The following is a 66,692-nucleotide window of genomic DNA, read 5'->3' as shown; positions in this document are numbered from 1 at the left end:
TGTTTTCTGGTGTGAGACAGCAATTTCAGCTTTGTGCCTTGTCTGAAGTAGAAACTTCTGACTTAGTCAGATCTTTTCTTAGCAATCACTTGTTAACAGATCTATCTGGAATTCTTAAAGATTAAATACAAGCTATTTCTGCTTGCATAAATAATTGGAAATCACATTTTCCCTCTGCTTAGGAGATCAGTGTTGTCAGACTTCTCCCTTTTGAACTTCCGTAAGACCAAACCCAGTCTTTAATTCTTGCTCATGGTATAAGAATTAGAGATTCTTATCTCTAATAAGGTAGGATTATACCACCATGGCGACTATGGTGGTGTAATTCCACACACCAGGGTAGTTTTTGACCCTCAGCCCCTTTCCTGACCTCTGCAGGTCCTACTCACGTGCAAATAACCTTTAATGAGCTTGCAGACTGTGGAGTACAGGGTGGGAAATGCCACTCCCTACTTTCTTAACCGGGATTTTCTCTGAAATTACATCCATGGAAACTTGGCTGCAAAGTCTATTAAGTCAAATTCCTAGTATCTTAGAAGCACCACTGGTTTTTAGTGACACTTAACTTGTATGAAGTCTCTTGTGAACCTAAAGAAGAAAGCAAGCTCAGATTTTGCAGCATAAGCCCATTTTTACTAACATACAGCAAATTACATGCTGCATTAAAAAAAAAAACAACCCAAAACTCTCTTCTTTTTTTTTTTTTTTCCAGGAAATAGAGACAGCAGAGGGGCTGGATGTTGCATTAGAGCCTGTTACCAGGGCTGAGGTTCAGATAAGCTCCTGTGTTAGGCAGCCTCAATTCCACACCTTCTCTTCTTTCACCTTGACCAAAACCAAACCAACTTTTAATTCAGCTTGTCATGTACTTTACAGCAAAAGTTGCTTTCTGGTAAACAAAGAACAAGTTTTGCCACATGCCTTACAGGTAAGAGACTTTCCAGTATGAAACTGGTGACCCTTCTCAAATATTTTAAGTTCCTTGTGACTCATCTTACCAATCTTTAAACTCAAGATTTAAATGATCACTTCATTCTTACATTTATTTTTGAAAGATGCTGAAGAAACTCAGGTTTCGCCTAGAGTTGGAAGGTGAAGACACACAAGGGAATAACAAGATTAAATGACATGTAGTTCACCTGCAAAAAACTTTGTCATTCCTTTGGGGCGATCAAAGACTCAGGACTTGGGGAAAAAACCTGTCTTTAGATACTAATTTCCATCTGCTTAAAAACACCTTGTTAAAAGCACGTGTTTACCAAGGGTTTAACTTCTCAAAACAAAGAAAGATGAAGCTAAAAGAAATACAGGGGGCAGCTGAATTGGTGAAGGCAGTATCTTTTATTAAATCAAAGAATACAACGTGGAGAAGACCAAAATCCTCATGGGCTTCTAAGCCCTTCAGCCAACTTGAATTAGAAGCAGCAAATGTTGGGGAGAAGTGCTAGTGAAAAATAAACAGCTAGCTGAAAAATAAAAGACTAGCTGAAAAATAAACAACCCATTCTGAGGCACTCAGCTTTCTAATTTTCCCTCCTGACAGCCATCCCCAAGCACTTCCAGACTCTCACTTGTCATTTTGAAAGTCAGAGATGGAATTTCTTGTGGAAATCACAATTTGGGGGAAGTGGATAATGCTGCTTTTACCTTTTTTTATCCTGCAGTAGTACCAAACTTAAATGTCCAAGAACTTCCAAAAACATGTCAGTACTGTCAGTGAGGATGTGCATTGGTCTGTGGGTGTTAGGAGTGAAGGAAAAATGGGCTTTTTAGGTAAGAACTGTACTTCCCATGTGTGTAAAAATGTCTGTAAGTTCACATACCTGTCACTGGTAAAAATCAAAATGTGTTTCATTATTATAAAGAAAACCAAAAATGTATTATTTGTGCTAGAATAACACAAACAGGGCTCTGTAGCCAGCCTGTTCCCATAAGGAAATGCTGGTGAATGAAACAGCATTATTATTATTATTATTATTATTATAGCTATTATTCCTTAGAAGCAGGATGTACCTGCACTGTCACAAAGTGTGGTCACAATATAGATTTCAGACATTCAAACCCCTCCTGCCTTCTACAATCACTCAATATTATTATTACTGCTATTGTTGTTGTGGCTGTAATTTTATTTCCATTATTATTATTAATATTGATGTTATAATTTTAACACTAGCTGTGGGTCAGTGACATTTCCAGCTGCCATTCTGCATTATTTACAACCACACTTGTGTAAGAAGAGCCCTACCACTGAATTTTCTCTGCAGTTCCTTAGTGTGTGATTTCAGAGGGCTCAGCCCCCCTGAGCTGCATTATTCAGAGGAAACAACTGGGTTTGTTTCTGTATCAGCCTATTACATATTAACTCAGAACCGTCGGTTTTTATTTTATGTTTACTCTCTCATCAATCATAAATCACGAGATCCTCCCATGTCTAAAACTGCTTCCAGAAAAACTACCTTTTGTAATTTCAGTGCCAGAGAGGATGTGGGGTGTTTTTATTCATCAGCTTTCTTATTTCCAATTGATTTGTGCATTTCTAATTTGGTGTGATTTGAAACAGCACAGATATGATAAATTTGGTGACATTTGTGAACAGGGTACAGGGAGTTTAAACAGCCTTGTTTGCAAGCACCCCATAAGTTTGTGAAAGATGTTTCAGCCTAAGATGATTTTGAATTTTCCTGTGATGATGCTCTGGGGCAGCTCAAAGACATCCAGCTCCTTTCTAGGTTAATCCCACTGCCAGGTGGGCTCAGCTCCCCGTGCCTGCTCCAGCTGATTTCTGAGAAACCATTTTGCAAGTCAGATATGAAAACAACAAGGGCTTAGCTGGAATGCAAATTATTCTTCTGGGGCCTGCCAGCATTAATGGGAGGAGGATGGGACCCATAATCTTGTTTTGTTTCTTTGCAGGACTAAATATAATGGAAGGCTCTGTTTCCCTGTTATTGTCTTCCTTCGAGGGCTCCAGCAGGAGATCAATGACTAAGACTTGTCCTCTGCTCTCATTTCTTTGTCTCAGTTCCTCTTTTCCTTCCTCATCTTAATCTGGTCTGGTTTGCTCTCCTGAGGGGTATTAATTCAATAATTTTTCAGGCTAGACTCTGGCATTGGAGACTTTCTCCTCCACCAGCCTGATCTGTCCCTGCTTTCAAGACAAACATATGAGAATCTGGCATATTTATCTAGCAAGAATATACCCAGAAACAATTAAGCTAACGATCCTTCTCTGAAGCACCAGTTCTTTAAATGAATCACCACAAAACAATCCTTCAAATTCCTGTATGAGCCCTGCAAAGGAAAGGTGTGTGAGAAGGTGAGAACCGGGGCAGTGGAGGGGCAGCACCAATCTCTGCTCCCTCTGAACGGTGCCAGGGCTTGAGGGAACGGCATGAACTGGTGTCAGGAGAGGTTTAGGTTGGATTTTAGGAAAATATTCTTCCTCTAGAGGGTGGTTGGGCACTGAACAGGCTGCCCAGGGAATGGGCATCGCCCCAAGGCTGCCAGAGCTCCAGGAGTTTGGACAAGATTCTCAGGCACTTGTTGGGGTGTCTGTGCAGGGCCAGGGGTTGGACTCTGATCCTTGTGGGTCCCTTTCAAATCAGGATATTCTGTGATTCTGTATTTCAAGTGTAGAGTGCACAGGATAACAAGAGGATCTATGGTCACTAGCAAATAAAGCAATATTAAAATAATTTAAAATATCCATTCACGTCCTCCAAGATTGTGTTGACATTGGCAGTCACTTGATTTCAGTGCCTAAGGATTATGAAACAGCCTTAAAGTTTGCACCTCTACATCAGTTGCCATTTGAGATTTTCAGAATATTCTGGAAATATGATTTGGCTACATTTCACAGTTCATCAGGGTTTCACTAAGATGAATTTCCCTTGTTTTATTCACAGAAAAATTCAGTGGTTAGACATCTGGCTGAAGCAGTTCCACAAAGATTTCCTGAAGACTATGGATACCATTCATTAAAGACTAAAAATCTGCCCACATCTGGCACGGAAAGCTTTCAGATGAGTTAGTGCAGCAGGTCAGTTGGTACCACAAGAGGTGAAGAACTGGTGTGTGTTACTTTGTTTTTTTGAAAGTTTTAAAATTCTTCTAAAAGTTCCCATACCTTCTAATATTTACATATTTCAACTGAGTTTTCTCATGCAGGTTCATGTAAATAATGATTGTTTTGCATTCCGCTTTGTGGGTGGAGAGAATTGATGGACTGTTGGTTTGCCCAGTGTGGTTGGAGAGGTGGCAGCTTCACCCTCCAATCCACTGTCACTTTGGCTATTGTAAATATAGTGGAGTCAGAAAATAAAGTTTGCTTTTTTGGATTCTTTTTCTTTCCTTTTACATCTAGCCTGCTTCTGTGAGTTATTTCGTGTAACAGGTGTGTGGAAACCTGAAGCTCTTGGGAAACTTTCTATTTCCCTGAAGAAAGCTTAAAACCCAAATAAATGCAAGTGATTGAACAACACGAGGATATGTATTCTATTTATTTATTTTTATGAAAGCAATGTAAGCTGTGGAGAGATGTAGAAATAGAGAAGCTTTAGGACTGTAAATGTATTTCCACAAGAAAGGAAGAAATGGCTACCTACTGCTAACTGGAGTACTTTGAGATTCACTGCCCATGTGCACATTTATTGCTCATTCTCCATCCTGTGTCTCTCTCTGATCAACAGAGAGGGTGAATGGACACCAGTGTGCAAAATAGAATGGGTGTGGAGGGTGGTACATGCCCCTCTGTGTGGAACATAAGGGGAGGTGGGTGCAGAAGTCACTGAAATGAAAAAGCCTCAGTGCTTGAGGTCCTCATGACATATGTGTCCTTACAGATAGGGAAAATATATATAATATAAATATATGCATATATTAAATATAAATATAGAAATATATAAAATATATAAAATATATAAAATATATAAATATAAATATATCTATATAAATATATAAATGTATATTCTTATATATTTCTATTTTTATATATAAATACATATTCATATATATATATGCAAACGTGAAATATAAATCACAAAGTAATCTCCTTTTCTGTGATGTGGCATATATTATGCGTGGGAGATGCATCACTGCATGGCATAAAAAAAACAAAAAAAAAAACAAAAAAAAAAAAAAAAAAAAACAAAAAAAAAAACCAAAAAAAAACCAAAACATAAATATTTCTTAGATCAGTGGCTGGGTATTTTGCAGACAGCTTATTTCTTCCACTGTCTCCTATTGCACTGTGATCTCCTTGGGAAAGGGACAATCATGTCCTACAAAGGGCCAGCACAAAGCACAGTGGCTTTGTCAATCTGCCCCTTGGCATTTCTACTGCCTTTGTCTTCCAGTTACTGCTGAAGACACAAAAGCAGCTGTGAACTCAGTCTCAAGAAGTGAAAAATGGCTAAAAACTCTGAATTAGTCTTGTAAGAAGTCGCTGGGAATTCAGCTTACAAGAAAGATAGAGAGAGACTATTTATGAGGACAGGTGGTGGCAGGGCAAGGGGGAACAGCTTCAAATTGGAAGAGGGTAGGTTTAGATGAGATATTTAAAAGAAATTCTTTATTTTGAGGGTGCTGAGGCCCTGGCACAGGTTGCCCAGGGAAGCTGGGGCTGCCCCACCCCTGGAAGTGTCCAAGGCCAGGTAGGATGAGGCTCTGAGAGCAGCCTAGGATAGTGGAAGGTGTCCCTGCCCATGGCAGGGTTAGGAGCTGGATGGTTTTTAAGGTCCCTTCCAGCTCAAACCATCCAGTGATTCTCTGATTCTGTGACAACTTTCTGTTCAGCTCTGCTACGTAACAGGGAAGGGGGAAATTACACTGCTGGATGAGGAGAAAGGGAAGGGAGGAGCCCCTCCTTTGTTGAGCAATCCTGAATCCACACGTCACTTTGCAGTGTTAATAGTCAGATGAAAACTGCCTTCTAACCTGAGTTACTCAAACAGCAGGTGAATAAAATTTATGGGGAAGGATTCATGTGCAAATGTAAAAGAAAAGTGCACACCCCGGATATTTAAAGAAAAGCAGTAATTCAAGTACTCGTGCAGTATATTTCCCTATAGATTTCTTATTGAAATGTGGGATTTATTGGCTGAGTGAAAGTATTTTCATAAATCTGACTCCAATTTACACTGCAGGTGCTGTCCAAACAAGCAACACTACCCGAAAATTGAAGTCAAGTCTCTAAAATTAACCCACAAAGGTCAGAACCTGCGTTCAGTTGAGGAGAACAAAAAACGCCCGTTGCCATTTCTGATCTTATCACTGCAGATCTGTGTTTGCTTTTGCTTCAGCACATTCTTTTCTCCCTGTTCCTGGCTGTAAGTGCCTCATGGCCCAGCCTGAGAGCAGGAATGTTGAGGGCTTTTCCCATTGTCCATTATGCTGTGGCTGACTGCACTGGGGTAAGGCAAATGTGAGGGATGAAGGAGGGGACCAGCACTGCACTACCTGAGAGGAGGTTTGGGAAAAAAAACCATGGCTTGGCTATAGCCCAGCTCCTCCAAACACAAAAAGATAGATCCCAACTAGAAACAAAACACATCCCACTGGCGTGTTCAGGTGATGCGCCAAAATCTGCCTTAGCTCCAAGTCATGTTATGAAAAAGTTAAGGAAAGTTAACAAACTTTGGTTTGTACTGGGGATGTGCAGACACTTAAAAGCATCTTTCCCCTGTCCCAGATGTGGTTTTGTAAAACTCCTGCCCTCACTGGTGCTTGTGCAGCTTTGGGTCACCTGGGGGCAGGTAACCAGAGCAGCTCCCCGGAGCGGCAGATCCTTTGGTAAGCAGGACAGAACAATCTCCAGGCTCAAGTACACAGCACAGCAGGTCTCCATGGGGTCAGAAAAGAGTCTCATTAGCTGTCTATATCACAGACAGGTTTGTGGGTTTGCTTATTTCCTGCATTACTGCACTGGAAAGCAACGCTTTCCCAAACTCATGCCACTTGGAATTAATAGTTATTGTTATTGCTGCCAGTACAGAAATAGAGGGGATGGAGGGAGGAGCACTGAGAGGTTCATTATCTGACTGGAAGAACATATTTTCTATCCTAGGCTGGTCTTCTCTCCACTAAGTGATTCATCCAAAGATATTCTTGCAGGATTATTCCAGAAAGGATCCACTCTTACCCCACGAAGTCTGAGATTTGACTCATTGTGGGTGGCTCTCCAAACTCCCTTAATACCCCAAAGCTTTCTCTCCTTTCTCCAAGTAAACAATATTTTTGCTTTTCTGTGTATAAAAGAACAAAACCAAGGAGGGTTCAGGTTTTCTCGAGATTTACCACCCAAACTCTGGTTTCTTGACACCATGAGTAGGTTAACCTTGCTGGTGTAGTGACTTTACCAGATACACTGGATAGATACACTCCAGCCTTGCAAGAATTCAGTTTTATAGTTTTTCAAACTATTTTCAGCCAAACTGTTGTTGGCTGAAGAGGGAGTCTGTCTACCCCAGGTGAAAGGGGGAAAGAGGAGAACAGAGGAGTTTGGAAGGAGCAGAAATGAAAAAGCAGTTTTCAGTAGTGATGCAATCACACAGCAAGATACCTCAAAAAGGCACACAACAAGATGCCTCCAAAAGGCACACTTATGGTGCACTTTTAATTAAGAAAGTTTCTGTTCACCTTCTAGCTGGTCAAAATTGGGGAAAAAAATGAGGAGGGGAAGGACAGAAATAATGACACACCTCACTTATGGCTGTCCTTGGCTTGTTCCCCTAGCCTGGGGAAATTCCCTGCAGCAATGTGAGTAGAGAGTCAACAGCTTCACCTGATGATTATCAACAGACACTGGGACTATAAAAAGAGTAATTGCGTCATCTCTGAGGATCAGCCGTAAATAAATTTGTCATTGCTTACAAACATGGGAATGTACAACATGTGAGCTCATCCAGCTCTGTGAATGCAGTAGCTGGAAGAGCTAAAATATTGCCCACATGCATCAGGTCTCAGATCCTCTTTAGGCCATGGGATCCTTCCTGAGAGGTCGTGGACAAATGAGCTGGAACATCTCCTGAGAATGTATTCAGGCATATTCCTGAGAGTAGATTCAAGGGCACAGCAGAGGAAAAGCTACATGAAGGAAGACTGACCCTCCTCTCCCATCTTTGGACCTTCACTTCTACCAGTGCTCATCCTGTGAGCTACAGAGCTACAGAAAGGCTGTGAGCCTTTCCTCTTTCAGTTCAACCCATCTGACCACGAATTTTTGAATTGTTCCACTGGCTGCAATAAGAGATGAGTTATTTCATAGAATACCATAGAATGGTTTGGGTTGGAAGGGGCCTTAAAGTTCCAAAACCCTGCCATGGACAGGGACATCTTCCACAATCCCAGGTTGCTCACAGCCTCCTCCAACCTCATTTTGAACACTTCCAGGGATCCAGGAGCACCCACAACTTTTCTGGGCGACCTGTTCCAGTGCCTCACCACCCTCACAGGGAAGAATTTCTTTCTAATATCCCATCTTTGAAGGACAGTAGGTTTAGAATCCCATCCCCCCTTGTCCTATCACTGCATGCTCTTGTATAAAGTCTATTATTCAGTTGAGTGATTCAAGCCACAGAACAGGATCTGTGTTTCAGAAGCCATTTCCACTTGAAGAAGCATAGAAATCACTGAGTTTCCAGTTCTGTAAAGAAAGTGATATGTCATTTGATTTCTATGGGGATGTGTTATTTGCCACAGGGCAAAGAAAAGAGAAATCCACAGGCAATGATAAAAGTACACAGTGAGTGGCAACAAACTGTGAACAACTGAATTATTATATCTGTTGCTGTTTTAAAGGGAGAGCTTGAGAAAGGTGTGGAGAAATGAGTAAAAAAAATCTGTCCTGGGGTCAGAACCACCTGCACAGGCTTAAGAGGTAGTTACAGGTCAGGCATCTAGGGAAAAATGCTCTTTATATGTTCTGTGTGATCTCTTTATCACACATAGATTTCTTCTGCATGGCTCTTCAAATCCCTTTGTCAGCTAAAACCACACACCGAGGATTTATATATATCTGTGGTATAAAAGAATATGATATATACTGTGCAGTACTAAATGTACCCTGCCAAGACATGGCAAGTCATTAAGCTTTAAAATATGGCAGAAATTATAAAATACTTTAAGAAGTTTTAACTGGACATGTAAGTATAGTCACAACAGGAAAAAAAACCATACCAAAGGCCAAAACCTTTTATTGTTTGTCTGGAAGGAATGTGAGAACTTGTGCTATTCTTGGGACATTGTTTCAAAGTACTTTGAACTGTTATTTAGGTGTCTTCTGCTTGGTAGATAAACAGAATAATCTGAGGAGTTATCATTGCAGAATGAATCACTGCTGAGAACAAAACAACACTTTAGTTTCAGATCCTGAACAGCTTCCACCTTCTGCTGGGAAGGAAAATCCACCAGTGCCAAATCATGTGACAAGGAAGTAATATGACAAAAGCACTTTGTCCACATGTAACTCGGTGCTGGCTCACCTTGGCATGTGTAGCACAGCTGCCTCCCCCTGGTTTTGTGATTATGAAATCTGTGAAAGAAAAGGAGGAAATTGACTTTGCAGTGTTACACAACAGGGCAGGAATTGAACGCAGGAGATTCGTTTTAGGGCTTAGAATCATAGATTCATTCAATGGTTTGGGTTGGAAGGGAACTTAAAGATCATCTATTTCCCTCTATCATCTATAGATCATCTATAACCCTCTGCCATGGGCAGGGACACCTTCCACTAGAAGTGGTTTCCGAGAACCCCATTCAACTTGGCCTTGGACACTTCCAGGATTGGGGAATTCACAGCTCCTCTGGGCACCCTGGGCCAGGGCCTCCCCACCCTGACAGTGACCTCTGCCTGCCTTGGGTGCCCCCCTACCAGTGGCACCAGCACATGGCTGAGCAATGGCAGGATTAGCAGAAAAAATAAACCCCAAACCCTGCTGGCAGGAGGGAGAACAGTTGGAAAGGCAGAGGAAGGGTTGCCCTCTCCCTTCAGCAGGAGAAGCCCCTGCTGCCAGCCCAGGGGCCAGGGACTGGATGGCTGATCCTCAACCAGGGCATCTCCAGGAGAAAGGTGTGCTTGGTCAGCTGTGACCTCAGAGGATGGTGTTTTATCAGCTGCCAGATTCCTGCTCTCTGCCAGTTCAAATCCCTATTGTGTACCTACTGAAAACAGCTGCTTACAGCTGTACAGGGAGAGGGGCTGCACCTGGGGACTGCAGGTCCTCTCCTAGCAAAGCAGAGCCCAAAGGCACCACTGTGAGCTCCCAGCAGAGAGCTCAGAAGACTGGGAAACAGGTACAGAACATTAACTCACCTGGCTGTGCTGAGTGAATTAGTCAAGGCTGCGTTGGCAGGGGGAAAGAAGTAAAACTTTCCATGAGATTTTACTTGGGCATGTTAATAATGTGAGGTTGGTTTGCAAGGGCACCACGAAGCACCAGCAGCTGTAATTGCAGATTTTGTGTGTAACTAGACAGAAAACCTGAGTAAACCTGTGTCAGTAAATGTGCAGAGCATGGCTAAGGGATTCTGTAGGTTAGCAGGGTCCATCTGACTCCCTCAGGAAGTGCTAAAATAGAGACAGATCTGTTTGCATCTTTATGGAGACTGGGAAAGAAAACAAACTCCAAGCAGGTGACTTTAGAGCACAGATATAGTTTGTTCAGCTGACAGTCACTAATACCTGTTCCTAAACAAAGAAAAGCTGTACAATCACAGAAACAATTTAAGGCGTTTTTTCATCCTTTATTCTATCTCCTGCTTCATCCATCATGTGCCAAATGCAGCAGGAATTCCAGCAAGAAGCTGCCATGAAGACTTACCTCAAATATCAGCAACTTGCACAAAGGGAGGTTGTGTTTTCACTCAGCAACCCACTTCCAAAAAACCCAGGCACCATCACATTAACTTCAAACTGCATCTCTTAATTTTGAATTTCCTTGAAAAAGTTGAGCAGATGCCTGCACAGGCCTGGATGAAGGCTGCTGGGAGGCACATGTGTGTCACATCTTGCTCTCAGTGACAGGTGCCAGAGGCAGTCACAGCAGCTGAATGGATTTGAGTGGCACTGGGGAATTCAAAGCAGGAGGAGCAGAGATGCAGCACACCAAGACATGGCACAAATATCAGCTGCTCATATGGATGGGAAAACACTTCCACCTGTGGTTGCAACAGAGGAAGGCAGTGAGACAGTAGCACAGGCCACCCCAGGTGCTCCTTTCTCTGGTGTGTATGGCTCTATCCCATGAAAAACCCAGAATCAGTTTAAGAAATTAAATTTTGGGGGAAGTGCTAGAAATAAAAAGCCTGGAAGATGCCAAACATGCATTTTCTCAGGGAGGCCACACAGCCTCCAATCTGTATAGGGAGTACCAGAAGAGGTACATAAGAACTGTGTTTTCTTTGGGAGTGCTGTGTCACAAGAGAGGTGCAGGATACAGGACATCCAGGATATAGGACAAAGACACAGCGTGGACATCCTGGCATGTAAAATCCTTAGATGTCGTTTCAGGGAAGAGACTAAACTTCACAAGGTCATGCTTCTCACTGATCTTTCAGAAAACAGAGGTGCCTTTCTCCTGTTCAAGAATTTGATGTCACAGCTGTAGCTAATCAAGTGAAAAGGAGGAGAACAGGTAGTCAGATAAATGCTAACAGGTAGCCAAAAAAATGCCAAGAAACTCAGGAAATTTGCAGCAGTATCTACCAGCTCCTGTGACTAAGCCAGCTGATTTTTATGTGGGCTACAAAGTGTAGTCTCAAACAATTTATCAGCTGAAAATCTTTCTGGGACAATAAAAACATGCCCAGAAGCAAACAGCATCTTGTTCAGCTGTAACTCCTGATGTATTCCTTACAGACACACACAAAGCACCTCAGAGCTGCTCTGTAAAAATTAAAGTTGGATTCAGTAAACGTGACATTCTGAATTCCAGCTCCTCTGTCACACTGTGACACGAAATAACTCACAGAAGCAGGCTAGATGTAAAAGGAAAGAAAAAGAACCTAAAAAGGTAAACTTTATTTTCTGACTCCACTATATATACAACAGCAAAAGTGACAGTGGATTGGAGGGTGAAGCTGCCACCTCTCCAACCACACTGGTCAAACCAACAGTTCATTAATTCTCTCCACTCACAAAGAAGAATGCAAAACAATCATTATTTACATGAACAGTGTGTGAGAAAACTCAGCTGAAATATGTAAATATCAGAAGGCATAGGAAGTTTTAGAAGAACTTTAAAACTCTCAAAAGAACAGGGCGACATTCCTCCATATTTTCACATTTTTGGCTGAGTAGCCCAGTGGACAATTTGCTCACTGGGCAGGTATGATACAGAGCACAATTCAATGTGCTGGAATAATCCTGAGAACACTGTTGATATGTAACACTCAGTAATTAGCCTCTCAAGGCTGGCACGAGAACAAACACACGACCCTTCTGTCTCCATGTACCAATAACAGCTGTATTTGTTCAAAAATATTGCTGTGAATCCCTTCCTTCATCTTTTCAAATTGCCAGATGCCAAGGGCAGCTAATAAATGAGAGCACTGTTCGTGGCTAACATTCCATATCAAAGCTGCAGACACTCTGAGAGGCAAAGCCAGACATTTCCTGAGTGGATTTGCAGAGTTTCAGTGTTCCTAGCATAAGCCATGAAGAATCCTCACTGTCAGTAGTGTTAGTAGCTGCCAGCACGTTCCCAAGGATGCTGTGATATTGTTTGCTGGAATAATTACACCTCAATGAAAATTCTACCCAAATGGTTCTGTCGGGAAGGCAGACTCTTCTTGGAATTCAGAGTCACCTGGAGAGAGCAAGGTTGGTTGGGATGGATTTGTGTCAGCCTGCTGAGAATGCAGCTCCTCAAATCCTACTGAACCATGTCTGATCTGCCTCCAAATGCCAGTGAAAGCAACTCCATAATGCCACCATACCTGCAGGTCCCAAGCACTCCTCAATGCTTATATCAATTCTTTCCATGGATTTTCCCAAAGGCTTGATCCAGGTGAGGAAAGAGTAAAAGTCCCATGCAGCAATTTACCAAATATTCACTGCATCAGCAATAAAGTAATAAAAGCTTATTTTCTCTTCTCATTTTCCTTAGGTTCTGGTCCTCCTCAGAGTTACCTGTAGCAAAACCAGACACCCAGCAACTCCAAGAAAAGCAGCTGCCAAATGATTGTGTTCTTTATGGGTTTAAACAGAAATATCGTGGAAGAGAAATGCCACTTTCTTTTGAAATTGATTACTTCTGTAGTAAAGCAGGAAAAGGAGAAAACCACCGTTGAAATAAAATTTTATTACTTCACCTGTTCCTACAACTGCTTGTAATTTTCCAGAAGGTATTAAATATTTTTATATGTGAGAAAATTACCTAGGAAAAAAACACTTTTACTAATATTTCCTCTGTAAGGACAGGGAGAGGAAAAGGGGGGAAAGGTGAGCTCAAATTGATCTCTCTGCACTGTAAAATTGCAGTATTCCTAAATGTGCTTAACTTTCTCTAACACACACCTAAACACACAAAAAAGATAGTTGGATAAAACTAATATTTTTTCATTCCTTACAGTTATTATTTCCCCAAATCCAGTTTCTAAGCAGAAACACTCATTTACCCTGACCATCCTAATTTTTTTAGCCTTCATCATAGAGAGGACTGAACACCAGCTGATTTAAAGAGAATATTGTGAGTGGATGTTTTGAGATCCATTGCAAGCACTACACCAGTGTTTTATTAGTGAAACTTCCTTACAGAATTTGAACTTCTTTGCTCTGAGCTTTTCCTTGCCATCTCCAAATATTCTGGCTTTTTCTCGATTCTTCTTTTACACTTGCACTATGGTTGTTTTGAGTGTGTAAATATTTGTGTTAGGTCTCTGAAACTCTTCCTTCTGTGGATTTCAGAGGAAAAATCTCTAGGGAAAGGAGGGCAGGAGAGGCAGAGAAGAGAATTTTCTGCCTGTGGATCAGGGAAGCCATTAGGAGGCTCTCTGCTCTAGGCTTTTGACTAAATCATACTCAGCATTATGGTTTTAGATCAATTGCAGCCAAACTTTTTCAGTTCCTTTGTTTCCTTCCGCAGCCTGCAAGAAAACTTTCCAAACAGGTATTAAAAACCTGATTTGTTTATATCTTAATGGATGAGGAAATTTTCCAGTATCTCAGCTTTTTCCCAACCCCACTGGGAGCAGAATTTGGCAGCATTATAATATGGGGGAAAGGAATAGTGGTGAGTGTTTTGCATCAGGTGTCAGCAGTGTTGTGCTCTCAGTGAACAATGGACATTAGACATGCACCCCACTGGCCTAAAGTGCTTCTTAGGAAACAGTCTGAGAAGTCAAAACTAAATCTTCATTTCTCCATATTTTCCATCCTTTGTTTTAAATAATTATTTAGAGACAGTGCTTCATTGAAAGAAGAGAATATGGGCAATGCCAAATTGGAAAGGGGAAAAGCAGCTCAGTGAAAGCAATCAGTGAGGCTCTGGGGCACAATGAGGTTAATTTCTTAATCCAAGTGATAATGCAAAGAGAGAGGAAGCATTTCTACACCTGTTGCTTACCAGCACAGATAAAATGAATGTTGGGGGATTTGTTTATATTTATTTATATGTTTGTTTGTTTACATTTATGTTTTTAAATGGTAGAGATGTCAACATTGGCAGCAGCCTGGGCTGCAGTGATCATGCCCTGGTGAGTTTCACAAGCTGAGATATATAGGCCAGGCAAAGAGTCAGAACACTGAATTTTAAAAGACCAAACTTTCAGTTGTTTAAGGAATCAGTGGATACAACCCCCTGGACAACTTCCTTTAGGGATAAAGGAGCTGTGCAGAGCTGGCCATTCTTTAAGAACCTATTTATTCAAGCAAAGAGCACCCAGTTCTTCTTTTGGAGCAGCTGTCAGAGCTGTGCAAGTTAAACACCTGGGGAGGCTGGTGTGACAGTAGTTTCAGATTGAATCACCACATTGCTGCAGTAAATTGGACTGGGAATGCTGAATGCTCTTTTGGTTGTCTTTGCTGAAAAGGATGAAACTAAAGTGTCCTTTGTAAAGATGAAGAAAGAGACCCTTAGGAGGTACAGGAATATTGCTGGTGGTAGCAGCAGTCCACTGGGGTTTGGATAAGGTCCTGTGTCATGTTTGCAGTGATTTCTGAACATTACACTGATACTGGAACAGTTCAGAAGCTGCCACATCCACCAAGTGCACGTCTTTAATACCTGTGACCAAATCACACAGGAAAACATAACAGTACAGAAGTCAACAATAAGTTACAAGGTTGCTTTTATTAAGATATCAAAATTCCTATAAACAGACTCAGTCACAAATAACAGTTTCTGGTGAGCATGCAAGGTGTCAAGTATTTCTGCTGAGCAATACAAGCTACTGTTTCACATCTCATCCTGAGGAGTAGTGGTCAGCTTTTGAAAATGGCATAGCTCCACCAAAATCAACAGGCAGATTTCTAATTCTGTCACCTCCAAGAAGTTCAGGATTGTAACTACTAAGAATTAGAAAAATATTTATAGTAAAATAGCTGATCTTGTCACTCAGTGCAGAAGGCAAACACATTTCACATTTGACAGCAAATTGAGCAAAAGTTAAGAGTCTCCTACATAACAAGAACTAATGGTTATGTTGTTGTCCAAAGAAGTTGTGGACTCTCCATCCCTGGAAGTGTCCAAGGCCAGGATGAGCACCCTGGGATAGTGGAAGGTGTCCCTGCCCATGGCAGGGACTTGGAGCTAGATGGTCTTTAAGGTCCTTCCGACCCAAACCATTCTATGATTCCACGTTCGTCAGACCAAGACTACAAAGTGAATTTATAGTTTCACCACTTACAACTAAATGGACTTTTTTTTTTTTTTTTTTTTTTTAGATCAGGATCTGGTAACTCTTATTTCCATAAGGAAAAGTCAAAACAAAGTGTCTTACTCCTTATAGAGTCACTTGAATCTAAAGTAGAATGCAAATGATTATTCTGAAATTGATTGATATATTTAAAAGGTATATATAAAAACTCCAAAATCAATCAGTACAACCTTTTGCCAAATGTGGAAGTCTTTTACCCAAATGGAAATTGGACTAGGAGGATAGAAAAGCCATTTTCCTATGCTACTCTGTACCCAAAAATCAGCACCTCAGTGCTATGACTACTAGAAACATTCATGACTTCAAGCTAAGGACCATTTTCCACTAAGAGTTATTTATAATGGTGCCCATTGAGCTTAAGGAGGAATTTATTTATAAGTTACTAACTTAGATGTGACCCAGGCACAGCAGATTACCACTGTGTAGGAGGAGTGACTGCAGCAAACAGAACCAAGGGCTGGTGGGACGAGTTATTGACACCTCTTCACCTCCCATCTTCCAGCACACTCACTGAGGTGGAGATTTGGGGCAGCAGAGAAGAGCAGCCCAGGAAAGAGCCCTGCAGGGGATGCTGACTGCATAAGGAGATTTTGGCTCCAGTTTATCCAGCTGAGCAGAATGTTGCTGTGCCCAATGGACCATGTAAAGTGAGCCTGTGCTGCTGCACCGACGGTCTTGCACCCAGGCAAAATTCAGGTCAAATTTATAATTCTTCATTTGCAATTGGAGAGCTCTCAGGTGGGCAGCAGTGTGTGGCTTGACTGCACAGTCATTAGGGTCTAATTAAGCAGAAGACACAGGTGCCAGTTGATTTATCTGGAAAAAACATGGGCTGCCAGCAACAAAAATAGTTTCTTTTTTTTCCTTTCTTTCTTTTCCACTGAAACCTTGTCAATTACAGAATGAATCAAATTCAAAAACTCATGCTGAAGAACACCCTGAGCAGGTTAAGCCCCAGATCCACAGTGGCTTTTCCCTACTTGGTGGCAAGTCCAAGGCTTGTTCCCCAACTTCTGTATACTTAAGGCGTTGCACAATTAGCTCTTCAACGCTGTTGCAGCTCAAAGTTTCAACCTCACCCTGAGTAAACAGCAAATTACAAACTGATAAAGAGATCCCTCTGAGGGTTTGCTGATTTACTTCCTTGAATATCAATGGAAACATGCAGCTTGTCAATATTAATGGCACAAGGGATGCTAAGATGAGCACATAGTGATACGTCACAGGGAGAAAACCAGATCTTGAAACTCGAAGAGAGAGCCAGATGTCTTTGTTTTCTTCCCTTCTATTTTATCAATGGAAAAACTGCCAAAATTCACTTCAACCTGGAACTGTTGTCACAAAGAATTCTTAGGATACCAGGGAAGAACCAGATTGCTAAGGAAAAAAGAGGTGGAGGGGAGAGAGGGGGTATAGAAGCTTTTTATATATTACATTAATTTGAAAGAGTCAGTGTTGTGTAGAGAAGGAAAAGCCAATGTTGAGTGAAGACCAACTTCAGTTCTCCATGTGATGAGATATGATCCCACTAGGAAAAAAAATATAAACCAAATTAATCAGGGTTGAGAAAGGTAATCAACTCCCTTCCAAAGACATTAAATACATAGGAAAGAAGAGCTGAGTAGTGCCAGCTCCAAAAGGGAGCCATCAACTGAGGCTCCACCATGATGTAGAAGTGTTATGAGCCTGACAATATCCTTTATGCTCCAGCATCTTTGCACAACTCCAGAATTCCCATTACTACGAGGTATTACTCAGGAGAGCAGAATGATGAATGCAAGAGAAGCCATTCTTGCTCCGTGGAGAGACTCAGAGATTTCATGTGTAGGTTTTAAGTCAATGAACCTCAATATGCCCTTTTTGCTGGGTTATGGCTCCGTGGTGGGATTTGTATCCCCCAGCCAATTGTGGGATTGTAGATGGAACTTCAGCTGCTGGAGTTGCACCAAGGAGTCCCAGGTACCTTCCCTTGGGGCTCCTGGCACATGCAGCCCTTGGGAAGCCACCAGAGCATCACCCTCACCTGCAGCCATCTCCCAGGAGCTGCCCAGAGATGGGTAAGAGGGTGGCCTTGGGATGAAGGACATGGAAACACAGCTAAATGTGACCACTCCAGACTTACAAGCAGGAAGCTGGGATAGTGTTCCCTGCCCTGTGCCTGGAGTGTGTATTAAACACCAGTGTGCTCAGTGAATTGAAATGAATTATCTGCAAAAGCCGTGGGGATGTGTCCAGTGCATTTACTGAGGCCATGGCATTGTCCTGTGGGAGGCCTGCACCAGGGAAGGGTCACTGACTAACTCAGGCAATAATGGCAAATAAACCCGTTTCCAGGAACAGAATTCCATCCACAGCAAACATCCTTGAGCTGTGAAGTGGTGTTAGGTGTTGTTTCTCAGCCTGCCAGCTTTCTCACTTCTCTCTCCTCCTCTTAAAGAGACAAGCATGCAAATGATGCTGAGCTGCTAGAACAGACTAATTTTACAGAAAAAGTGCTGAACCCTGTGGTATCCTGAAAAAGTGTTACATTCCCAAGACCATGTGGCAGTGGTTAAGTCTGCTCAGAGCTGGGTTTTCAGACTCTCTGCAGGCACATGTAAGCACTGCTTATGCATCTCAATATTTCAAGTTCTTTATGTTTAACATCCCACTACTTTCTCAAAAAAATCTCAAAAAATAATAATCAAACCCAAGCTTTTGCAGAAAGGGGTAAATTCTGAGGAAAATTTATAAAGCAAGTAGTAAAATTTCTCTCCTTCATTACACTAGTCAGTGGTTTAAACTCAAAAATTACAATGTAATTACAAAATTACATTACATGGCTTTGTTGTGGAAATGCTTATTGGTGTTTTCTAAGGTGATGTGCCATTTACTCTGAGATCAAAGCTATGAAGGAAGATGAAGGACACAATGCTGTCTTCTTCCTCTTGTAGTTTAAATAATTTGAAAACAAGGAAGAACAGTAGGAATTTCTTTCTTACCTATATGGCCTTTACCCAAAGCAAAAAGGACAGTAGGTTCAAATAGTCTCATATAAAAGATGGTCATCTACAAATATTTCACAATTTCAAGAAGAGATAAACAGCTAAAAAATGCAACTGATCATAACTGAGTACTTACATGTGGTAACCTGTGAATCACTAATCATAGAACACTTGGTAGCTGAAGTTGTCAGACTTGATCCTGAGGTTGTATCTTCCTGTCTTTCGCTGGTACTGGAAAATGAGAAGGGTCACAACTCCCAGCAGAAAACCAAACACAGCAAGGGCAATGAGGATGATGTATCCAATTCCCATTCCAGCCTCCTTCTCTCTCTTAGAATCAGATGCTAAAAAAAAAAAAAAAGAGGTGAAAGAAAAAAAAAACTTAAAATTCCTAAATCTTTTACTGGGGAGAGAAACAAGTCCTGCATATTAATTAGCCAACATGCCAGTACAGAACTGTACTACAGAAATGTATCAGCCTTCTGGGGAAGGTGATTCTCATGGAAAGGGTGTGAGGACAGACCATGTTCTCTTTTTACATACCAGTGTAGAGTCCCTGCAGACATGAGTGTGATTTTCAGCTAAAGTAAGAATTAAACAATTAGTACTGGTGACTTTTTAAAATGCTGCCTTAACTTTCAGAAGTACTTCAGAGGTGGAGCATTCCCCTATCTTAATCCTGCCTCCGTTCATCTGTGATTATAAAAATGACTTGATTTGCTTTTATCATGTATGTAACTGTTCTTCAAACCCAGAGGATGTGGGGAAGGATTCTCTGTGTCTGCTGGGTCTCTAAGCTCCTAGCTGAGCCAGCAGAGATGTGGCTGGGGTGGCCAGTGGAGTGACACTGGCTTGGTCACCACGGGCTCCATGCTGCAGCTGAGCAGTCATTTAGAGCCAGCTGAGCAGCCTGAGGTCGTCTGCAGTGTCTGCACAGGTCTGGCAGACAGGGCACAGGACCTGCAGGAGACCTGTGCTCTGCTGGAAGAGCACCCAGACTCAGAGGGGAAGGAAAGAACGACCCAAATGCCCCAGTGTGGGCAAGGGTCAAGTCCCACATTGCCAAGTGCCTCCCAAGGCACCACAGATCACTGACAGAAAGTGTTCTCCTGGCTCCCTTTGAACCACTGCCATAGATTTGTCCAAATCTGCAAGCAGAAACCCCTCTCCCTTTATTATTATGCCTCTCTTCGTGTTTGTACAAGTTTTTATGATTCCTTCCTGCAAAGGCTCGATGCACCTACAAAAACATGCATTTGTTTGCTTACATTTTCAGGACAGCACTTGTTTTGCCAGGCACTTGTGTGGTACCTGAGGTACACAGGAGATAATTACCACTGCACACACGCCTGCAATTAGAGAGAAGATTTTTGGCCAAAGGGCACTGCTGGCAGCCACAGAGGTCAGTAAGAGCAGTTCAAGCTGCAGACACCCAGGGCATCATTCCAAGACAGGCCAAAGCAGTGCTGTGTAATATATTTAGTCTCACTTTTGAATTTCAGCATGAAAATAAGGAATAAAGTAGAACATGCACAGTGGAAATGGCAGCCTGTAGCCAGATACAGAGCAGGGGACATGGAACAGTGGCCTTTGCCATAACATGTGACCAAGTGTTGGCAGAGCAGGTAAAGTTTTCATGTTTCACTGCAGCATTTACACCTGTTATCACCTGACATCATTATTCATGTTATCCCCTTCAACACAGAGATGTAGATCACTTAAAATGTGGGGTGATTATCGAAACTAGAAATAAGAGACAGCATCCAAAAGTGCCACCTTTGCCTAGAAATCAATTTAGCACAACCCAAAGAAACTCTCCTTGCACCAGAGGCCCTTTAGGGAAATTACCATTTTTCAAAATTAGAAATAAATCAGGATGTCCAGCAAAAATGGGAGTGAGAGCTACTTGTTGTAAGAGCTAAACAGAGAAAGCTGCATTATTTGCTTTATATATATTTTTAAAGAACTAATTCAGAAATGAGCACTGAGGTACTATTTGAACAGACCATGTAATGGAAAAAAATACATTCTTCTAAGTCAGAGTTAGTTCCTAGGTCCAAAAGAACATTATGAACTGTCTGTTTATGGCAGCCACGAGTTAAGACTCTGATATTGGTGAGCCAAACCACTCTCAGTGAGTGTTTTATGGTAAGAAGTTATAAATTAAAGCTGGAGGGGGCCAAATGACTGAAAACATGAGAGACCAAGGGTGCCCTTGAAAGCATCACTCAGGTTAAATGCAGAAAAAGCAGGTGCAAAACAAATCAGACCTTACTTGTCCCTTGCTGGTGTTTGCCCTCAATTAACCTGCACCAAATTAACCAAGGGTGCTGTGCATCAGCTGTGCTCTGCCACTTCCCCTCACCATGGTAATGAAGTCAGTACCAGGAAGCCAAAGGAAATGCAACAATAAAATCTCTTACATCCTCTGATTTGGGACTTCAGAGCCCAAAATAATTGCAGTCTAACAGCAGTGTAAACACTTGGAAAATGGATTGCAATCTTAAAGATCGACTGCGCTTTCACACCTTACAATTGAAATAATTGTTTAATTTTGTGCTTGTTGCACTTGCTACCCTGTGCAAGCAGCCACACAAAAGCACTTTATCTTCCTTTCTACATTCCCTTGACAACCTGACAGTCCCTGCTCCGAGGAGGGCACGTGCTCCTCCACGCTGCCACGTGGCTCCAGCAGGAATGCCTGATCCCAAGGAATCAGGGCACAAAAAGAGGGGCACAAAAAGAGGGGCACAAAAACCCTGTGTGCCACAGGCCTTCAGGTTCCTTTGCCAGCACAAAATAAACCTGGCATAATAGTCTGTTCTCAACTCACCAGCTGATTTACACAGGGGTCCCCAGGATGTTCTGTGCAGGGCGATGGTTTCTCCAGCTTTCAGGAGTCGAGCCCTTGCATGGCACCTCTGCAAAGATCAATTCAAACTCCAACAAGTCATGTGGCTTACTAATTCAAAATACAAAGCCTTCTGATGAGCTTGTGAAAGCCCAGTGCTACTCTCACCATCGAGCTTTTGTTGCTTAATGCTATGCTCTGTTAAACTGAAATTAGCACCATAAGGAAGTCCAAAAGAAATGGCATCAGGGAAAAATCAGTATAAAATCTGTAATTAGTCACAGTGGAACACACTGCTGTGTGACATTTCACACAGACAACCTTTTCATTAACTTCCTGTTTATTTTAGATAAACCTTATGGGAGAATAAATTTATCACTAATGCCAAGGTTTTGAAAGCACTTTTGTTTGGATATTTCTGCTGCCCATGGCAGGCACAGCAGATACTGCAACCAGCACCGGCAGAAGCAGCAGCAGCTTTCTGACCCTGCCGAGCCATGTGTCATTCTGAAGCTACCCACAACTTCAGTGACAAGAGAACCACTAATCTGGGAACTGCAAGCCTGAAATCCCTGTCCTGTGGGATGCTGGGGATCAGCTGCTTTAGTTCTGTGTGAGCAGCCCTTGCACAGACATTTTCTGTGCACTTCGTTTTCTTTTGTTTGCTGCCTTTTTGTTTTAAGTCGTAGACCAAAGGTCCCTGATGGGAACAAAAACCTACTGGCATTATTCAAAGGGTACTGTGGCTCTCCTGGAAGGGCACAAAAAACCCCAGAGAAATGGCAGCATCATCCCATGACCAGCAAAATCAGCAGGGTGTCTTACCAGCTTGTTTACACCAGAATGTCCCATCAGTGTTACCAGTTTGGCTGCACTGGAAAACCTCTGCAATCCACTGCCAGCAAGAGTGTCTTCAGCTGGGTCAGCCCCCAGAAAAAATACCCATGAGGTTATTTATGACTTTGGTCTGCTCTCAAGTAGCTTTCCCAGGTAGGTGGATCCATTAGAGAACACATTTATGTAGTTGCTCCCTGATGGCAATGAATTTTTGGTTCCACATGGCCATGGAGCAGCCACATTCCACCAAACATCTGCATGGTGGTGGCACATCACCCCTCTTCCCATTCAAAGAAATTTTTCTTACTCATTTCTTTCTGCTTTTCTCCTCAGCCAGTCCATTTTTTTCATCTCCAAACTTTAGAGCACCTTACTCTCTTCCACAGAGAAAACAAGGAGTAAATAGACTGAGTAAGAAGAAATAATACAAGATGTAAGCATTGAGTGTGTGGGTGAAGAGTTGAGTTAAACCTGCCCTGAAGCAAGTCACCATTCCCCAGAGTAACAGATCAGAGGGTCAGATCCCAGACCCAGGGCACTTTCCCAGACATCTTCCATTATTTACAAATATCCTCTGTTCTTACACATCTTCCTTGATCTTTGCACCTTCTGCAGCTCCCCCTCCCTTCTTTCTAAAATCCATTGCTCACCCTGTCTAGATGTGCCTGGTGCTTGTCTTCCCCACATCACAATTTAGCCTCAATTGAAGATATTGAATTCACTGACTTCTCATGGGGGTAAATTTTGTATAGGAGAAAGACCAATGCAGCCTATATACATTTATATTCATACTCAGCTGCAAAAACAGTTTCCTGTCCCTACTATTTTTTTTTTAATCTGAAGGAAGCCTTATACTTTAAAAAAGGAAACAAGCATCTTCTGGTAGCCTTTTAAAATCCTTTAGGAAGAGATCATTTGCTTTATAATGGGTTTAAACTGTTTTATTTAGAGCTAGAGGAAAATGTCAAACAATGGGAGAACACCAAACTCCTAATGAAAACATCCTTGATAGAAAAAGAGCCAGGAAGGTTGGCAGAGGAAGAGGAGAATTCCCAAGTGTCTGCTAGCAAGAAAAAAAAAGCCATCAGTTAAACATATTTTTTCTTATTTCTATGATAGCAACACATTTTTAGATAAAGCTGTGTATCAAGTAAAAAGAAACAATACAATGCTTTGTAGCACAGACAATTAAAAACTGCAGTTCTTATCAGAACAAGGCTTGGATTATTGCTTTAAAAAGCAATCAGGCTTTAAAAAACCATAATAAACTCTATTGAAGTCACTGCCCTAGAAGCTTAATGACACTGAGCTTCCTTTCCTGGAACCTAAACTCTCAGTTGAAGAAGTAAATCTGTAGGGGATAAGAAAAAAAAGACAGAAAAAATTATTAATTTACTCAGACATTCTTCTGACACTGCTGCTCTGGGAGCTCCTATTTTGTGACACACCCATCTGAGCTGATACTTTTCTAAACAGCCTAAATTCATTCCTTTTTAGTCATCCTTAAAATGAATGAAATGTCCAGTTCTCAGGTTCCCCAGCTCTGTGCAAGCTCCACGCTTTTTTTCTAAGAGGATGAGCAACAGGAGGAAAAGCTGACACTTCTATATGCTTGTAGTGTTTCCCCACTCCAGCAGAGAGTAAAGGAAACCTCAAAAGTTATTTTAAACTTTGTTTGGAAACATTACTCCTTCCATCCCATTGCAGGACTCCATATGGCACTGAGAAAAATACATTTTTTTAGGGGGGGAAATAGTATATCAGAGCAAAACACTTACAGTCCTGCAGGTGCTTCCTGGTGACTCCATACAAATACGAATTCTGCAGTGTAAGTAAACCACAGAGTTGTTGACAAAGGAAAAAATTTTCATCTTAAACTGAGCTTTGCTCGAGTTCCCATTTTCCAGCAGTGTGGTGTAAGTATTTGGGATGGGACAGCTGAAAAGGGAGACAAAAACCACACAGAGCAGCTAAGGCTAGAGAAGGCACGTTTTGGTTATAGCACAGAACTTGGGGTTTGAGGTTTTCCTTCCTTTAGGAAGTCACAGCCAGACCCTTCATGAAGCAGCTCTGGCAGTGCAGTGGTGACAAGGGGCTGTTTGCTGCTTTGTTCTCACAGCAACCAAGTGGAACAGGAGCTGTGAGAATTGGTTGGAGAGCTGGACAAGGAGGGAAAGAGTAACAGAATGAAGGATTTAAACTTGGCTTTACCAAACAAAATTAAAAAAATAAAACTCAAACTTAAAGGATTTTGTTACTGAGCAAAATTATTATCCTGTATTGTAGGTGAACCTAAAAAATATGACATTGGGGTGAGATCAGGGATCCAGCCAGGAACAAACCTCCTCTTTCACCAGAGGCTGCTCTAATATCATGTGTGATGAATTAAATAACCTATTTCTTTGTGGACAAGAGACACATAAGCTCTTGATAAAGCTGAAACCACAGAGAAACCTCAGAACCATAGAGCAGGAGATAAAGCACCCACTTCTCAAATGCCCTTTCACTATTGACTGCCAAAATCACCTTCAAGTGATTTCTTCAGGTTAAAAGCACAATTCCCTCATAAAACTGGAAGGAAGACAACCAAACCCAAAAAAACTTTCACATAGCCCTTTGAAATCCCTTTTCATATCTACCTTTCTTGTTCAAAGAAGGTGTAACCAGGCCAGATAGAAAGGGACCGTGCGTGTGAATGATGAGAACACACATAAAAGTCATTTAAAATAGAACACATTATTAGTCAGTACCACTGTAAGACCTAAGGTATGGCTCGTGGTATTTGCAAATGGCATTGCTGTACCTGTTGCTGATAAAAACAAATGACAGGGGATCCATTGAATTATTGGTTGGAGTGGCCCAGCAGTCAGTGAGAACCACCTTGAGCTGGCTGTCTGCCCTCTGCATCCCCACTTCGATCAGCACATCCTCACTGGCAGAGACGCTGAAATTTTTGGGGACTGGAGAGTTTCCAATAAACAACTGCATTTCTGTTCTGAAGTACCCAGATCCATGTAAATCCTCAAAGATGGTGTAAAGTCTGAAAAATCAATTATCCTTCTTTAAATACCACACATTTGACTGTAAGTTTCTGCAAGTCTTAAATCAGTGCCTGTTTTACCACATATTTAAACATTGAAGGGTTATCTGCAGTCCAGGATGGCAGGACACTGTTCAAAAGGAAGGGTGAAAAAATCATGGAGTTTTCATCTGGGAAGGCAGAGAGAATAGAAACACAAGTGGGAAAACCCAAAGGGTGGGCTCAACAATTCAAACAGGGCAGAGAGAAATACCAAAGTGGAGCAGAAGGGGAACAAGACTATGAGGTCTCCGAAAGCTCAAAATAAGGACAGTAAAAGCTTGGTGCAGAAGAGAAGAGCCAAAAAAAAAAAAAAAAAAAAAAAAAAAAAGGAGGAAATTGAAACAGAAAGGCATGAGAAAATTATAGAGCTCAAAGAAAAATGGCCTGACAAAGACTTTGCTGGGGAATAGGAAGGAAAATACAGTCTCTGGACAGGGCTAGGAAACAGAAACTGGATTTGGTGCCAATAGTTTAAACAGGATGATAGGCAGGAGAGGAGGTGCACTTGTATGAAGGGAGGACACTCTTCATGAGAAAAAGGCTTATGCTGTCACATTTTCTGTCAGCACAGCCTTGATTTTCCGTGAAGTGTGGCTCTGATTCCTTCCTACTTGAAGGTGGAGCCTTCCACAACAAAAAAAGTATTTATATGACGTATTGTCTGGTTTTTCAAGTTGACCAAATAAGGATTTGTGGGGAGTTAAAAACTGCCATTCTCAGAAGCCATGTAGCAATCTGCAGACCCACATCAGGTGGAAAGATACATGACTGGTATGTTCCAAAAGCAGGAAAATGCTGTTTTGCTATAAGGGATTGCCCAGGAAGGCAATGAGGAGACAGGAATTCTGACTCCTGAACCAGCAGATCACAAAGGTTTATTTCCACCTGGGGTTTAGCCAGTTAAGGGCCAAGCTTGTTGGATCTACTGGCACATTAGTTGGAGTAGGAGAGAAGCATACAGCAGGGATGTCCTTGATGCCTTGGACTGGCTACCTAGAACAGAGGCTAGACAGGGTTAGAGAATAAAGTGGATAACAGATACTCCTTGGGCCATGTAGGAGCCTGGCAGAGGCTACAGCCAAGATGGAAAAGGGTCATGAGTTTTTAAGGCAGATACAAGTTTGGTCTATTTGCATATCAGAGGTTAATTGTCCAGGTAATGAAATCACATTCCCCTGGTTTGGTTCCCTCCAATTCACTTTTGTTTATACTTTTCAGGCCTGAGGCTGTGATGATGACTTTGGTTCTCAGGCCTGGAAGGATTGTTTTGTCTGACCACACTGTGAAGAGAGCTTACAAACACTCTATATGGAGTTCAGAGTTATACACTAATGCAGTACAGGATCTGAAAAATTGAAAAGCTAAAACTTAAGGCATCATTCAGAGCACAGGACTCCCAGGATGGCAGACTGCTCCCAGTGCTGCCACTGGATACAGCTCCAGCCCCTGGGGGTTTTCCCAATGCAGCAGCACTCAGCCACACAGCAGAATTTCAAAACAGAGAGAGTTGTTCCTCACCCTTCTGCAGTGTACCCAGAGGAAGTCAAGACATTGTTTTGAAACACACAGTGGATGGGACTGGCAACGTTCAAGTGGTGGATTATTCCCTGAGCAGAAACATCATTCCGAAGGGTGGTTCTCACCACAGTAGTAGTCATGTTCTGCAGCACAGAAAGGAGAAAATACATCAGTATTTCCAGGGTTGTACCAGAACTTTCCAGCTTCAGGTGCTTGGGTGTTCCCTGTTCTCCTGACAGCAAAAATCAAACAGATTAAACCTCCAGTATCTTTGTTGCTGTATAGGGAGGCAAAGAAAATGCACCAGTCTTTCTCCTTTTCTTTTTGTCACATCATAGACTCAGAACAGCTTTGGCTGGAAGGGATCTTAAAAATCATTAAGCACCAAACCCTCTGCCATGGGCAAGGACACTTTCCCCTAGACCAGGCTGCCCAGAGCCCCATCTAGCCTGGTCTTGAACACTTCCAGGGACAGGACAATGATCATTCCTCAGCAGTGGTCATTGCTCCAGGAGGGAGTTTCTGTGCTTTGGCATGGGCTGAACATAGCCATTGGTTTGGGATCCAAAGAGAGCTGTCACTCTTTGTCCCCAGTACTGGTAGCTATTGAAGTATTTGTCAGCATGAGATGATGAAATTACTTTTAAGAAAAGACAGCTGCAAAGGGAACCCAGAAGAGGCATGGGAAGTGACTCAGTTTGGACAGGCCCATGACTTTTGCTGCCTGACCTCAAAGATTCCCCTTCTCTCTGGTGCTTCCCATCACACACTGAGGTAACTTTCCATCACAGGAAGGGGATTTCTTTCTCCAACAGAAGTTCAGCAACTAAGAGATTGCACACATAGCTAAGGATCTGCCACTGCCCCTCCCCTCCTGAAAGAGAAATAAAGTGCTCCAGAGCTTGCTGGCATTCCCTTGATCAGAGGACTTACGGTCTCAACTTGGGTGCCACAGTCGCTCCAGCCCGCCTGCAGCACAACGTGGGTACCATTGCTGGTGCTCACATTGCAGCCAGGCTCCCCCAGGAACAGGGAACTCTCTGGGATAGACTCCTGCTGCAAGAATCTCTTCTGGATGGCAAGGACGATTCTCTCAGTCTCACAAAGCACACTCACGGCGTCTTTAATGGAAACCTCTTGGGTGGGGTTGACAAGGGGGGCTGGAGATGCTCGAGGAGAAACATCAGGAGTTGCCATGGGATCCATGGTGAGAGGAGTCAGCACCGTGCTGGAGAACATGGTGTCCTCCAGAGCTTTGTGCTCAGCAGGAGAGAGGTCCAGTGAAGCAGGGGAAGAAACATGAGCTGAAGTTTGCAGAGATGTCACAGGTAAAATTGTGCTGTTCACAGGTTTCTTATCTGTCACTGTTGCCTTCTGGCTGAAGGGAAGTGCTGAAGAGTACCAAAAATAAAGGTACTGTTGTAACTTACATGCTGAGATTGGTCTCATTAGGCAAAAGCAAACCCTTAGGAGGAAACTCACAGTTACTGGCAGGAAACCAGCTTCTTTTGTTCTTTTAACCTGCTCTACTTACTGCCAAAGCTGGGGACTTTTTTTAGAAAGGAGCCCATGAGACACGAAGTGCCCATCAGTAAAGCTGAAGTGCTTTATTTCCTGGCAGCTGCAATAATTAGTGTGTAACACATGTACATACAGCTTTTGGAAGATCAGTGCTTGCACAGAATTCCCCACTGCAAGTTGCTCAGCAAGTGCTTGTATGTTTTTGCCTGGAGCTGTAGGAGACTGCCCAGTTCTGGCAGGGGGCATAACCCCAATGGGGGCATAACCAGGAGTTTGATAAAAAAAACACAGGCCTCATTTGTGACTGGTTACTACCCAAAAGATGGGACCTTGAGTGCTTTGGAAAACTCATTTTGGGGGATGCATGGGACAAACCTCATGAGGCAGCCCCATATTGCAGGTGTGCCAAGAGAGAGAGGAAGAAATGTGTCAGTGGCAATCTGTAATGGTTCCAGGAAGGAAAAAGTGGGGGAAAAGGGAAGCACAGGTTCAGATCAATGTGTGTGTCAAACACCCAACATCCAGCACAGGTCTGGGGCTACACCCTGAGTATTCACCCACCACTGACTGGGAGAGAATCAAGACAATAAACTCCTTTTGCAGGGAAGCACAATGTGTCTCATTGCACAAAACTTCTCTTAAATCATTTTAGTGGCTAAAACATAAAAATACCACCTATTTCCCAAGCAATATATAAAATCTGTACACATTTATAAATCCTTATGGAACTGCCCAGCTTCCAGAAATGCCCCAAATGAAAAAGTCACTGATTTGCACCATAAAGGAAGGAAAATGAAAGTTGGAGCTCTTCCAGAGCTGGATTTCCCAAAAGCTTATCATCACATTAATATCTTAGTTAAAACTGAACAAATGTTAGTATCAATTGATAAATCATTGTGACTTCAGTAAAAAATGTTCCTTATCATTGTGGTTACAAAACCAAATATACATTACTGAAGAAGCCTAGGAGAATTTAGGAAATTAAAGATCTTACATCAGCTAACAAACAATCTGAGGAAAGAGAGAAGCCAGATGAATCAGCTCACAGAAGAATGTAGTTTGGAATATCAGCATTTTCTCCCTGCTGCCATACAGAGGCCAAACCACCTATCAAGTATTTTCTGTTACTTTCTCTATTACCTCTTCTATCCTCTCTGCTACTGCTAATGAAAATCACTAAGAATCTTGACAACCCTGTCTAATTTTTTGTGGCAAATATGAGAAACAGAACTGTTAAAAGAACCTTGCAGCATTAAATATTAATACAGTACATCCCCACTCCTAAAGTGATCCACTGCCCAAGGGGATGCTTGTGACCCCAGGGACCTCCTCAGTTTCTCCCCCAGTTCACAATTCTGAGAAGATGCTGAGTAAATGCCCAGCATGAGTGAAGCAGAAGGCTTGTGTGACTGGTCCAGATTGCAGTCTAGCTGCTGTCTTAATTTTTACCTGGCCCAAAATTTTCATTACTTCTCTTTCTCTTTCCAAAGTCTAAAAACTGGTGCAAACCAGACCATGGGTGGGACTCAGAAAGCAGCACCAGCCACCTGCTCTATGGGGACCTGTGCCTGAAACAAACCCTCTGTTTTAGCCCAGGTTTGAGGGAGGCAGGCTCTCTACAAAGCACTACCACAAGATAGTTGTGATCCTACTAATTACCAAGATATGTAACTTTCCAGATCTAAAGCTGTGAGTGTGACAGGCAAAAAAAAAAAATATTATAGAGCAGAGAATAAATATGTTTCTGAAGTAATTTTGTGTGAGATTCTAATTGACAGCTTATAACAACGTTCTTTGGACAAATGGATTGTGTCAGGGATACAGTATTTTGTATTTTTTTTTTTCAGAGGTGACTTGTGAAACAGAATTCAGCTGCTCTTAGTCAGGAGATTAATGTTTTTTGTTACTTACTTCAATTACATATAAAAGAAAAGTTGTTCAATCAGCCATCATGCTGGGCTTGGCAAAGTGTGGGCTTTCACCTGAGCTCCAGACCCACAGGTGTATGAAGAAAACAACTCTCCTAGTGAAGAAGAATTCACATATTCATTTATTTCTTGGGATTTCTATTTAAATGGAAAAATTATTAGTGCAAAGCAGAGTATCATGTGTTTTTAAATGATTTTAAGCAGTGCTAGTTATGGCTGTGTTCAGGGACTTATTTCCACTGGTAGCTTATAAATCCCTCAGTCCATGACCTCTAACATCTCCTTACCTTTCTCTCTGCAAAACTGATTCTAGATATTGTCAAAAAGACCAGTTGGTTTTGTCCTTTTGGATCAGTGGTACCTCACTTCCTATGTCATCTGTGGGTGTTCTCTGAAAACCTTACTGGATGGATAAGCAGAAGCAATATAAGGAGAGAAAGGCTTTTCATCTATGTGTTTTAGATATTTTCACCTCAGAAGACACAGATTAGTAATAGCTTTTATCATTTAGCTGGTTCTGAAGAACTACTGGGGCACAAGCTGCTCCTCACCGTGTATGGAGAGGCTGCTCCTGTCCATGGTGAAGTAGGAGCTGTGTTCCAAGGCCTCACAAAAAGTGGTGATGACACGGTGGACATCCACTTCTTCTGCAAGCAGCAAATTGAAACTTACCACTGTGCTCCCATTAGTAACACCCGTTACCAGCACTTTAATCAGACCAGCATCCATCTGCTGGAGCACCTCAAGGGGCAGAGATTTGTGCACCTGGAATAAAAACAGAATGTATGTGGGGATGGGCAGATGGAGCAATTACATTTCAGGCTGTGTACACTGCTCAGAAATGAGTGTTGTGCTTCCTGCTCTGGAGGGAAGCAGCAGACAATTGACCTTTTGCTTTGTAACATTTTCAATCCAGAGCAGCTGAAGGATGTGGTGCACATTTAACCATGAATATTAAACGAGCCAAACGATTAAGATATCTCATCTGTCATTTGGCACCAGCCCTTGCCTTTGGTAACAGAAAGGGAGGGAGGAGACTGCAGGGAAGCTCCCATTCTGCCTCTCAAAATGCCTCTGGGGAGAGGGGCAATCCAAGGAATTCCAATCCAATACAAGGAATTGCTGGTGGAAGTGGAGGTGCTCCTGACACTCCACACTGCTCAGAGGGCTCTCTCAGCCCAGGAACATTACAACTTTGAGCAAGTGACCTCCAAGCTTTGCTTTACAGCTGATTTCTCACCAGAGCCAAGCAAACCCCACCTCTTTCTAAATGCCCAGACCAGGGTACTAAGGGGCCAGGTGGGGGCTACCACACTGTGGCCACCTCCAACTCCTTCTTCCTCTCCCTGATTTCTGCAGGGAATATCTGGAGCAGCAGGGCTGGATTTCAGCCATGAGTTTAAGGCACACTTTATTTCAGTGTGTAATGCTCGGGGATGCCAGCAGTGATTCCCACCAGGAAGAGCCCAGGGAAGAGGCAAGCGCTGGGAGCCACCAGGAGAAGCCTTGTTTGCCTTGCACCCACGCTCAGAGCTGGTGCTTTTAGTGCTGGATTCTCACAGCTTTTGCACAGCCTTGTGCCCTGCCTGCTGTGCATTACCCAGCCCTGACTTCCTCACTGTCTGTTACCCAGCCCTGCAGATGGTCCCAGGATTTGCAGGTGTCCTGCAGCCCTTTCCTGAGTCCCCAGAGCTGGTGTGTTTCACGTGCTGGGTGCCAAAGCAACACGGCACAGAGCAAACCCCCTGTGTGCCCCTGGAAACAGCTGCCATGTGCCTGCAAGTCCCACACAGCAAACCTGGGAGCGCCCCATGGAGCACACAGGCAGAGCTGGGAGGATGGAGACAGCTGGCTCCCCTCTAAAAACCTGGGCAGAACATAAACTGTCCTCGTCAGACCCCAGATCTCCCATTTCACCAAGGCAGGGCCTCTTGGGCTCCTTCAGCTCTCTCTTTCTGCTGTTTCACAAGCAGGTGCTGAAAAGTTGGAGGTCAGACCTAAGTTTTCAGCTTTCATAATTTTTGTCTGAACTTCTCAATATCAAACACAGACACCAGTGACATCCTCTTTGCCCATCCTCTTTCCCTATCTGAAAATTTTACCAGTTCTTTTTTCACAGAATCACAGAATCATTGAGGTTGGAAAAGACCTCTGAGATCATCAAGTCCAACCTGTGACTAATCCCCATCTTGTCCCCAGCTCAGAGCTCTGAGTGCCACCTCCAGGCCTTCCTTGGACACCTGCAGGGATGGGGACTCCAAACCTCCCTGGGCAGCCCCTGCCAAGGCCTGAGCACCCTTTCCATGGGGAAATTCCTGCTGGTGTCCAACCTGAACCTTCCCTGGAGCAGCTTATTCCAACAGCAGGCCAATTCCTCTTGTCCTGTCACTTGTTCTCTGTGACCAGAGCCTGACCCCCACCTGGCTACAGTGTTTGTTTGTTTGGTTTGTTTTGTTTCTGTCCTTATTCCTATTTTTCCTCCCAAAGCAGGACCCAGAGCTTGAATAGCATCAGGGCACATTCACAGTATTTGTATTTAGCCACTAGGTGACACTACAAAACCCTTTTTCCAAGAGACTTCAGGCTTTCCCAACAGGTGCCACACCCTGGGTTATCAAAACAACGCTTCGTGAAGCAGGGATAGAAACAAACAAACAAACAAATAAAATTTTTAAAAAAGGAGGCGGGGAGGGAAACTGAACTTTTTGGAAATAAATAGTCAATATATAATACCCTTGAGTATGAGGAGTTCGTACAAGAGAAATTATCTTCAGGTCTGTCACTGCATCTACAATTTCTGTAGCACACAAAGGAAACCTAAGCAGGGAATGCACTGACAGTCTGGAAACTGGGAATAAGTAAATAAAAGGTACCGTGATTTGAACAGAATAATGTTTGAAGACTGTTTTTTCACTCAGAGAGGGAAAAAAACTTCCCCACTGTGTGTGGTTTGGCTGCACCTTCAGGGAGAAGGTTCCAGAGCACACATCTGCCCAGCCACCATCACCAGCAGCTTCCAGAATGTGGAGGTGGATAAACTCAAATTAACAAAAGGGTGAAATTACACTGGAATAGTGAAAATTCCTTAATCCCTGTTCCTACACTCATTCCACATTCTCATAGCTTCAGCTACAATCATTTTAGGTGCATTCAGCTACACAAACACAGGCTGTGTGCCTTCCACATGAGGGGGTCACGTTGATAAGGCATTATCATTTATTAGTTTCACACCTTTTGTCACTCAGCTAAGTTCAAGACACCCAAATTCAAAACAAGCTTTCCACTTGGGAATTTATTGCACCTCAGTGAATTTATTTTCAACTCAAACCTTTTGCTTTCCCAATATTTTGTTGAGGACAAGCCATGATATCCTTCTTGGGGTGTTGTAAGACACGAGCTGAACAAACCCCAGGACTTAAATACTTTTTTGCCTTTAGCTATGTTGTTTTAAAGTTGCATTACAAGAAAGGTGGTGGAACTGGCCTGGACAATGACAGTGCAGGTTGTCACATCAAGTTTTACCTCCTTCTCATTATTTAAAGGATGATATTTCCATTTGCTGTGCTGCCAATTTAACCACATGGCACTTAAGTGCTGGGGCTTAAGAACATTATACACATTAGGATTTATAAATCCTCTGAATTGTAGATTATGACTCCAAAGAGGTTTAAAAAAATTCTCTGGCAAACTGTATTTAACTGGAACCTGAGAGTGCTTTTAAAGCTCATAAAACTTTCCTCATTTACTTTCAAAGATCCATTTCTGGTCCTCATAACCTGAAAAGAAAATATACAGATCTTTCTGGTGTCCTAAATTTTTTTTGGCATCTAGAAATACAATATTTGTAATATTATTGACAGCAGCTATGCAATTATAGCCCATTTACAGTGTCTCAGAGGTGGAAGGAATCAACACTAACACATCTCTCCAGCTGATCCACAAAACCAGAGTGGTGGAAAAAGGAGTTAGCTTCTTATAATCCCAAATGATCATTTTCTGCCTGAAAATTTGAGACCCAAGTAAAACTGACACAAAACTTCATTTTGTTCCTTTATGTAACCATTTTACATTTTTTCCTAAATATATTAGTACCCATGATTTTATGGACTAAGATATCTGACTGAATGAAGAAAATACATTCATTTCCTTTTATATGTCCATTTCAATACTGTGCTGTTCTGAAATAGCCCCGGGCAGAGCGTGGTGCTGAACGAGAGAGAGGTCAGTAGAGAATTGCTCCCTTTTCACTTTGCTAATCACATCACTCTCGTTTTGTCACAGTTTTTCTGATGTGACAGCTTGGGGCCAAAACAGCTCCGGGAAAGCTGTGCTCTGCTAACACACCCAGAAAGGTGCAAACCAGTCGTGGCCAGTGGGAAACTGATTTGAGGTCCAAGAAGGATAAATGGATCACCCTCCTCCCTCCCTGCAGTGGTCTGTGACCCCAGGCTGTGCCCCTGTGCCAGCTGTGCTCCAGTGGCACGTGGTGACTCTGTCCCCAGGAAGTCTTGGGAGGCCTCTGCAGGATTTGAAAATCCATCAAATTGCCAGTGATGGATTTATCACCACACTTATCAAGGCCTCTGAAAATACAGACAGTGCAGGGGAGGTAAGGGAGGCAATAAAGCAGCCCAGCATAACCAGTGGATTTCCAGGCATGGGTGTGTTGGAGGCAGTACCAGAAGGAACAAACTTCTGGCAAATTTACTGCAGTGTTAGATCCTGTCAAAGGCAACACCCCAGAATGCTGAGAGGGTTAAAGGCACAGCAGATACCATGCTGTGCTTTGATATCTTGCACTCTAATTAGAAGTGAGGGCAGAGGTGACTTTTCAAGAAACCACTCCCTTTCCAGATATGGGGCTACAAAATCCAGGATGATTGCAAGAACTGTCAGCCTTGAGGCTGACAAAGGATAATAATAATCATACAGCTAATTAGGGTAGTGCTGTTCAGGGCAAGGGTATCAGAGCACTTTGCTAGTTCTATTACCTTTCCACCACACCCCTGGAGGAGATCAATAATTCAGTATAACCAGGTATGAGAAGGAGAGGACATGGAGGTACCAGAGAATCCCAAAATCCTGATCTTCCTCTAAAACACAGCTGCACACTTATCCTGCAGCCTCAGGCAGTCAGGGGAAACCAAACCTCACAGGTGTGTCAAGGGACACACATGAGTTATACAGGCTTTGGGGGGAAAAGACCATACACAGGGTTTTATGGAGACAGGTAACAGGTCACATCCTTCTTCACCACTTACTTGATCAACAAAGAGCTGTGCAAAGGTTTGATTTTCCTCACTGCTGTTATTGCTAAAGCCTGGAGAGTATTCCATGTTTGTTATCCGAACTGTGCCACTAAGTTTCTGGAAGGCTGCAAGGTAAGAAAAAAGACAATTTCTATACCATGTGCTTTATGGGCTGCAGTCCATGGACAGGTGTGTCACAGTGTCCAGCATCCCTGGCCACGTGCATCCACTCATAGCAGCAGCAGGCCAGCCCTCTGAAATGTAGCCCAACCCCCAGGAGTCTAAAAATAAATCATCCAGCATCTTAGTCTGCCCTGCCTGAGCCCAGACGGCTCTCCAGGAAGGCAGTGACCTCCTGTAGGTCTTATATCTGCCAGCTCTGCCTCGGATGCTCAGGGATGCCTGGAATGTTGCTCTATTCAGGCACTGGAATTGCTGTCCCAGGCTCAGCTGGCTGTCCCACCAGTCCCTCCAAAGGGAAAACACTGCAGCACCAAATCCTCCCTGCAGCCTCAGAGGAAGGCTGGGCTGCTGCCTGAGCTTACACATCTACACTTTGGACAGCTGTGGTGGGATGAGATGAATCCCAACAGGGTGTACACTTCCCTCCTAGTTCACATCTGCTGAATGACATCAAGGCAGACTCAAACATTTGAGTTTATTTCCTGATTTCTCTGTATTTCCCAGTGTCTCTGGGTTTGGCACTGTCACTACAGACACTGAAGTGATCAGAGAGCAGAGAAGGGGCTTCTCAAGGCATGGTTTGTGCCCCTGGCATCCATTTAGTGATGACTGCAATCATCCAATGCCATGACCATTGCCAGCAAATTGCCTTCACTCTGTCCCCAACTCCTAACAAATCATCACTCCTGGCACAGCAAAACCCGATGTTTCAATGGTTTATATAAATACAGGATAGTCTTCACCAAAAACCTCAAGAACTTTATCGTCTGACTAAGGATTCAGTTTAAAATTCTAAATCAAGTTACCAGTCTTTACTTTCTGGAGTAGCAACCTGCTTTCCTCCCTGCACCCACCTGACTGCACCTGCACAGGGTATCAGGCACCAGGTTCCAGCTCTGAGACTGACTGACTCCAATATTCAGTTTTAATCTGCCATTTAGCTGCTTTCTTTGAAACAGAAGGAATTATAAAGCTCTGCATAAACTCTGTGGACCACTTTATACCCAAGTTCTACTCACATTGGGAAAATAATCACTTGGACTAGGACAGGCACTGGAGGAAAAGAAATAGTAATCAGGTAAAGCTTTGTAAGGGAGGGGAGAAATGTCTGCTTGAAGCAGCCACTGGAGGAGGGTTCCTTTATCCCAGCATAATTCTGATCCCAAAGGAATCCTCACCACCAACAATCAGATCAAAGGATTTGGGCTTGCTTTTTGCCATGGCTTGTCCTGTCATGTGAACACAGGCATGTAGGGGATAAAACACATTCAGTTGTCTCAGATGAGAGGGGGAAATGTTCTGAACAATTGTCGAATAATAGTAAGAAAGTCCCCTGATATTTAGAAGACCGGACTATGAAGAGTTGGCTGAGGCTGAGCCTCCAGGTCAGAGATGATGCCACAAGGAGGAGCTGCATATGAAACTTCATCAAACATGGGCTTTTGAATTTCCTGCCCCAGGCTAGTGAGATGCGACTCTGGTGGCTCTTGCTCTTGTTCCTTAGGCATAATCCCTTCACAAGCTTCTTTCCCAACAAAAGCACTTGGCTGAATATGTGATTCATCAGGAATATAAACCAAGTTTTTATAAACTGAACTCTTTTTGTGTAGAATTCTTCAGGTTTTTTTCTAGCTGGGAACAGCCTGTATGTGGCTTTTTGTCAATTAAAATTAGCTAATTTTATGCTTAATGTTGTTTTTTTTTTTTAAATTAGAAAAACCCCAAACATTTTTTAGGAGGAGAGGAGACAGCAGCTGAGCAGGGCATTGGCACAGCTGCCCAAGGCAGGGCAGGATGGCAGGAGGGGACACCTGGTGAGCAGGGCTGGGGGGACAAGAGAGGCTGGAGAAGCAGCAGAACATGGCTGAAAAAGCCTCATTCCTTTCTCCATTTTCCAGGGAGAAAGGAATGAGGTGAGGGAGCAGCAGAAGTGGGGCTGGATGAGTGGAGACCACCAGGAACACGAGATAACAGGGGAGGGGGAAATAAAAGAGCAGAGGGAAGTGTGACTTGGGATCAGAGAGATGTGGAGGGCATGAGAGACAGAATAAAGACAAGCAGAAGCAAAACTGAAAATAGCCAAACTGAATAGTGACACACTACAGAAAAAATATACATTTCGTGATGGGCAGAGACAGCAGCATTCCTATCCCAAACAGAACTGTAATTTTAAGACCAAATCTGACTCTCTGAACTATGATTCAGCTCCAATCAACAGAAAAATCCCCTAATTAGCTGCAACACATCTACCCAAACCCAAACAGATTAAAGCTTCAGCAGCCTTGTTGCTCTCAACTGCATCTCTTGAAGCAGTGTCTCTCGGGTTTCCAGGCAGCTGCTGCCTCACAGGGAATTTGAGGAGGACTCTGACTGATCATCCTCTGCTGAGAGCAATGGGAAGGCAGGGCCTTTTCCTCCCTGGCTCCCTAAACTAACTCCACAGACAGCTGCTGCTGCTGTGTCCTGGTGCCAGAGGCTGCAGGATAAACCACGATGTGTGGCAAAAGGATGAGCAGCAAGTGTTGCCATGAGCCACGCTCAGTGCACTCTTTTATGTGCTTCCTCCTCTTGGAGTGAAGAAATGTAACATCAATAAAAGCAACTGCTAAATTGCCAGGAAGAGGAATCGCTCTCACAAGCTGATTTAGCAAAGAGAAAGTGCCAATTCCTGCAGAAAATATTATTGACATAGAAAAAATTGCAAGCACCATGAAAATAATTTTGACATTGAAAAAATAGTTTTAGATGCCTTTTCCTGAACTCTGAGCAAGGCTTTGCTTCTCCCCTAGGTGAATTCCCACACGTGCAGATCCCATGGGATGTGTACTCACTGTGGTTCTGGCTGGGGGCTGGAGAGGTGCCTGACAAATCTGGTGACCCCAAGGCTCCAGAGTGTCCCTCAGACCAAGAGCTGTTCTCCCTTGCCACGTCTCCGTCTGCCCTGGGGGTGGCAATGTCAGCGTTCCCTGTGGCCAGCAGAGCTGTGTCGGGGCCGCCTGGAGAGCTGCCCTGGGGCACAGCAGCAGCTGTGTGAGTCCTGGTGGCAGCTGAGGCTGTTTGATTTGGAAACAGCCACAGGGAGCCGAGCTGCTCCTGCCTGGCTGTGTTTGGGACAGCGGCCTTGGCCACCGAGCTTGGGCGGGTGGCCACTGTGCCCACGGCCAGTGCCCTGCTGGGGGTGACCCAGGCCACAGGGCTGTTGGCCCTGCTGAAACCCATCTGTGGGGCCAGACCTTTTTGCCAAGGGGTCGGAGGAGCACTGGTGGCACTGTGGGACGCTGGTTGGTCACCCAGGGCCAGCGCAGCAGGGAGGAGTGTGGTGGCGCTCGATGCAGGGCCCGTGGTGGCAATGGGAGCAGGGCCTGCAGGGCTTCTGCCCTCCTCAGGAGCCAAGTCTGTGCTGGTTCTTATTTCAGGAGCCACGGTTTCAGTGAGAGGATCCACAATGTCACCTGCAACACAATAAAAACACCCTGAAACGGGGCCTCAAACTGGATGAGGAGGCACCAGGGCCTGGCCTGAAAATGGCACCGAGGGCGCTCAACCACCCATGGCAGCATTACAAAAACAGGTCTTGGATGGTCATGAACAGAGTGAAGGACGCGTGATTTTTATGGGGTTGAATCTGGTTTGGGCTGATACAAAGAAACAGATTTGATTCTTGGGTCTCTTGTTCTGGTTGGCAAAGCTGTGGATCAGTTTGGTGGGAGGACATTGGCCACAGACATAGCAAAAGAAGGCAAAATACTCCTTGCAGTTATCAGGCTTATCAAGGAGGATCTCAGAGAGATTTCACCTGAATTTATTTATTTATTCATTCATTTATTTATTTAAATAATCATTTTCTATTTTTATATATATATATATACACACACACATATACATATATAGAGAGACATGTCACCCCTTCAGCCACCGACTGCAAAGGTGCAATTATACGAAGAGATGCTATAAATGCACATGTAAAACCCCACAACTTATTCCAATGTTTCATGGCAAAAAAAAACCAAAAACAAAAAAAAAACCAAAAACAAAACAAAAAAAAACCAAAAAAAACCAAACAAACAAAAAAAAAAAAAAGAAACAAAGAAACAAACAAAAAAAAAATCCTACATGCCAGCCCTTTTCTCACCCTCACAGTTTCTTCCAGGTCGGGATGGATTGGTATCCATGGTTGTCTTGCACCTGCACGTGTAGGAGCCCATCAAATTGATACACTCTGCAAACACAGAGCAGTCATTCTCAGCTTGGGAAGCACATTCATCCCAGTCTGTGGGACCAAAACAAGAGCAAGGGTCAGACAGCCTCCCTGCTGGCTGCATTAAGCTAGAAATAATAATTAAGTAGTCCTTTTTTAATTTACTTATATGGTGTTCTTTTTTCATAATTTACTTGTCAGCCAAGCTTTGAGCGATGCAGAACACTATCTGTTTTGTTATTCTCTTGTTCTTGTATTCTGAAAAGTATTTTCTCTGAGTAGACTTTTTAAATCATTGTTTTTAGAGGTAAACATATTTGAAGTTAAAAAAATACTCTAGGTTTGTACTACAATTATATCAAAATCACTCACTATAGCAAGTTCTGTGTACAGCACCTCCAGATATATCAGGTAATTAATAGATCTGTTACCACTAGCTACCAGTATATAGAACATTAAATAGAAACTTAATCCAAATAATCTTCTGCTTCAAATAAAAAGTAAATGCTAGTAACTCCCATGGGAAGCATTATTCTGTTCTTAACAGAGGAAGTGCTAAGGGCAAAATCTCTTTTTATACAATTTTTCTTTTCAAAAGTAATGCTGTAGAACTGTGACCCTCTTTCTGGTAGTGTCAGAAAAGACATCCTGATTAATCAAGGCATGAAGATGCTCTAAGGGTGTTCCTTATGTCTGATTTCAGCTGCTCTGAATCAGTTAGAGATGCCTTTTTATGCAGTTATGGACCTATTTTATTGCTCTTCTCTTTTGTGGGATTTATATCTGGAGTCTTGTGTTGCCATTCACACCGTGTTCCAGCAAATCTGCAAGAGCTGATTTAGTCCTTTGGACAGGAATAATTCCTGTGAATCCCAGGTAAGCCATCCCTGTGTGACTGCCTTGTGCACTCACCTCCTGCCTCAGGGCCTGAAAGAGGCAGAGCAGCAAATGAGGCTAAAAACTGTGTCTTGGGACAAGTAATTCTGATCAGAGGCCAGAAAATTGTTCTGAATAACAAATTAACGTAAGTGCTTGTCCTGCAAACTTGCAGATTAATGATGGTGATTATTTCTCTGAAACAAAGGAATGTCCCGTTCTGTGTGCATGCACATACACACACTCATCTTTCTGCTTGCTTTTCCTTCCTTCTAGCTAATATTTCAATTCTTTTCACTTTTTTTTTTTTTTGTCATTGGGTAATTGCTGTGTCCATGATAGTCTCTATTAGACAATTTCACATGCCTGTGTCCAGCAGTTGCCTATTATGTTCCAGCCTAAGCCACTTAGAGGGAATGCAGAAGTGTGCAGGATTGACTGAACACCAGAGATGAAATCTCATTAATTCCTAACTGTGCTATGAAATAATTGTGACCCTTGGTGGCTTCCAACACCATCTGAGAGATGCTAATTGCCAAATCACTTACATTCACTGCCTCCATTGTCTCTGAGGGTTTCCTTTCTCCTCACTTAGCACGGCTTTTTAAGCAAATTCCTTCACCTCTGATGGCCACATTCAATCATGCATCGGGTCAAAACGCTGGCACTGACTGGCGCATCACTTGTGCAGCTCCACACACACACACTGCACTATTTTCCTCTACAAACTATCACATCTCAGCCAAGGTCTACTCTGAGCTCTCCTTCTGCACTCTTGGCACCTCTCTGGCCCTTCACATTTGGCACTTCCCTACACACACCTCAACCAACAGTCCTAGTCCAAAAATTATTAAAATGCCACCTTTGTGTTCAGTCTGGTTGCCTATTATACACCTGTAAGGGGTACATGCAAACGGCAAAAATCTGTGAAATTCCTTGCCAAATGATGTTGCAGATGCTAAAGATTTATCTGGTTTGATGGGAGAGATTCATGGGGCATAAACAAACCCAAAGAAATCCCTCTGGAGTCAGGGAGTTTTGGAGATGAAAACAATTGTTGGCTAAGGGATTATTTGTGGGAAGTGATGCCTTCTCCAGGAATTGGCTCCTGGCTGATCCTGAGGCTGGGACATTGTGCTAGAAGGATCTTGGGCCTGACTCAGCACTCCCTTCTCCCTCTCCTCTCCATGCCCCACAAAACAGATTTTATTGTCTCTATTAATCGTGGCAATAAACTTAATAATTTATGGATCTTCAAAGAGATCTGGTCCACTCCCTTCAGTTGTGCTGTCCCTTCTGACTTCTCCTCCCTGCTTTTCCTAGTTGAATGGATTGTCACTAAAGCAAGCACAAAGCCTGGTGCTGGCCAGGCTGCAGGGAGGATCCATGAGACAGAGTTTGGGTGGGTTTATTGCCAAAGGTCATGTCCTGGGGCTCTCCAGGGTCAGGAAGGAAAACACCCCGTTATACAAATCCTTCCTTCAGGTGTTTCACTCCTTATTTTCCACTTAGGAAACTCATGTTGAAGAAACTCTTCTTTGGGTGGAGCTAAGAAATAAACCCCTTCTCTCAGCCCATAAGGAGGAGTGGAGGTGTTGGCTGTGCCCCTGGATAAGTGTGGTGCTACTGGAAGCCACCTGGTTTTCTGCAGCTGAAGTGACAGTCCAGAGCCATCACCTAAAGTGACAGTCCAGAGCCATCACCTTATTCTTCCTCTTGGTCCCAGGATCAATAACATTTACAAAATATTTTGGCATACATCAGCATCTTGCAATTCAGTCTCAGCTGCCACTGTGGTATTTGTAGGCTTCAAGTGCAATTTGTCTCCTGTTTTTTTCCTGTCCTGTTCTCCTTAACCTGCATGTGTTCTGCAACTCCAAAGGGAGTTTTTCCTGCTCAGAAAGGCTCAACACACCAAGAGAGAAGAATAACCCATTCTATTGGCTTTGGCAACTTTCTGAACTCTGCTGTCTCTGCCAGCTGGGAAACCTGAGGACAGAACTTAGTCCTTTGAAGATAAAAGTGGTGATTACTGAAGATCAAACAAAGGCCTGGCTTAATATAAATTCCATGCATGCTTCTTCAGTCCTATTCACAATAAGGACATTTGGGAATTCCTCTGGCTGGGTTTCTAGAGGGAAGATGTTAGATTTCTTAATCCTTGTCCCAAATACAGTCCCCCTATCTTGGAGCACAAAACTGTCTAGAGGCAGTTCTGGGATCACAGATATTCCACAGTAATCCTGTCTGCCATTCAGCTCGAGAAAGATATGGCAAACTTCCAGCTGGGGACAGAGAGAAGAGGGAGGAAAATGAATAGGGAAACCAAGGGCTCCACTTGGGTTAACCACAGTGAGGAGAAGCAGTGCCTGCAGGTACCTGGGGACAGCCAGTGCTCCTTTGTCTGTCCCTTCTGGGCTTATGGATAAAACCCCTGGAAGAATTCTCACATCATGGTTTTCTCTCCAACAAACCACATCCTTTCTTTCTCTATTTTGTGTAGAATATTGATGATACTGCACGTGATCAAAACACAAACGCTGCTTTCTTCTTTGAAAAAAAAATAATAACAAAAATTACCTCCTACTGCAGCGTTTTGCTGATCCACCACAAGCACAGAGCCATTGTGCAGGGAGGAAAGCACTGGGGCAAATGTGGAGGCATCCACTGGAAACTCGGGATCCTGCACGGTGATTCTGAGCCTCACAATGATGCTTCCTGCTGCCAGGGATTCAATCTGCACTTTCAGCTTCCCAGATTTGTACAAGGCAGAAATGTTGGGTGGAAATGAATTTTCAAGCTGAGCAAAGGGAGAGAAGCATTGACAATTACGGAGCCAACAGGTACCTCTATAAATATTTATATAAGTACAACATAGAAGATGCTGGAAAAAGAAAAGTTCCAGAGTGTTTCAAAAATCCTATTTTTCAGAGATTACTGTGGCACAAAGTAATGCAAGTCTCCTTGGTGCAACCCTGCTGAGAAGGACTTGGGGGTGCTGGTGGATGAGAGGCTGGGCATGCCCTGGCCATGTGCACTGGGACCCAGAAACCCTCTGTGTGCTGGGCTTCACCAAAATCAGCGTGGGCAGCAGGAGAGGGGAGAATTCTGCCCCTCTGCCCCCTTCAGGTGAGACCCCACCTGCAGAGCTGCCTCCAGCCCTGGGGCCCAGCACAGGAAGGATGAGGAGCTGCTGGAGCCAGACCAGAGGAGGCAGCAGGATCAGAGCAGCTCTGCTGTAGGAAATGCTGAGAGAATTGGGATTGTTCAGCCTCCAAAGCAGGAGGCTCTGGGGAGACTTAATTGTGACCTTCCAGTACCTGAAGGGAACTTACTGGAAAGATGAGGCAAGACTATTTAGAAGGGCCTGGAGTGACAGGACAAGGGGGAATGACTTCAAACTGACAGAGAGTAGGGTTAGATTAGATATTAGGAGAAACTTCTTTACGCTGAGGGTGGTGAAGCCCTGGCACAGGTTGCCCAGAGAAGCTGTGGATGCCCCATCATTGGATGTGTCCAAGGCCAGGTTGGACAGGGTTCTGAGCAATTTGGTCAGGTGGAAGAAGTCCCTGCCTATGCCAGGGGTTTGGGACTGGGTGATCTTCAGGGCCTCTTCCAACCCAAACCGTTCTGTGATTATATAATTCTATGATAGCTTTGAAAACTGTATCCATCTGACCACTGGTCTTATAAAGCAAGTTCCAAATTTTGGCTCAAGGGAGCAGAATTCCCCCTGGCCCTGTTTGCCTGCACCAGAGCTGAGCTGTCCTGGTAAATGCATGCAGCAGAGCCTTGATGTTATCTCTCTATGTCACATACATATTTTGTTTCATTTACAAGTGTGGGCATGGCTTTAGTTCCCAGGGAGCATTTGAAACTCGCCAGTTCAAGCTCAGCCTGAGTCCAATAATAAAGAAATCTCAGGATGAGAGCCAAGAAAAATGGAGGTGGATAACTTCAAAAAACGTGTTTGAGACAGCCCAGCTTCAAGGCAGCATCACAATTACATCATGGTTAATTACCAAACCAGTGAGCAGTCAACTTTAACTGAACAAATGGCATTGCTCTGAACACTGAAGCTGGCACACTGCTGTCAATATTTGAGCTGTGCAGGAGCTGGCAGTTTCACCTTACATGTCTAGTAGGCAGCTCCTTGCTTGAGCCTTTTGTTCCTGCATACACCTCAAATTGTGCCTTTGAGCACGAATCCAGAGCCATAAATCAGCACAGTTTTGCTTCCATTCAGTCAGAGCTTGCTCAAAAAGATTCCTACAAACAAGCTGTGTAGCTGGTCTAAGCTCACATCAGGGTAGAGAGGCAAGAAAAGGAAGAGAGAAGAAATGAGAGGGGAATGTTGTGCTCACAAACACCCAAGGAGGCAGAAGCAACACAGATGGGCAATGCTCCTTTTTCTTCCCATCCTGATGAAGCCAATCAGGTCTGCATTAATCTCAGAAAGGACTCACTCACCAAAATCTTCCTACACAGCAAAAGTGAACAATTTGCAACTGTGGGAAACAAAGCCATGTGAGGAGGTTTAACTAGTAATTTCTGTTGGGCAAATGCCTCTTCTCTGCTGCCCTTGTATGTATAGCTCCATTATTGTTTTGGGTTTTTCTCTTGCATTTAAATTCACACGTGGTTACGAGTCACCCTTGGTTTTGGGGAAGCCTTGTGTTGGGTGGAGATCCCAATTCCTCTGTATGGGCCCTGTTCTGTGCAGCAAAACTGTAGGAGATTGCTCCATCTGAAACCTCCCCCTTTTTTGGGAAGCTCAGAGCTGCCACCAGACTTCATGACTCAAGTTTTGTTTCTGGCTGATTACACCTGACTGTGGACAGTGACCACGTGTGCAGACAAGGAATGGGGCTGGAGAAGAAAGCCTGATCCAGATACTTTCCCTGAAAGAAGAAAGAGAGCAGGCAGAGAACTATTTATTTGAGAGGAGTAAGACGTTTATTGAGCAGACTGTGCTGAAATGAATGCCAGGAATGCCATTTCAATAATTCATTTAAAAGCCTCAAGTTAATTTACTGTGTGTTTATTGCCAAATTAAAGATCCAAGGAAAGGAGCCCCTGTTGCATGCCTGCATTTCTAATTCCTTCACTCTTCTGCAAGGGAAAATTCTCACTGGCTTCATTGCTAACAAGGCCAAGGGCTTGATCTAGTGTGTTGTAATTAAAAAGAAAGGTCACAGGAAATAGTATGCTGATTTTGAAGGAATACTTCATCCAGGCATAAAATCCTCTATTACATTAAATAAATTTTACATTGAAAAAAAAAAAAAAAGTATTACACAGAGATATAGTCATTTTACCTCTGTAAGCAACAGCCTTGAAAATTCCTCATATGCTGAGCTGCTGGAATTATGGAAATCATCAGTGAAGTTGTAGTTGAGAATCCTCATTGTAACATCAAATATCTTGGCCTCTGTAAAGCACAACATTAAAACACACTGACAAAGTAGGAAAGGATTCAGTTAAAATTTATGTATCTGGACCAAAATCTCAGCTGATGGAAGAAAGGAGGACAAGATTGAGAGATTTTGGTATTAAATCAAGAAAATAAATCCAACAGTCTCCTACAAGCTTCTGATTCATTGAGAAGATGCACTTAAATCAGGTCTAAAGAGATATTTTGGTGCCTAATTGCAACTGCATGAGAACTGGGTGTACACATACCTGGGTCTGGCCCTATGTAACTCCTGCCTTGAAGCTGCACCCAGGGTTGAATCGCCCATGGGCTCATCTCTGGCCCACCAGTCACAGTTTTTATTTATTTCTTTTTCTGATTTTGATAGTGGGGATAGTAAATATGTTCTTAAACTTAAAATACAACAAAAAGTTGTGCATTCCCCTTGTGTGTGCGGTGAGCCCTGACAGATACTGTACAGAGCACAGGAGCCAAAACCAAGAGCCAAGGAATCTCTAACTGCTTTATCCTGTATAAACACTCCCAGGCTGTTACTCCTTGGACTGATCCTTGGAAAACTTTTCTTTTTCTCAAGGGCTCCAACTTCATACTCTGAAGTTCAGCTCTCTGTTTTCATAACCACTAGACCTCCTCCTATCCCTCCACAAAGAGAGTAATTTCCTTCTGACCCAAACTGGAGTCATCCCTCATCTCATCAAAGGGAAAGCTCTTAGGGATAAACATGAACAGCAGCATTCCCAGTGTGGTCAGTAATAAAGAGTTCACTGCCTGCTCTTTGAAAAAAAAGGGGAAAGATTTATTTCTTTATTTGCATGGAGGCTTAGGAAATAATTTAAGACTAGAGAAAAAACAAAATTATGTTTGATCAACACACTAGGGCCTCAGGAAGCTCCCACCACCAGTTAATTGAACATAACTGGGCAGGTAGTCTGCAGCTTTCTTACTCAGTCCTTGTCATTCTCTTTAATCCTTTATTCAGCAGAATCTGCCCTTCCTCTGGGCACTCTTGTTAGCTCAGCTGAGCCCTTGACAAACCAGTTGCCTGGATTTCCCTCTGGCCACAGCCATCAACCAGGGAAAAATGAGGCCTGCTGGGAGATGGGTGGCAGAAAGCAGTGCCAGGCATCAAAGAAATAAATTTTTAGAACAGAATCATAGCTTAGCCTGATATCTGTAATAGTCTAATCAGCTCCAGCACTGCTTTATCAAGTAAGGCCAAAGTTCTGCTGCCTGATATTCTGGGTTGGATTAATGCTGGAGTAGATGAGATAAAAAGTGCTGAAGAAGTTTCAGTGAGGACCAAAGGGTCATTACTGAACTTCAAGTGAGTGGGGATGGAAGGAGGAGAAGGGAGAAGACAGAGCTCCATTATATTATATATATGTATTTCAAAGTGTTTCTTTACCTGTTTTAACATTTTGACGGGAGATAATGGTTTTTCCACAAGTTTCATAGCTGATCTCTACTGAATACATCACACCTGCTTCCAGGTGAGACACATTCATTTGCATTTCCTCTGTCTCCAGGTTTTGCACAGTTTCATTGCCCTTGGCCACACGGACTTGGAAAGTGTGGTTCAGAGTGGAACTGACAAGCCAGGACATTTCAAAGCTGTTGCTGGTAACGCTGAGGATTTGATGGTTTGTAACTGCAGAGGGATCTGTTGCAAGAAAACAGCAGCAAGAGTTGGCACAGAAAAAGCAACATTTTACTTTTAATGCCTTCTGCTGTTCTAAATCCACTACAGACAAGCACTCTGACAGTCAATAGGGTCAGGATAGAATCTGCCCCTCTCACACCAGCAGATGCCCTCATCCATGAACCATCCCACTAGAGTGACTGATTTAGTGCTTAACATTTTTATTTCCTTTTACTATATGCATTTATATTGAATCGTAGAATCACAGAACAGTTTGGGCTAAAGATCCCTAAAGATCATCCAGTTCCACCCCCTGCCATGGGCAGGGACACCTTCCACTAGACCAGGCTGCTCAGAGCCCTGTCCAGCCTGGCCCTGACCACTGCCAGGGATGAGGCAGCCACAATCCCTCTGGACAACCTAATCTCCTCCAAATCTCTAGTCACATAAATAATCAGCTACAGGTGCAAGCAACAGGAATAAATTTGGAAGAGTGACTCTGGGTGCTCTACATGTGTTGACACCTGTTTTGCCTCCTGTCACTTTAATCATCAAAATGTACCCATTCAGGCAAAGGTTGCCTGGATTTATCCTGGAAAACCTCCCAGCCCCCAGCTAACAGAGGCTGGGGGAGAGTGGCGTCATTCCACTCTAGTCCAGTGCCATCATTGTCATCTCAATGGGAAAAGACAGGGCCCTTCAGAGAGGATTCCTGTCCTGGGAGGAGGAGGAGGTGTTTAAACTGGTAGGATGAGTTGCCCTGCAGCAGAGCCAGTCTGTCTGGTGAGAGAGAGAGAGAGGAGCCCAAACAAGACACCTCTGCTGGAGAGAGCTGGGGCCAGGAGAGATGAGCATCACACCCCATGCTAACCCAGAGACCACGGCATGCTGCTGCCACAGCTTCAAGTCTTTCATGCTAATGGTTAGGCTAAGGAGAAAAGGTTGTTTTCAGAAATTGTTTCAAGAGAACACAATTGTTTCCAGCTCTCTGAGCCAGGTGGCTGCCAAACACCCCCAAAGCCACTCCCCACTGTGCTAGAGGGGCCTCAATTTAATTCCTCTGGCTTCAGCTTCGATCAGAAGTTGTGGATGAAGATCAAGAATACCCAGCCTGTCTCTCTGAACTCTCAAAGAACAGCTTAAATCTATTTCCTCCCACAGAAGAACAGGGTGCTGTTAAAAGGATTGTAGTAACTCTTGCCTGAAAGGGCTGGATCACCCATATAAACACAAATCTACTGAGATTTGTTCCCATCACAAATCAAGAAAACATTTATTAAAATACAAGGTTACTTACAGCACCCAGCATCTGTAAATTGGTTGGTTATGGACAAAAGACTTGATTTCCTTAGAGAAGGAGAGCTACTGCCAGTGTTAACAGCATTTACTGAACTTGGAGTAGATACTACAATGCCTAGGGGAAAATTGTATTATCAAAGTTAGAGTATGTCTAAGAAAATTAATCCAAAATTATACCATTCAGGTTTTCCACATGAAAAGCAGCAGTAGAAGTAATATAAATAGAAAATAAAAAAGTTATCATATCACAAAAGCATAAAATAGTACATTATCTTAATTTTTGAGATTAAGGGATTGTAAAATTGTTTTCTAATTAAAGCATCGAATCTGCAAGCAGCTATTCATCTCATTATCTCAAAGCCTATTAGCAGGCCCATTGATGTCTGTGGGCTGTAAGTATATTTTGCTGAACTGGTACCACAAGGAATTATTTCAGCCAGTGCCAAACTCCAGCTGCTTGCAGCAGAGAGCTCAGCAGCAGTGCAGGAGCTGAAGGTGGGATCATACATCCACCGAGTCTGGGCTGCAGTCAAAACAGGAAAAAAGAAAATGGTAGAAATAATGCCACTAATTGTTCCTCAAGAGGCTGGGGAGCTGCACTGACAACAAGTGACTTGCTCTGAGAAGCAGCAGGGTCTGAAGCTTTAGCTTTTGGCAGATGAGTGAGGACAGCTCAGGGTGAAATAGAGGAAACACAAGGGACTGTGAAATAAATACTCTGCATCAGAAACAGGTAACAGGTTTATGTGGCGTTTTCTCCCACCAGGAGGAGAAGGGACACTCATGCTCCAGAAATTCCTGCAGGTGACTCCTGCAAAGGAGCACTAAGTCCTGCAGGAACATCCTCAGCACTTCCCAGGGTGAGACCTACATTTCTTACCTTCCTTCCTTGGGCTCAGCCAGTGAGGGATGACAGTGGCATGTTCATGCTGAGGGTGGCAGCTGTAATAACCCTCCAGGTTTACACAGCTGCTTTTCTCAGGGCAAGCATTGAATTCAGCATAGGAGCATTCATTGACATCTAGGAAGAACAATAGACCTTGCACAGATATTGGGAGCAGCATCAAAATTGATCTGCACTGTGTGTAGACCAGGCTCTGGCTATGATAAATTCAGTGTAAATGTGCAGTAATGCTGTTAAAGCCATTCTGGATGTTACCACCCTAACACTTTTTACCCCAATTCTTTGGAATTAGAGGACAATTAGGAGCAGCTCCTCCTTACACCTGTAGGATGCCATCCAAACCTGAGATGTCAGCACAGGAGGAAGGAGGACTACCCAGTGATTTCACTGAAAACAGTAAAAAACCTGAGTAAACTGAGTAAACACAGAATAAGAAAAATGTGTTTCTGGAGTGAAAACGTTCAACTGCAGAGCAATAAGTAGCTTGACATAATTTTAAATGAATATATTGAAATGTTTATATAACATTTAAAAAGTATGTAGTAATATGCTATAGTAATTAACAGACTATAAATGTGACTTGTTTCATACAAGCTACTGGAAGTAACATGGCAACAGAATATATCTGCTTCCCAAGAAAACAGGATTTTTAAGAGCCTGTTTAATTCAACTAATGATTGTGCTACAAATGTGCACATATTTGCTTTTTCATCTGAAAAATGTGTTACTGGGAGAAAATAAATTTGAGGGTTCAGAAGCGTTCCCTTCCAAACTATTCACTCCAAAATAATCATTAACTCTCCATCCTATACCAGAAAGGTCAGGTTTGCAAAGTTTGCAAGATCCTCTGTGCTATCTTTGAAAGCAAATTAACGGTTCTATAAACGAGATCCCAAGTGAAGAGGGACGAAAGCCCCTAAAATGTGACAGGATTACAGTCAGTGACCTTGCACTTGTGTGTCAATCACTTCATACACGCGCTTCACCATGGCCTTCAGGGAGGAGGAAACCTCTGCCAGAGGAGCTGGGTGGTGCGTGCCCAGGAGAAGCTGGGAGGCCACTGTCCCAGCGTAGATGTCCCCACGGTTACTCTGGATGTGGTGCACAGAGGCTTTCAGGGGCTGCAATGCACCAGTGATCTGGAAAACAGGGCAGCAAACACCGGAGCACCTCGGTCATTTCCCAGCACATGAATTATGCAGTGGTTATTATCGTAATCTGAGTGTAGAAGGAAATTCAGAAACCATGGCAAAGTGGTTTAGGCCTGTATTTATGCAAGGTGAGTTCTTATTTTCACATTTCACAACCGATTTATGTCACAGAAATGGCACGCTCAGGGGGATGTGGACCTGATCTCAAAATGCTTTGGCAGAAGGAGTAACCCAGGAAGAGGTGGGAAAAGTCCTGCTTTGCAAAGTCTCCATGGATTACAATAAATCACACAGGCCACTACAATTCACCTGCAATAAAGCTGTCCAAGACTTCTTGTTTTGAACAGCTAAATGGGCTGCTGGCAAAGGGAATAGAAAGGAAAAGAGGAAAAGCAATGCACTCAGGATGAAGGGTGGGATTAAGAGAGACCCCAGAGAGACCAAGCCATCCCAACTGAGAGTCAGGAATGAGAGAAGGGATTTGCTGGTGGGCTGAGCATTGAGAGGCAGTGGAACAAACAGCAGGACGCTCTGAGTAGCAGCTCATTGAACAGCTTCACCTCAACTCCCCATTTCCCGAGTGTTTCACTTTCACATTGCTTGTTTTAGACCAAGATGTAAAAGCCTTGGTGGATCCTTGCCCCTGCTCCCTACTACACAGCAACAGGACCAGGGTTTCTTGTTTTTTTAGGATATGAGAAGGGGAAATTAGATAGGAAAAATTACATGCCTGCTGTTGTTATCATTTCCATTCTCCTGCCCATCCGTGCCAGCAGATTATGGCAGATAGGTTTGTCTTGGAAAGGCTTAACTTAAAATTCCATATCAGAAAACATCATGCTTTGAAGGTCTTGAAGTCTGGTCCCAGCCCGTCATAGGCCCAAAACTGAACTGAGACAGAGCTGAAGCAAGCACTACTTAAGCTGGAAAACCCCCTTTATTTCAGTAGGTCTTTCAATTGCCCTTGGAAGAGAACAGAAACTTTTGCTAAAGAAGCTGATAAATCAATGTTACTTGAATTGTTTAAGGATGCAGCTGACATTCAGTAATCAGAAATACAGAAATAATCAGAAATAGGGCTAAAAAAAAATCAATCTGGCAGAACAAAGGGGCAGCAAAGAGTGGCCCCTGAGTAACAGAATCACGGGCACAACGAGGGAAGAGTTTGTTTCTGTACATACCATGGAGTGCAAGAGGCGGGAATGATTCAGAAGGTGGGAATCCACCCGGGTTAATTCATTAAAATCCATTTTCACGAGCACTGTCACGTTGTACCAGAACATCCTCCCTGCAGCATAGGAAATAAAACAGCCAAGTCATCTGGGGTCTGGTGCTGCAGAAGGCGACAGAGCTTCAGGGAGGCTCTGAGCAAACAAAGCAAGATTTCACTTGGCAAAGGTGAGGGCCAGCTAGGGCCTCGTTTGCCATATGCCACAGGCAGAGGAGCCAGGGAAGGTTTGCTGGACCCACAGCACCCACACACCACTCAGTGCTCACAGGCATAGTAAAAGTGGCCCCCAACATCTGGGAAGAATGATGTTTGAACTCTAATGATTTTAGAAGGTTAATTATTATATTATATTATATTATATTATATTATATTATATTATATTATATTATATTATATTATATTATATTATATTATATTATATTATCTAGAACTATTATTAACTAGTTATATCACTAATAAGAAAAACTTGTGGCTCTCTGCTGAGAGTCTTGACACAGTTGTGGATTTAATTGGTTAATGAATTTAAGCAACTATTACTAGAATTTAATCAAGTGATCACCTTGGGTAAACAATCTCTACACTATATTCTACATGGGCACAAACAGGGAGTAGTGAATGAGATAAGAATTGTTTTGATTCTCTTTTCTCTGCTTCTCTCACAGCTTCTCTCAAGAGAAATCCTGAGAAACCTAAGTGTCTCTCTGTTCAGAGGGCATGTGAATACCACACACGGGTGCAAGCACTGAAGCTGAATCTCCTGGAATCCATCCAAGGCACATTCCCATATTTGTTTCAGGAAGAGCTATGGTAACAGTTTTCCTGCCCACTCCCACCCTCAGGAGGGAAAATTAAGGATATTTCTATTAGAAGCAGTTGAATTTATCAGTAACATACCCTCTGGCATGGGATCCACACAGCCGGCTCCTTTGGATGAGCTGCAGCATTTTTTCAGCCCTGGACACTGAGTATCGAACGTGCAAGGATAATCAAATGTTTCCATATCCTTCACTGGACAAATACCAGGTCTTGAGGCAAATACACTGGATCTATTGAGTGCTAAGTAACAAAAACATTTCTGAGAACAAACATACAGAAAGTTGTTTCCATAAAATTGTGATATTTAACTTATACCAAACACCTCCTCCTCAGTTTAGAAGTGTGTCTGTTCTGAGTTTTTAATGGGAAGAAAACAGCAGCCTAAAATGCCATTATTTCATTTCAATCTCAGATCTTTCTCTTGTCCATGACATTTCTGTTAGAGAAATTTTGAGTTTCTAACTTTCCATTAATAATTATGGATGGATGGGCTCATAGGTAAGTTCCTAAATGTGGAGACACTGAGAAACAGAAAATATGCCTGATATCAGCTGTGACTAATCCAAATAATAGAGAATGATCAAAGAAAGCAGGTACTGTGTAAGATAGAAATTGAGAACTTTCATTTAACATTTTGCGGCACAAATTTAACCTTAGTTGCAGTAATTCTGTTCCAGCTGGCCACTCCAGGAGGTTGGTAGCCCACGCCAGAGAGCCCTGCAGAGAGGGTAGCTGAGGCAGGAGGTTGCTGCTTCCCAAGCCAAGGGCAGACAGTGGTTCTGGGTCAGTGCCAGCACAAAATCTCTTCTAGGGAGGAAGAGAGAAAATATTTCCAAGCCCTACAAACTCACTTCTTTACCCACACTCTCAAACACAGCTCCATGTAATGCTCAGCTCTGGTCTTTCCAAGCAACCTGGAAGAAATCTCTTTTCAATTCATTTTGCACCTCCAGGTTTTTGATCCTTTACTGAGCAATTGAAGTCAGCCAGGAGAAAAATGAACCTGATTGCTGCAATAGAAACAGTTGTGGTGCAGGAAAACCACATTTGACGTAATAAAGCCTACACCAAGTGAAAAGTCCACAGCAAACTATAAATCTATTCTGAACAGTCAGTTCTGTGGGTTTACAATTTCTGTTATCCCACAGCTCTGGATGAGAGTAAATGTGAGGTTTCTGAGAGGCAGGAGGGGATATTGAATCTAGCATTTTTGGTCTCTGCCAAGTGACCTTCTTAGCCAGGGAAATGATCTTGATTAACCAAGATTTAACCTGAATCTGCATAACTTGCTGCCACATGCATGTTCCAGGTCCTCCTCTCTTTGGGGCTGGCATTCCACAGGTGGTTTCCCCAAACAGGTCCTTTCCCTAGAAATATCCCTCTTGATTTTCAAAGCCACATTCAGGTGTGATACAGCCTTGGTGGCCCTTAGCTGAATCTCACACACATTCCCAGCCTCAAGTGATTGCTCCTTCTCAGCCTCCTGTGCAGGGAGCTAAGCAGCCTCTCACACTGGATTTTGCACAAACATGAGCACCAAGGGATTTCCCTCTGTTAGAAAATTCCCTATTCACCAGTGCTCCTTACTGCTCAAACCAGGTGGATCCTGGTCAGCTGGACCCAGGCATGGAAATTCCTCCAGCTCTGAGATTCAGGTGCAGTTCAAACAGGTTTGAGGTTCAAAGCAGTTTTTTTTCCCACCTGTGTCTCTCTTTTTTTTTTTTTTTTTTTTTTTGGTGTGTTCAACTGCAGTGTAAATGGTTTAATGAGTCACATGCAATGTCAGAAAACACTATTGAATCCTGGCTGGGTGCCACAGTAGCCATTTATCTGAAATCAAAAGGTCATCTTTTTCAGATCAGCGGAAACAGAGATGGATTCACTTCACATTTCTGCCTAATTATACCAGATGCACTTTGGAAATTCAATTTATGCTCTCCCCTTCAATCATGCTGGGGACAGTCACCTACCAAGCAAGCAGTGAGGAGCAAACCAGCCAACTCCTGTGTCACTTGGATGAAGTACAGGCTTTTCTCCTCTGTTATTTACATAAATGTATGGAAGCAGAACTGCAGCTTAGCAACCAAAGGTCACTTGCCAGCCTGCCTCTGGACAGCTGCTGGATCAGCTGTGACTGCAGGATGGGGCATCTCCCAGGAGATTGATGCTGAGGGACAACATTAGCTCAGCCATAACCCCCTTCCCCTCCCTCCTTCCCTCTGGAAGGGGTGGTTCCTTCCAGAGGGTGTGGTGGAGCCAGGGACCAGCACCCTGCATTTGTCTCAGGTATCAGAAAGTGGAGACAAATCTATGAAATTACAGAAGCTCCTGGGAAAATCTGTTCCAAAGGCAGGCTGGCAGTTTTCATCACACAGCCCTGGGGTTGGGGTCCTTGAACATTGGTAGGCTTTACTTGCTCAGGTGGATGTTTTCCATCCTGATTGCCTCTCCAGGGGTTCAATTGGGATTTGTGCTGATCCAGCATCTGACAAATATTTAACACCCTTCCTGGGTGGTCCTTTTGCCTTAGAGAGGAGAAGGCTGAGGAGGATGTGATCAAGGTTTACAAAATCCCAAAGGCAGGGGGCAAGGTGAAGGCAGAGCTGGTTTTCACCAGAGCCACAGTAATAAAATGGATGAAAGAACTCACTTCTTTACCCAAACAGGAGGGAACTTCTGCAATTTGTCAGCACAGGGGGTGTGGAGACAGACAGCTTCAGAGGACTCAAAAAGGGACAAGGCAATTCCCAGACAGGATTCCCATCTGCAGACACCGTGGGGAACAGGCAGGGATGCTGATAATCCCATTTCTGCAGCTGCTGGGGGCACACAAGGGACACAAACTGCAGGGCAGCAGGAGCCACCTGCTTCTGGGTGAAGTCCAACAGGACATTCTGGCACCTTCTCACCCCAGGCTGATGCTGCAGTGCTGCCCACATGTGACACCACTGTCCCCTGGCTTTCCTGTGACAGCCGAGCACAGGGACAGCTGTGGCCAGCTCCTGCAGCTCTGGTTCCAGCCAGCATGGGAACATCTGCATGCCAGCTCTGGAAGGTCCCAGCCCTGCTGAGGAGCTGCTTGGACACCTACAATGAGCCTTTTTTTTTACTTTTTTGTTGTTTTTCTGAAAACCTTCGGAAGTTGTGCACACAAGGCACGCTGATTGAAGCCTGACTTTAACATTGCAAATCAAGTGCTCTCAAGAATTAAAGTTGTCTTGGACCTTATTTCAAGGTATTTTTGTATATGTGTGCTTAAAAACCAGCCTTCATCGTGTGCTGATGCACTCTTTGCCTCCCTAGCTGGGGATCAGGCAGGGTTAGATGGCAGATAAGGAGCTCTCTGGTTTCATCTTATGCTGGAAAGTGGGCGGCAAGCCAGCCACCAGGAGAAATAACCATAGCAGCCACTCAGGCAGCTGGAAACAAGCCTGGAGAGCTGGATCCTATCTCTACCTAAAAGACAAGATGCTGGGAGAAGTTTTGTATGGTGAAACAACCTTCAGGGTTTCACAGGTCCATGAGCTTGACCTGCAGCCCTGTGCCCCAACCGTACAAGTTGTTCAAAGCAGCACTAAGTACCATGAAAATCAGAATAAATTCATGAAAAAGTTAAAACTGCACCCAAGGTGTCTGAAGGCAGGTCTGAAACCAACACAGAATGGTTTGATCTCAGTTTCTCTGCAGCTCAGTTGCCCATCTGTGAACGACACAGAAGCTCCCTGGCTTCCCACAGCTTTTTTGAAGACAAATTGCTGCCTGTGAATCCTCCAGGATTCACCTTCAGAGGTGATAAACAATTCTCTACTCAGTGAGAGGCTGAGCAGAGCACTGAATGTGGAGGTCAGGATGGCACATTCTGGTGAGCTCCTCAGAGGGGCTCCATCATCCCTGGGCACTGGGAAATGTGGTCCTTGGGGCACCACAGAGCTGGATCAAGTAATCAAAAGAGTTCACTGATCTGCATGCGTGGGCAAAAAGAGAGAAAACAAAGGTTGTTTTATTTAATTCTACCTTAAGAATTAATTCCAGCACTTCCTAACTTTTAGATATTTAACTTTCCAGCTGTTATTTAAAAATGACAAAGTCATTTGTGTGTGCACCTGTAACACTCTCCTGATGGACAGACACACATCTAGTGAGAACTACCAGAGCAACTTAACCAGTGATCTAGAGTAAGGAAATCATAAAAGCAGGGCCTGCCATATCCCAGGCTGGGGTAATTGCTTCCTTCTAGGAAGAGAAGGTGAGGAGTGGCCAGGAACAGGTTGCTGTGAAAGCTCATGGAGACCTTTCCACTCCTGGCAGGATGGAGAGCACGCCAGCATGGATAACGTCAAGAACAAAATAACAGCACTTCACAGTGTGCTGTGCAGTAATTTCTGCAGTTCCAGTTTCTCTTCTCATCATTTATTTAAGACTGTGTCTAGACAGTGCATTACCATTCACAGAATTTATGACTAATACCCTGAAAAGCAAAGAATAATGTAAACATGGAAATCACCTAGAAGCCATACAAATCCTTAAATGGTTTTAAATATTCCCAAGTTAACTTTTACAGGAAAACGTGTCAGGGTGACCACAGTATTTCATGGACAAACTTGCCCAGAGTGCCCATCAACAACATGGCAAGGGCAGGGTGGAAATTCTGCAGCTAAGCTTTACAAGAGATTTACAGATTTGTTCACGTTGGATGAAACAGAATCATCAACAGCTCTCAAAGCCTAAAATATCCCTAGAGATGCTTTTAGGATTCTCTAAAGAGACAGAATTATAGTGGGAAAAAAATATTCCGAGTGTTACCAAGATGTTTTTTTTTTTCCACACAAGAAGATGGTCTTGATTTTCAGAGGTTCAGCAACACCTGAATTTCTTGTGCAAACAGTGACAACCACGGTGACTTTTCCACATTTAGCTGGCACAGCTCTTTCCTTGTACTACAGAATTAAAAAGCCATTTTCTCTGATTGCCTCTCAAGTCTTGCCATTTGATACTTACAGACAAGCATGTATGCACATGTCTGTATATCCAAAAGACTTCACTGAAGTAACTTTTCAACCATAATTAGATGTATTGGAGATTTTCCCCAGCATGGAACTGATGCTTGAAAAGTAGAGATGATCAGCAGCAGATCCTTTGCCTGTCTGACAAATCTGCTTGGGCACACAGCAACCTGCAGCTCAAATTCTGCTTTGCTGGGACTCCACAACAGCCATGGAGCCAAACAATAGCAGTAAATTAGGAATTATGCTTTAATTTCTCTTCTCTAACAAATAATTTTAGGAACAAGTAAAACACATTGACCATTTTTGTATTCCTGTCCTTCTGTTAAAATCCTGCTAGACACAATATTCTACCTGTGACTGTGGAGAAAATGCCTGGGGGAAAAAAAAAATGTTTGGAAGTTCTTTTTCCAGTGTTCTGAAGCAACTTAAATGTGGGATGAGCACATTGTTCTTGACAGATCCCATGACAGGACAAATGGCTCATCCCCCCTCATGCCACTGTTACATGATCTGGTGCAGAAGCAGGTTTGGGGACATTCCCACACATCTGAGTCACCCAAGTCTTATGACCCAAAACAAGGGCCAGGGCTGCAACAGGACCTTTCCTTTCAATCTGCTGTTCCTGTGTGTGGTTATGTAAATGCCCAGGCCCACACTGAAAAGTGGACATAGGGAAAATGCAATGTCATACTGAAAACAGGAGACAAAACTATGTTCTGCAGAACTTTTCTGGATGACAGAACAGTTCAGTGCTGCTTTAGATAATTCAAGATGCCTGCTCAGCTTAAAAGCATCTAAATTTATCCATTGGAAAAAGAAAGTTCCTTTTCCCCAAGGAATCCCTTCCAATTATATATCAAGTTGTGATAAAACTGGGAATTTCTGATTGACAACTGGTAACCCTGATGTGGGAAGGGGAAAAGCTTCCACCTTGAGACACAGGTGGTTGAGTCTTCCTGAGTAGAGTCTTATTAACACTCAGATGTTAGATCAGATCCACCAAAAAGTTCACCAATTCTCAGACCTCCCACACAGTCACAGGTAACCAAGGAAGTCCTAAGAAAATAGCTCCTAGTCTAGTTTTGGTTGGAAAGCATCTGGTATCAAGTTGCCCTGAGGTCACAGGTTGTTTTAAATTTGAACCAAAATTGGGTTTGCATTCTGGGAACAGACCCTGCTCCACATCAAAGGAAATGTTATTCCAAGTGCATCCTGAATTACTTTGGAGGAGAAAGCTCCTGGTGTAAATGCAGGCAGGCTCAGAGCAGGCACAGCACCAGACAGTGAATTGTTGCTCTTGGCCAGGGATATTGGCCTGAACCTGGACAGGTAATGAGCCCTTGGAGGGCCAACAAGCAGGTGCCTTCCTCAGGCTCCCCTGGAAGTTTAGTGAATTTGTGACTAGAGGTGGCAAAGAGCAAGAATCAGGAGCTTTAATCTGCTATGTCTACTCCTTGCCATGTTGGACAAAGTTTACTGTACATTATTTTAAACTCATTTATTTCAGTGAATAGGAACTATGGCCCAGAACTGAATTAAGCCTTTACACATCTCAGCTGAAGTGAATCTTCTTCCATAAGAAGCATTTATTTCCTCTCTTAATCTGACTAAAACTTACCTAGAGAGCAGTAGAGTCCGACTTGTTCATATCCTTCACAGCAATCTGTGAGAGTGATGGTTTCAGGGACTTCAAGGCTGTGAAACTCTGTTCTGTAGTGTGTCTGGGGACACACCATCCACGGGATCCACCCTCCACAGGATGTGTTCTTCTCATAGGACTTTTGGTAGGCAACCATTTTAAACACACTTTTGGTCAGGGTGTAGTTGCACAGATGGTACCCTAGCAAAGAGAGGCCTTTTTCTAGGAAACAGAAAAGAAAGGGATCAGCATTAACTTGTCACCCTGCTGGTTTTTGGCTTCCTTTTCTATCTCTGTCAAGGTCGGGATTGAAGGCACTTGATAGTTCACGTTCAGACTCAGGTGTTTATTGTTTCTTATCAATGTTACAGCCTCACAGCAGTGAGTTCTGCAGTCCTTCATTAGCAAGGCACAAAATGGCCAACTATCGCTTGTTACAAGGTCTTTTAAGGCTAAACTATCCAATTAAGAAATGACACCTAAATTATTTTAATTTTTAACTGATCCCTCGAAGTCCGCAGTATGGACTTTTCTGTACAATTACAAAATACCACCCAAACCCGTGAAGAAGAAGGAAGAGAAGGTGAAGAAGAAGGAAGAGAAGATAAAGAATAACCTGCCTCCACCCTAAAACCTCCATCTTGCTTCATATGTATTTCTACATTCTAGAACCCCAAACTCTAATTTTTCCACCCTGTGATATTACACACTTCTAACCAACTACACACCCGTAATCCCAGTCCTATTAATCAATTTTGGATGCCTGTTCCATGGCCTCAGGTCAAATGCAGTGTTCTCCAGGGAGTCAGAGCCTGTCTGTACAGAAAGTCTAAAATTCTCAGCATCCAGAACTCCAACTTCACCCCAGAGCAGAAGTTCCCTGCAGTATCCAGTGGAAAACAGTGTTATAAGAAAACAGTGACAGAACCAACACAGATGAATGATTTCCAGGAAGGCTGACATTGGGAAGAACATAGCTTCAAAAAAAAGAATTGGTAGTGACTGCTTGTCATAGGCATCACTTTGGTCATGAAAGGATGAAGATTGGCTGAAAATTTAAAGGGTTCTCGGTGCCTTCAGGTGCAAGGCAGAAAAAGGGCAATTTAACTCAAGTTAATATTAAAGAAATTTACATATGTTAATATAAATTAACAGTAGAGCACAATAGCCACTTCCAGGGCAGAGTCATCCAAGTAATTTAAAAGCACACTCCAGCCTCCTGCTGCCAAAGCCTTCATCACTCCCCACTGACTATGAAGGGAACAAAGGGTGAGGAACTCATGGGCAGATGAGTCACAGTAGATGTCTGGAATAAGACATCCTTCAGACATCACCCTAGGCTAAAACTGGGTACTCATACATCACTGGGAAGCACTTCCAGGTAGCTGACACAAAAGGTATTCCTGGAGATCCTGCACTGCCTCTCTGCATTTGTAGCAGGCCTTGTTGATCAGCCACTGGAAACCTGCAGTGGTTCATTGACTTTGAGAACAAACAAAGTCAGTGATAAGGTCATTAACTGCATCATTTCACACAGGTCTGGGGATGGGACTCAGCTTCCAGAGTTCTGAAACCATTTCTGATGAGGAGTGAACTTGTTAGGTGCTTTACTTAAAACTGAAATACTGCAGCAGAGATAGGGGAAAAAACCCAACACCAAACAGAAAGAAACCCCAACAACAGCAACAAAAGCAGATGGAGTTTAAGAATTAGCAGTAAGCAACCCACAGACATGTCACAGACATCAGGCTGGCTCCTAATGAGATGTTACAGAAGCCAGAGGGGCTGAGTCACCCTGTGTCCCATTTGGGAAACAGATCGGATGGAATTAAAATGCCTGTATCATCCTCTAACCAAAGCAGAAGAAACTTTAATAAGGATAAATATGAATTAGCTGCAGAGATTCAAATATAGCAGGACTGTTTTGTTTTGGTTTGTTTTTTTTTTTTTTTTCTGAGAGCTCTGAGGGCACCAGGGTCAGCCAACAGAAGCTAACACAATATACACAACAGGCATACAATTAAAACATTTACAGCTAATTTTATTTGTACAATTTATCTTCTGCTTGAAAACATGAAACATGTTAAAAATACTGCAAGAAGGAAAAGAAAAAAAAATGTTAGGCTTTTAGGAATCCTGTGCTTTTATCACAGCTAAACAAAAGACATTTGTGCAATTTGAGCAGGACTAGGAAAAGAGTTTTGGAGAGGAAGATCCATTTGCAGTGCAGGGACAGTCCAGAAGAAAACATGGAACAGACCTGGTGTCTAGAAATGGCCTTTGGAAGCCCAGCCCTGCTCTGCCTCACTCATCTGTGCCTTCCTCCTGCAGCAAAAGGCAGAGCTGATGCCAGGCTGTGCTCCAGGGAGTGCCTGTGAGAGCCAGAGAGCTCCCAGCAGGCTCCAGGCACTCCGGGCTGCTGCTTGGAGCAGGTCAGCAGGAAAATATTGAGAGTGGAAACCCCACTCCCTGCTTCTTCCTCCCGGCCAGCCTCCAGCAGGACACCTCTGTGGCTGCTCCCTGAGGCTCTGGGGACAGTGGCTGAGGTCTCCACACCCCTGAGAGGCACCAGGCTGCTCTTTGTCCCTAAGCAGGGAGTGGAAGGAGCTGCTCAGGAGGGACAGGAAGACACCCAGCCTGGCTCAAAGCCTGGCTCAAGCCCAGACCCTGCCTAAGCCAGGAGAGGAGCCCCAAGGCTGGGATGGAGTTCTGACCAGGACATGGCTGTGCAGGAGGAAAGGGAAGTAGAGGCAAGGCAGAGAAATCAGTTATCCTGTAACTTTAGGATAACTCTCTGGGACAATGGGACAGGAAAATAAACATGGGTTCTGGAGCAGGAATCAGAGATCAGGGGCTGCTTTTTATTCAATATGTTTGATCCATTAACACCACACAAGTGCCTGACAAGAAGCAGGCAGCTGTCATTGCATTTTGGAAAGTATTCCCTTGCCATGTGCTAAGACTGCTCCAAGAATACCTTTCTCTGCAAATGCTTCTAAGCATGTAGGTGTGGGGGGAAAAAAATCTTGCTTCAGCTTTTTTATTTATTTTTGTTTTTTTGTTTTTGTTTTTTTTTTTTTTTTTTTTAATTTGTATGCAACCTGGATGGCTAAATAACCAGAGAGGAACAGAATTAATATTTAAATAATTTGGTTATAGCCTTTCTCTGGAGAAAGTGCACAAACATCTGTTGTGACCAGAGAAGGAGGCAGGAGCAGGACAAATATTGTTCTATGAAAACGAGAAACTCCTACATTAAGGAATCAAATTGTTATAGTATAAAATCAGGTTTGAGGGGAGTAGGGCAGGTAAGAAGCAAGAGCTCAGCTTTGTTCCTCCTCCCCATGATCCCTCCTTTTCTCCACAGCTCACATAAAGCCTGGCAAGAGCAAAGCAGGGACTGGAAGGAAAAAACTGAGTAAGGAGAGCTCTGAGGATTCGTGTTGTCCATGCAGAGCTGAGGCTGCAGCACTGGAAAGCTAAAAATTCCAGTGTCAGCTGAGCTGGCTTAGTCTCTACAACAATGTGCAACATAAATACAGGTATGAAACTGAGAATAAGATGGTGTAGAATTAGAGACAGTTTATAATTGGAAGCTACAGCTGTCAGAGCAGATATGAAGTCATATTTCATACTTAAACATTGATACTAGGTATATATATATATATATATATATATATATATATATATATACACACACACACTAGGTATAGAATGAAGCTGCCAAAGCCTAAAGAGAAGCTCTGAGATGAGGCTGTGGTGGTACAAGAAGATGCCCTCAGTGCAAGAAGTTGGACTGAAGGTGTCAGGGAAAGGTGCAGCACCACCAACCTCTGCCCCACCCATCACTTCCAGACTGTTCAAAACAAGCTTTGACACTCACAGAGTTCAATTATTTTGCTGAGAGCAGTTTGCTGCTGAGCAATGTGGCTTGGATCAATTTGGGCTCTTTAGCAAATTGGCTTTCTGTTCTCATTACTCCCATCTATGGGGTTATGGCACAATCAAATGGAATTAAAATGCACTGGCTGTTTTCAGCGACTCAAAGCTGAAGTCAATGGCACAGAAGACTTGCCATTAGTATGGACATGTTATGCCTATTATTTCTGGATTTTAGAATTTTGTCTCAGAAGCCACCAGCTTTCAGCACCATCAGGGAAAATATCAGGGTTTTTTTGGTTTTTTTTTTTTTTAATGTTAAGCAAGAGCATAAGCAATTAAAGCAAACCCTTTATTAATAGGAACAAATACTGAGAGGAAAGCCTGAGAGCAAAGGCTGCACAGGAACAGGCTCCTTGGAACTCGAGGTTAAACCCAGATCAGAACTGAAAGCATGACCAAAAAACAGTAATAAAAAAATTCTTCATAGCATTTATGCCACAGACAGAGCTGCAGTTCTGGAAACTTCACCAGTCAGGTGTCATGGGAGCCACTGTGACCTGGGATCTGCCACATCTTTTCTCACTGGAGAGCAGTAAAACTGAAAGATAAGCCCATTTCTTGTCTTGACATAACCTTAAAAAAAAACCTGTTGGAACTGGTTCATGGAGGGCAGATTCAAGCTCAGTTTTGAAATGCAAATGCTCCAAAATATTAAAAAAAAAAAGGAACATGGACTCGATTTTTCTACAAATTCCAAATTTTAAAGTCAACACCATTTACTTTAAATGGCACTGGGATGGGAGTTCTATTGGCCCTAATCTCTGCAAACCTCTTTTCAGCTGTGGTTTTGACAGAATAACAGAAAAGTTTGCAAGATTCTAAGAAATATGGTTTATATTTAATTGAGACTCACAAAACCACTTAAGTAAAGAAAAGCATTGAAGAGCAGTCAAAAATCATTATATTTTCCCATTCAAATGAATCAAACCAGAAATGAAGAGTAAATTAGGGGTTCATTTAGCAGTTACAGTTGGGTTAGGGCTTTTCAAAATTACAGCCCATAGCACAGATGAAATTTAAGCATGTCTTTCACAGCTTCATCTTACCCATCCCCAGGAATTTGCCAAGCACATTTCCTGCTAATGCTTATTTTAAGGACAATTTTCATAAAAATTTGCACAATACTGAAGAGAAAGCAGAAATTCTCCTTGTTCATTTCTGGCACAAAGGAAATGACAAGGATTTTGCCTGGGGATGAAAGACTGGGGACAAAGCTTACATTTTTGCTTAGTTAGATTTTCTCTGCTCAATTATCGACAGAGGATTCTTAAATGGTCACTGGGACATTGCCAGTTCTCCAGAGAGTGGTCACCTTGGCTGGTTTATTTCAAAGAAATATTATTTATTTCTATCCGACATCCAAAGTGAGCTGTCCTCTGGCCAGGTTTGCATCACTCACCTGTAATTTCATCTCCCCTTCCCTGCCGTGTGGCTGCCCAGAAGATGAGAACAGAAATAAGAGTAATCCTGGCCACTGCAGGGGCCATCCTGGATAAATCTTTCTTATTCCTTTGTTTCCAAGGTGGCAGAGCTTGGCTGTCCTCACACGTAGGCTTTTGGATTAGGGGAAAAGATGCTCTGGGTTTATTCCTTTTGCAGGGAGGTGATAACTGCTGGCAACAGAAACAAAGATGGTCCACTGGGAATTTTGCTGGTTCTCTCTCCATTGTGTTCTCTCCGGGGAATTTACCTCTTCTGCCTGTTCTACTTGGCTCCCCTGGCCTAACTTTGAGAAAAAATGCATTTTAAAACTGCTGGCTTAGTCCCTGTTTATCCTTCAGAGCACTTACTCCCTCTCACCCCTTAAACCCTCAACATCTGGGAGCCAGACTTACACACCTCAAGTACCAGGTATAAACATCTTGAATTCAGTTCCTGTCCACACATCAGGTGGTACTATTTGGAAGGTCTTTAATTCTGTACCTTGAAAGCAAACTAAGAGCTAAAGTAAATCTCTATGTGAATGTTTATTCCTGAGTTTAAGCTGTTTGCCCAGGTGCTGTCACTGTGCTCCTCATTTCACTGCAATTCCAGCATCCCCTAAGACAGAGCAACGCCAGGCAATCAAGAGCCTTGTTAAGGAGGGTGGGAATCAGGTCTGAGAAACCAAAAATATATTTTTTTTCCCCATTGTCTAAATAATCAAGGCACATTCCCAAGATAGATGTGCCTCCAGCTTTACAGCACATGACAGTAACTTCAGTGCAATGTCACTTGGCTCAGGCAAAGACAAGGAGCGAACACAGGAGGATATTTTATGAGGAGCTGACACTAAAGGATGGAAAATCACAGGTACAGCTCTTGGAGCTGAGTCAATATGTTCAGAGAAGCACTTAAATATGCATCACAGTGTTGCAGACAGTTTCATGTGGGTGAAAGGGATCTGGAACCACAGACCCTCTCATTTGTGTATGTTCAGGTAGCAGAGCTGAGGCCTGGAGTAGCATTGAGGCACTTGTGAGCTGTTCTTCTGGCTTGGAAAATCAAATATCAAGCTCATCACGGGGAAAAGAAAATGAAAAGTAAGGAAA

At 43.2% G+C, this 66,692-nt stretch overlaps 1 protein-coding gene across 1 annotated transcript; it reads right to left on the bottom strand.

Annotated features, from left to right (window-relative positions):
• Positions 1-15,284: 15,284 nt before the first annotated feature.
• UMODL1 (uromodulin like 1) lies at positions 15,285-65,648 on the bottom strand. Its single transcript, XM_053932831.1, has 20 exons — positions 65,561-65,648; positions 60,199-60,441; positions 52,709-52,815; positions 51,323-51,515; positions 50,353-50,493; positions 47,940-48,194; positions 46,419-46,531; positions 43,681-43,900; positions 40,159-40,296; positions 38,858-39,478; positions 35,856-35,968; positions 31,146-31,359; positions 28,079-28,536; positions 27,146-27,288; positions 25,349-25,585; positions 24,324-24,483; positions 21,687-21,778; positions 21,628-21,631; positions 18,994-19,187; positions 15,285-17,401 (listed from the first exon to the last, which is right to left on the bottom strand). Exons 1-19 carry the CDS (start codon positions 65,646-65,648, stop codon positions 19,014-19,016), a joined length of 3,714 nt encoding a protein of 1,237 aa, XP_053788806.1. The 3' UTR covers positions 15,285-17,401; positions 18,994-19,013.
• Between the last annotated feature and the right edge of the window lie 1,044 nt (positions 65,649-66,692).

The sequence above is a fragment of the Vidua chalybeata genome, chromosome 2, assembly GCF_026979565.1.
Source record: "Vidua chalybeata isolate OUT-0048 chromosome 2, bVidCha1 merged haplotype, whole genome shotgun sequence".
Taxonomy (NCBI): Eukaryota; Metazoa; Chordata; class Aves; order Passeriformes; family Viduidae; genus Vidua; species Vidua chalybeata.
The sequence above is the reverse complement of the archived record's forward strand: the minus strand, read 5'-3'. Positions and strand labels throughout refer to the sequence as shown.

What these genes read in the sequence shown, in the direction of transcription:
- UMODL1 (XM_053932831.1), bottom strand. Translation starts at nt 65,648, where the DNA reads ATGGCCCCTGCAGTGGCCAGGATTACTCTTATTTCTGTTCTCATCTTC. An exon ending in CCGTCAAAATGTTAAAACAG is followed by an intron (nt 46,532 to 47,939) that starts GTAAAGAAACAC and finishes TGTGCTTTACAG; the next exon opens with AGGCCAAGATATTTGATGTT. An exon ending in CAGGAAGCACCTGCAGGACT is followed by an intron (nt 21,779 to 24,323) that starts GTAAGTGTTTTG and finishes TGATCTTTGCAG; the next exon opens with AGGTGCCATGCAAGGGCTCG.